General features: G+C 42.2%; 1 protein-coding gene across 2 annotated transcripts; it reads left to right on the forward strand.

The window, feature by feature from the left end:
- Positions 1-8,320: 8,320 nt before the first annotated feature.
- Positions 8,321-58,940, forward strand: BACE2 (beta-secretase 2). 2 transcript variants are annotated; one of them, XM_076354262.1, is made up of 9 exons: positions 8,321-8,679; positions 30,610-30,698; positions 37,759-37,975; positions 39,631-39,759; positions 41,044-41,178; positions 44,369-44,470; positions 48,010-48,159; positions 49,338-49,506; positions 55,579-58,940. In XM_076354262.1, the coding sequence occupies exons 1-9, from the start codon at positions 8,368-8,370 to the stop codon at positions 55,830-55,832; spliced, it is 1,557 nt and encodes a 518-aa protein (XP_076210377.1). In that variant the 5' UTR covers positions 8,321-8,367; the 3' UTR covers positions 55,833-58,940. The 2 variants fall into 2 exon arrangements, with proteins under 2 accessions (XP_076210377.1, XP_076210385.1); XM_076354270.1 differs by lacking the exon at positions 39,631-39,759.
- Positions 58,941-60,948: the final 2,008 nt, after the last annotated feature.

The raw sequence follows: 60,948 nt of genomic DNA on the forward strand, positions 1-60,948 counted from the left end.
ACATACTTAGCCTTTTTTCCCCTCCAAGCCATGCCACTGTGCAGGTCACAGCTCTTCTGTCCACACCCCTGTGCATGCCAGGCCAAGTCCTGCTCCATTTCAGCGTGGAAGCTGTCTTCTCCTCCTGCACTCTCCTGAGAGGTCTATTGTCACTTCTGTGGTCTCTGTCCCTGTATCCAGCACTGCAGTGCCCAAGAGCAGTAACTCCAAAGAAAATCTTACTGAGCCCCACACCAGGATCAAGCAGTGCTCTCCAGCCTGAAAGTGAAGACCAACAAAGAGATGGAAGGTATTTGGTGTAAAAGGGGCCCTTGGAAGAAATTAGCTGCTAGATGGGTTGCCACTGAGCACATGTAAACTGATTTTTTATAGGATAATAACTATGACTATGCTCAGATTTGGTTTTATGAAAACAATAGAAGAGAGATACCTCACAGACAGGCAACTTTCCTTTGAGTCTTTTTTTCTAGTACCTGGACATTCCAGATCTGCTTCTCACACAGAAATACCCCCAAATGGACTGATTTTTTTTAAGCTGCAGAACAATATGCTTTTCTCCAGTGCGTTTCTCAGAAAGGCCAAGAACAAACTTGCAGAAAACAGGATGAGTCTCTGGCAGACCTGCAACCCAAAAAACTTCAGCCTCTAAGTTTAGCAAAGTTATAAGCTTCTTTAATTTGAGGTTCTGGGCATTATCAACCAGAAGTCATGCAGCCAGCTCCAAGTAATATATTTCTGATGCCCAACATAAGAAATAGTATAAACTATTAAGAAGGAAAGAAAAATTGAAGTAAAATGGCTAGATCTTGCCCTTATAAGCAGCAAATCAATCTAGCTTACTTCAGCGGGCTCTACAATTACAAATGAGGGACGAATCACCTCAAGTTTTTTAAGCTCTGTTTTCAGACTTCTGCCTCTTTTGGCTGCCTGCCTGCGAGTGTCTGTAGCTCTGAAACAGCCTCCCTGATGCATTGTTTCCTGAAAAGAAAGAATATGGAAAGGCAAGCATAATTATTCTCATTGTTGGATACTTGAAACAAATGGCAGGAGACATAAATTATGAGAAGACCTATAAGCCTGTATCTGATGAGGAATAATGAACTATTGTAAAGACAGAGAAAAATTGAAGTGCAAAGGCATGTAACATTTTACACATTAATAATGTAATCAAATTTTCTAAGATCACAGATCTTCCTCATTTTTTTAGAAAGGGATCAGAGTGTTTTGCCTTAGGACATATTTTATCTGGACCATTTCATCTACTGTCATTACCCAGCAACTGCAGGATAACAGTCCTTTTACTAATTGACTTATTTAACCTTAAAGCACCTAAACCACTTTTTAGCTCTATCCCACAGAAAGTCCAACATTCACAGCTGAAAACAGTTCATTATCAGTTTTTTAAAGTATGTGTGAGTTTTAAGTAGCATTTGGGGCTTATCATTAGCGCAAACACTCAGTCTAAATATACCCTGGTACATCATGAACTAGCATTACAGTTGCCACTGGAGTTCATTCTGTAAAACACTATTCCATTTCACTTTTCTCTAGCCCAAATAAAGCATTTCAGGGGTCTCCAGAGGCCCAGAAGGATAACAACAAGACCTTATTTTACAAAGCTGATAGCTACAAACCTCTCTTAGATGCAGTGGATTTTCCCCGTGGCTTAGATGCCAAGAATATTTCAGTGCTTGCGGACTACTTTGCTAGTAACATATTCATTTTTCATGCACATGTTTATGTGCATGAACAGAAAAACTTCAATCTTTCTAAGAACTTTGGAAAAACAGAGATCAAGTTTGGGTTTTTTTTTTATTAGAAAGAAATGGGATACAGAATAGGTTCTTTAGATCAAGGTCACTGGGACCAGTGTAATAATTTTGTTTCCAGTGGAATGAAGACTTGACCCACACCCCTGTTAATACTTTGGACCAAAAAAAAGGCAAAATTTATAAACAAAGTATCATTTCAAGACTAAAAAGCCAAAAATAAAAAATAAAGAGCTCATTGTCAGACTGCAAATAATCTTTTATCAAAACAAAAAAGATTTTTAATAAATCTTTAATTAATCCTACTAATTACATGTACCTAGGTTGTCATTCCAAATTCTCCTTCATCCAAGTGTCACTCAGACACTTGGTCTGAAGTCTGTGGTTCATGCTCAGCCTTCAGCATTTTGATTTTGTTTACTACAGCAGCATATCTAAACTAGAATCCAGAAATTTACTGGTCCAGGAGGAGAGGAAAGGAAGGAAGGAAGCTCTATGTCCAGCTGGCAGTCACTGAGTTGAGGAACTCAAGGTAAGGAAGCTGGAGATCTTTATAGATTACGGCAAAACATACCTGCTGCATCCAGTCTTCAGAGGCCCTGCCATGGTCAGCATCAGGGTGATAAAGAAAGGTGGACCAAAAGAAAAAAAGGCAAGTCATAAAGACAGGCTGCAGGAACTAATTTTGCCATGCATGAGATCCTTTATTTCTTGAACTTTTCAGACCGAAGTGGTTATGCAGACTACCACAAAGAAAATGAAGACAGCCAGCAACTTCCCAACTTAAGGTTGGCTGTTCAGACCACGTGGTCCATCACAAAATTTCTCAGTTTCTCTGGGAATGGGCATAAATATAGACTCATATCTCTATATAATGACAAACTTATTTAAAAAACATTCCTGATTGCAGCTTTTAAGTGGGGTGCACCCAGGAGCATGCCTGTAATCTCCTTGTTGAACATCTGGCACACAGGTGGATTGGAACAAAACCATTCTCCATGCATTTACCTCCCCAAAGCAACTAGTGCCTAGACTTCCAGGAGGACTCTCTGTCCCGTGTCCTCCACTTCCCAGTAAACGTTGTAGAGGTCTAAGCACTTCTGAAGTCTTGACCAAGCTGACTAGTTTCCTGAACATCCACTAACAAGCAATTCCTACTACTCTATTGACAATAAATGAATAGTCTACCAGTGCTGGGCAAGTGGATTGCAGCCCCACACGTTTATGAAAGTATGTGAGTAATCTCAGCAGTATGTGCCAACTCTCAATGTGTTGTTTTTAAAGTGCTGTTATAGTTCACTGCATGTTTAATTTTTCATAGTTTATAAATTTATAACCATTGCTGTTTGTGGTGTAGGAAGGTCTGGAATCAGAAGGTCGATGTTGGATCATTTTAAGGTCTAACCCACAAAATATTTCTTCCGTGGTGCCACCTAGAGAATAGAGTTGAGGAAGCCTGCAGAGATTTCTGAGGAGAAATAACACGTTTCTGAGAGTGGTCAATGCATTCATCAAGAATTCTGCAGGCTGCCTCAGATGTGGGGCAGAAGCTCAAACGGCCACTCTCCCAGACAGCAATGAGCTTCACCAGGCCCACCGCTAGCAAGATTCATACAAAAGGTGATAAAAAACAGACAAAACAAACACAATACCAAACCTATTGACAGTGCTGTCGCATCAGGCTGTCCATGACCATAATCTTGACCTCTGCTCTGTTGCTGCCCTTTGAGCCTGAGCGAGCCTTACTTTGAGCCACTTGGCCCTGCAGTTGTGTTTCTGCCTCCCCTTCCTTTGCTCCTACTCCTTTCCACAAAGGAGGGATGGTGGCTTCTGCACAGCCCCTCTGCTCTAGCACTGGGACAAGCAGAAAACAAGCGGGTTTTTGCATCTCTTCCCTTTGATTGGTGACACACCACTTTGTCAGAGAAAAAGGGATGAGGGGAGAGAGAGGAGATGGTGTCGTGTATGTGGACTTGAAGACCCAGGGGAGAAAGAAAACATTTTGGGGCATCGAGATTTCTATAGGAGAAAGGGCCTCATGCTCCAAATGGAGAGAAGCTCACATCTTGTGAAATCTTGCTGGGGTGGAGGACCTTGCTCCAGGGAAGAAGATGCAAAATAGGAACCTCAGCACCCAACTGGGTGACAGCCTCTACCACAAAATGAAGTCTTGGGGTGACTTTTAAGATCAGCTCAACCAGGCTCCACCAGTTATTACATGCCTTCAGCAGCAACTAAGGATGATATTCTGCTTGTTTTTTAATGGAACTTTGACAGAAGACAGCTGGATCTTCAACATCTTACTTGTTCAACTGTAGCCAAAGGGATATATCATCATTCAGAAAACTAATTGCACAGACAGTGATCAAAGACACCTCTACCCACAGATTCTCTACCCACAGTAAAGAGATGAAGGGTGCTAAACATTTGCACCTACATCCCCACCCACGTATTCTCCAGCCACAAGATTCATTTTGGATGAGCTCTATACTCGGTGAATATGCTCAGTCCTTAAACAAGCCCCAGAACTCTCCATGCCCTCACTTTGACACAGGAGATGTTACTAGAGCCCTAGCAGTACCACCAGAATAGCTCTCCTGAGTGGCACATCTCTCGTCCCATGGGGCAGCTGGTTTGTTTGCTGCCTTCAAAGACATACTGCCTTGGAAGACACGCAACAGAGCCAAATCTTGTGGCCTCTGCTGCCACTTGATTGTTTACTGTTCTGTCATTTACCAGCAACATTTCACCGGATTAGGCCCAAAACATGAAAAAGCTGATTGCAAGATGACCACAGACAGAGAAGACCATTTCCCAGTCAGGTCCAGGAAGAACAAAATCTCCCCTCTCCTGAGGCTACCGCATTCTGCAAATTAACTGTTTGTACACTGCAGGTCCAGCTGGGTTTCTTTCAGTACTGGTGTGCAATTAGCAGTAACGAGCCATCAGTCTTCTTAAAACTGAAGTATTGATTATGCTACCAGTAGGAACGCAGAAAGTAGACAAAGCAATTTTAGAACAGAAGTCTTTATTTTGTGTCCGTCTGCCCTTACCATTGCGTAACGATAGCACAGGTCAGCCTGACTTCTTCAGATGTACAGCAGAGAACCGCTTTGGTCTCAGCAGTCCCCTAATATCTTCCTCTTTTGGGAGGAGAGGATCTCTTTTTAGCCATCCAGAGTTCCTCTGCTCAGATCAGCTCCAGCACTTCCTCTGCATCTTCAGCCGCCTTCTCCATTCCTGCTTGTTTTCTCAACAGTCCTGATTTAACATCTCCATGTAGCAACTGTCTTTCTGACTTAGTTAATGTACCTTGTCCATAACACAGAGCAGTTGCATTTTTATGATGCACTGTATTCTGTAAATACTGGTGGAAGGTTATGTATAGAGACATATGTTAATTCACTGTCAAGTGGCTCAAGGTTTAAAGCACCACAATACCATCAAATTAAATTAATGCAGAGTTGGATCAAAGTCAAGATATACCTGCAAATTTAAATGTGGACAAATGACTTTTTAAAAAGACCTATTCACAGAGGCTGATATTTAAATATTTTTTTAAAAATTATTTACTCAAAGAATATATATTTGGAATAACAAAAATACAGAAAACAAGATTCTCCAAATATTCTAGAAAACAAGCAGTGCAAACACTTAAACTTGTGTCATTTATTAGCATTTCATTTATTTTCTGTGTGTGATACACAAAGAAATAAATACGCACAATGACTGTAGTGGCATTCATTGCATACAGATGATTTCCCCTCCAAGGAACATTTTGGATATAGTTACGTTCAGCTCTCTGGGAGGATTTTATAATGTATTCTTTCAAAAGCAGTTGTTTACACTGCTCTTCTAAGGCCCATTCCTGCCATTGTTCATAAATGCATTGGGACTACTTACCAGCACATGGCACAGTCTAAGCCTTATCAGATACCTAGGTAAATAAAGGAGCAGACGAGGCAAAGCAGAAACCTCACAACACGCTACTGCGTGAACACGAGCCCTGCTGTGATGATACGACGGGAGGACAGAAAGGTTACACATACACCATTTCATATGCAGCAGCTGTCTGATATGCATTTACTAGGAGACTTATCTAGGTCTGTGGAAAACAGGACAAGAAGAACTTTTAACAAACAGTATGAAAAAAGACAAGTTTTCTCCTGAACACTTGAAGGCTATGCTATCTCTTCTATACTTCGAAAACTATACACTTCTTTTGACTGGGATTTCTTTACCCAGAAGTATGGTAACGTATCTTAGCAACAGTGGCAAGGGGGAAGACTTACTGTACTGTAAAAGACTTAAAACAAAATGTATATAGCTGCTGACTGTTATAAATACTTCCCTACCACTCTGAGGGGGTGTTCAATTATACTCCTGATTACTTTTCACATTTCCTTTTTCAAAGGGGCGGGGGCATTTCTCCAGTTTTCAGCTCACCCATGAAAAGCCCTAAGCATTTTAATTCCCCTTCACTTCAGTTCTGACTAGACAGGCCTTACAGTATAACCTGTCACTATCCCAGCTACATTAGAAAAAGCCATTACTGTAGCACCCTGCAGATAACCTCTTTGTTTGAGCCACGCTGCCACTCCCTCAGGTGTTCAGCTGCCATCAGCCTAGAGCAGCATTTTCCAGCTCTGTCGAGAGCAGGTGAGACTAGACATACCGGGACTGCAATATTTCACATTCCTACCTGTCAGGCAAATAGAAAGCTTCCTGCAGCGGGGGAAGTTTGCACAATTTCACCTTTTACTAAGACGTGTAGTTTCCCACAAGTAAAATAACCCCCTGAGCGCAAGCTTCATCTGTGCCCTCTACCCAAGTCCCCAGCCAGGCCGAGGCCCTCGCAGGCTTCCCACCTCCCCAGCTGCGGCAGAGCAAGGTTAAGAGCCCTACAGCACTTCTCCTACTCCTGCGGAGAGCTCTGTGGGCAGCAGGGACAGCGACCGCATCCACCGCCTGCTGTGGATGCAGGGGAAAGCGCTCAACTGCACCGGAGGCACTGAGCTGATCTAAGGGAGGTGCTACAAAGTGAGAGCAAGGGCTCCGGATTTTAAGTGACAGAGAGCCGGAGTACTGAAAACATCAGTGAAAAAAGTGAAAACACCTTTTTTCCTTCAGCAAGGGCAGGTGGGCTCCAATTTTCTTTTTAAGGATTATCTTTTGCAAGCAACTCCGGCAATGGCTACGAATAACAGCCTCACCTGCGTACCCTTCCGGCAAATAGTTTGCTCAGCCTTCCTGGGAATGAACGCTACTACTGTCTACCTCCTAGTGAAACTTCATTTAACACCTGTGAAACACTTGGAAATTTTGCAGATGATTATTCCCTCTCAAGGAGGGGAGGGAGGGAGCCCTTGCTGTTTACTACAGCAGGGAAGGGATTTCAGTCCACGCAGCTTGGAGCAGATTTACACACGAGGACAGACCAGGTGGCTGCCTAGGACAGCAAACTGGTCAGGGAATACTGAGAGTATGCATGACTTGGATAAAGTTGAAAAACATCCAGCCTACTACAGAGGATGGGGGGGAAGGGTCAGAAACAAACACAAGTGACTCTGCTTAGAACTGCCCAGTGTTATTTTTCAAGGCTTTTAGACTATCTGCTCCATCCAATGATCTATCTGGCACTGTCATTACTCCAGAGGTGTAGAGACTAATTCCATCCTAAGCGTTCCCATCTTTTGAAAGGCCGCCCTTGAGTGCTGTAATTAATTCCATGCATGATGAAGACACTTAAAGCCTCACAGGCTTTCTCACAAGCAGACGTCTTTCATGCCTGGCTCTTATTAGTACAGCAGATGAATTTACACACACACACACCTGTTCCTCACACCAGATGACACCGCTGTGAAACGCGGCTGCTATCACCCGCGCCACAGGCACACACTGCCACAGACACCCGTGCGGGAGACGCACCCGCGTCCCCGAGCGGCCCCGCACTCCCACCACCACCACCACTCCCACCACCACCACCACCACCACCACCACCACCACCACCTCCTCCTCCTCCTCCTCCTCCTCCTCCACCCCCTGCCCGGCCACTGCCTCCGTTCCCGCGGGGTCCTGAGGCGAACGGCGCCCCAGGGAGGCTGCCGGAGCCCAGCCCCCCCGGCGGTGAGGGTCGAGCCGCCGCCACCACACCTGGAGGGGACCCGGTCGCCCCCGGCGCGGATCCCCGCTCGCTCGCCCCGCCGCTCTCCCTTTAAGGTTTTCGGAAACTTTTCTCCCCACCGTGCCGTCACGCTCCGTTAGCCGGGCTACGGGCTGGTTTAAGCCGAGCCGGGAAGTTTCTCCCGCGGGCGCCGGGCCGGAGCAACTTTCCCGTATGGCCCCCGGGCAGCCGGAGCGACCGGGGCTCCGGCTGCCGGGGGACCGTGCGGGAGAAACGCGAGGAGGAGCTCGGTTCGGGGGAGGGGGAGATGAAGCCGGGGCGTGGGGAAGCCGCTCCCTTCTTCTTCCTCCTCCTCCTCCTCTTCCCCCCGCCCCCCCCCCCCGGCTGCTCCAGTCTGGCAGCCAGGCGGCCGCTGCCTCCGGCCGGAGCCGCTGCAGTTGAGAAGCGCCCCCCGGCCCCCGCGCTGCCGCCGGGATGGGGAGGCCGCTGGCGGCTCCCGGCCTCCTGCTCCTCCTGGCCGGCACCGCGGGGCTCTGCCGGGCTTTCTTCTCCCTCCCACTCCGTGTGTCCCACCCGGCCGCCCCCGGCGGGTCGCCGCCCGCCCCGGTGGTGTTGCGGCCGGGGAGCGGCAGCCGGCAGCAGGATCCCCTGGGTGGCGCGGACGGCTTGGCCTTGGCCTCGGATCCCGCGGGCACCCTCAACTTTTTAGCCATGGTGGAGAATCTGCAGGGGGATTCCGGCCGCGGCTACTACCTGGAGATGCTGATCGGGACCCCGCCGCAGGCGGTAGGAGCGGGCCGGGGGCTGCGGACTTGGGCGGGGCGGGGGTAAACTTCTCCTCGGTGGGCGGGAGTCTGCCGCCCCCCCTCCCCCCCCCCCCCCAGCCCAAACGCAACTTTCTCCCGATGCTCACTCCTGGCGCCTCCCCCCCCCCCCCCCCCCAAAGACGGTGCCGGTGCCCGGCGCGGGGGAGCGGCGGCAGCAGCGAGTTTCCGCGGGCCGGGCGGGAGGCGCGTCCCCGCCCGCCCTCCCGGGGCCCCGGCGGCGTCGCCGGGCGCAGCGGCGCGGAGGAGGCGGCGGTGCGGTGCGGAGAGCGGCGAAGGGCAGCGGCCGCCTGCGCCGGCAGCGCCTGCGAGAGGCTGCCCTGCCACGGCCCGGTGACTGCCCGGGAAATCCTGCGGAGCTGGTCCCCGGTTTCAGGCCGTCTCATGGCGTTTGGATTCGAAGCGAGTTGTTCTGTCAGTCGAAATGACTGTGTTGTAGAGTCAGAGGGTGCTTTTTTATTCTTTTATTTTTTTTAAGCTGCTTTGCATTGTGATTGGGTGCTTTGATAGATCCTCCCGGTGCCCCCGGGAGAATCACTCGAAATCTTCCTGCTAAAGTAAGTGATGGCTAGGCAAAACCAGCCCCTTCTTTCGGGAATTCATGCGTTACTCATTAATAACACAAAGAACGTGTGTGTTTCGAATATTGTTTTCAAATAGACAGTGTTTCCTTGAATCTCCCCCATCTGCCTTCACCAGCATTGCTGAAGTTTTTTTGCAATGTAGTTGCTCTCTCATCTGTGTCATGAGATCCCAGGAGGAGCGGTGCTGGGCTGCTGATGGGGATGACTAGTCAGCTGAGTGGGGATTAATTTCCTGAAAGCCCTTGGGGCTTTCCCTCAGAACTTTGTGTTTGCTTCTGGAGTTTAAGTCCTTGCGTTCCCAGTGTACACAAAAAAATCTTTATTCTTCTGCTTTAGCTCTTCTCCGTAATAAAAAGCCAATGAATGCTAAAATGCCTGGCCAACAGGGAGTGTTCAGCCGTTGTTACATTTTTGGACCTCTGTGAGCTCTTTCTTTTTTACGCCTTGAATGTAAGAGGATTGGCCACATCGTCACGCTAATTGAAATGTATGACGGTAGGATCAATACGTGTATTGAAAAAGGGTGACGTTGTTTTATGATCAATAAATGGAGTTTAAGGAAAAAAAGCTAACTAGGTCTGATGTATCAAGGTGTGGCCCGACAGCCACAGAGGCCATGAAATAATTTTTCCTCCATGTTGCACGCTGCATATTTGACTAGTTCTATTAATGTGGCATTGTGTGTGTTTCATTCCTCCGGGGAACGTTCAATATTGGTTTCTGACAGAATCAAGATACCGGATTTGATTGGACTAATTATCCAATTCAGTATGTCTTAAATGAAAAAAATAATTTTAGGTAGAAGAAGTGACTATCAAGCATATCGTCTCCTTACATGTCTAGGGGAATTCTGAAATTGGAAGAAATCAAGAAGGAAAAATATGTCAGGCTTTTGATAATGTGACTGCAGGTCTAAGAGGGAGAAATGTGCTGCCCTCAGTGCACCTGGAGGCTTCGCTTATGCCTAACAGCTAGTATTACTTGTATTACATGTGATGTAAGGTTTCAGATAAACTTGCCTCAGTGATTTTTGTCCACCTGAAAAAAAGCTCTGAATCTGGTTGCAAAGCTTTTACTATTTTGAACTAGTTCTGAGTTCTTGCAAAGTTAATTATTTAAAAGACCGCCACTGGTGTTTAGCACACGTGAAGTTTTATTCACGAGTAGGCCCACTGAGGTTGTAAGTAAGGTTATAAATGTGCTTGTGTTTCCAAAATCAGATCTTGGCCTGTAGTGACTCAGTAGAGTGCAGTTAAAATTTATTCTCTACTTTTGATGGAGACGAATTTGTTATCTCATTCCCTGCCTGAAACTGGAAAACTTAAAGATCACAAATGTACTTGTTGTTTTTCTGCTTTGCAATGAATAGTATAAAGCTGCAAAGCCGCTACAGGCTAGTGCTACTTGAATCCTTCACAGCGCTGATGCTAAAAGCGAGTATCTTGATACTGCCAAGCGTTGGGATCGTGTTAAACTCCTTGGGCAAGTAGTCGCTGGAGTCGGAGTGGGCCGTGATCAGGCAGAAAAGGAGACGTGTCTCTTATCGATTTAAATGCTCTTCCCAACCTGACTTTGCCTCATGTTAGAAGCATGTGTAAAGTGATGCTTGGACACCTTCCTCTACCCTTGCGCCCCTCTGGCATGGGACTTTCCCCCAAGCTAACTGCCTTACTCACCCAGGCCTCTCCCAGGACTGCCGAGCCCGTGCAGGTGGTAACGCTGCCCTGACTTTTTGCCAAGGAGGAAGAAGGATACTGGCATGCAGAGCGGCATGGCTTCGCTTCCGTGCCGTCGGAGCAGAAGGGTGGATGGCAGAGCTGCTGCTCCAGACGGTGTCGCAGAGAGGGGATGGGTAAATGCAAACAAAGCAGTAGTGAACCAAGACCAAATAGCAGGTTGTGAGAAGAGGCACAAGACTTAACGTCACAGTTACGATAGCATTGGTGCCTGGTAACTTTGAAAGTGGGTGCGTTAAGCATTGAAAGCTACTGTGCCAGTACAGGGAATGAGCATTTGTGAAACACTTCAGCACTACTGAGCTTGCTTTACGGCTCAATTGCATTTTTAGAAATTTTCCTTTTTTAATTTCCATTCTTGGAAGGAAGCTACTATGAAAGAATTTCGTTTTTCAGGTCATTTAAGGCACACTGTTTGGCTTTCATTCCAATTCTGATTTGTCATATAGCAGATAAACACAGCACAGAACTGAGTTTCACAATGACAGTTCTGAAGTACTTGTTCTGATGATATAAAAATAGAGCAGCTGTGTGAAGTCAAATTTATTTTATTTTCAAGAGAGGAAACTTCAGTGCAGTCAATCCAGTTTTGCAAAGTGTTTGCAGCCAAAGTGTTTCTGATCATTTCCAGTTTTATAATACAGTATCCTTCCTAATCGTATCAGATCTCCAGACTAGCTACCAGGTCAGTGTCAACTGTCACCACCTCCATTAATTCTCATTCATTCACATGCAGATCTACTTAAGAATTATGTGAAAGGTGAAAAAGAAGGTCTATTGCATTGAAGAATGTGATATATTTGTCTCTTATTTCATTGATATATTATTACGTGTCCTACTTCTGGCAGATTATGTGCTTTACACCTGTCTGTATAGGTGCACTTCTTCCATTTCCAGATTTAAATAAGAGGTGGCAAGAGCCCAATATGAATTGTGTGCACTGTTCTTAGTTCTTATTTCTTTAAATAATCTGATGGAATTCCTTTGCTCTATCTCTTATTATTTTGCCTGCCCTGAGATTATAAGCACTGTGAGGAATTGAATCAAAGATCATTTAGGGTTTCTTCACTGTCTTCACTGCAGTTTTCTTCATATTAATTTTGTTTCTCCTACAAGCTTTTGACCAATAGAACAGTCAAACTCTTAAAGCATCCCATGTTCTTCACAGCTTTCTTGAAGTCCATCTGGACTGCATTAAAATTTTGCAAAGAAAGTACTGTTGCCTCATCTTGCCTCTTGTGCTAGTCTTCATTGTATAAGGTAGTGGTAGTCCTGCAGGTCCCACTGCGTTTGCAAATTCTGTTTTTATTGAGACCAGGCAAATGTTATTCCTGCAATTTCATTGCGAAGAGAGGCCGGGCATGTGCCTCCTGAGAGCTGAGAGTCATGTAGCTGTGGTCTGATTAGCGGGTATTGAAACCACGATAGGATCTGATTTGTGCTCTGAATGCCACGGCTCCTTCTATAATTTCAGTGTCAATTTTTCATTCTATGCCCGAAGAGGTTTTGTCTATTGTTTTTCCTAATGGCAGTTTGTTCTGCGCAGGGGGTGAGCAAAAACCTGTCCTGTAAACTTGCTCTGAAATTTTAAGGTCAACGTGAATGTTGGGTCTAACGGCCTTCACTGTGAAACACAAGCTCCAATTTCCATGTAATTGGTGGGACGTTATCTTTCCTTCAATTTCTTCCAGCTATTAAAGAAAAGAAGGATAAAGAAGGATACGTATTAAACACCTCAAGTGTGTCATGGACTCTTATAATTTATAGCCTGGTATTTTGAAGGTGATGAACACACACGTTAGCAAGTTCTGAACATGCAGCCGTTCTTCCTTAATTGTTGATAGCTCTTATTTCCTGAGTGTTGGAAGGAATGAAGATTGTGAGAAAAGATTCAACTGCTCTTGTAATTTCATCGCTTCAGTAGTCTTGCTATATTAGGTGATAAGGGTCTGACTTCTGGAGCTGTGCTATTCCCTAAGAAGCTAAGCTCTGCTTTCTTAATTTTGCTGAAAGGGGGTTTACCATCTTTCTAGATACAAGAAGTTTTGAAAATTTGATCCTTCCAGGTTCAAATACCAGAAGGCAAGCTCCAACTTGTCTCTCTCTCTCTCTTCCCCCCCCCCCCCCCCCCCCCCCCAATAATTAAGGGTCTTTTGTGTTTATTTTTGAGCTCTTTATGAAAGCTGAAAAAAGGAAGGGTTGAGGAGCAAAGACGAGTGCTGTGTTATATTGGAGTATTTTGAGGTGGCAGCGTCAAAATCCCTCCAGATCCCTCTAATGGAAGCACTGTTGAAATGCAAAATATTCCTGTTGTTAATGATGAGTTGGGTAGATTTTGGTTGTTGTTGTTGGATGCCTGCAAAATAAAAAGGACAAGGACCTGAAAGTCATAAGACAGGACTAATATAGTGATGTACTGTGGTGCAGTGGGGTGTAATGTGTTTTTGACCAAAGACAAAGCAAACACACATACCAGGTTTGGGTTGACAGAAAGGTCCCTGCCCTTACAAATTAGCATTCTGGCACCTCCTTCCATACAAAATTAGCCCTTGCAAAAGGGACTGCATGGAGGTAGTGGAGCCTGTACTGTAAAAATAACCCAAAACACAAGTATTAATTACAATGCAGTTGCCCTGAGTAGTAGAGCATAGCACAGTTAGTGTTTTGTAGCAAGGCTTTGCCTTGCTGTGTTTGTAAGTGGGCCGCAGTGGCCTGTGATGTCTATGCGCAGAGTGACACTGAATGGAAGAGGCTCATCATGGTCGTTCCTCAGGATGTGCTCCTCTCCCAGGGTCAGTTGGATTAGAGCCCCACTAACCGCTCCTTTAGAGGTGCTTTCTCTCCTTCAGAGAAATGGTGGAAGCTTTATTATCTAGGGTCACCAATCGTAGCAATCGTGCATTCAGATCCTGGTGGGTCGGGACAGAAGATCTGTTGTGAGGAACAGGGGTGGTGGCAATAGGTGTCAGGGTCACACTTTTTACTGGTCCTTGCATTTCATTCCCTATCTGGGCAAAAGCATCGGTTAAATTTGGAGGAGGAGAGTAGAGGGTGAGCAGGTAACTATTTTGCCCGTTATTAAGGAGTAAATTAGTTGGGATTTGGAGTAGAGATGAGATGAAAACAAACCGGTGGACAAAAGAAAGCCCATGTGGAATTCCCGTATGTTTGGATGTTTGGGATTATTAAGGAAGGAATCTTTTTTTTCTTGGGTTTTTTTTCTCTTTTTTTCCCCTCCTCTAACCAAAGGGCTGTGAGCTCTAGGGATGGTGTCTGGCAAGACAGATTTAAAAACTACTACACTCTGCGGGGTTCTTTACTTTCATGAAGGGCACTTAGACTTTGAGTCTGTGAGGACATGTTAGCTATTACATTGCCTCCACATTTTATTATCTTTGAAAATTTCTCACTTATTGTAGGTGAAGCGAGTCTGACCTGAAATGTTATCTGGTCATTGTCAAGTATAGCTACATTTGGAAAAGGAAGGTGATACAATGGCATACCCTTGCACATGTGCATCTCCAGTATGAATCAGACATACCTCTCTCCCTTTTCTTACTGGCTGTAAAATACAGATTTAATCGTAATTTGTGTAAGTAAGTGAAGGAAACTGTTGCTCCTATTTCTGCCCAGATTAGGACTTGAGATCAGATCTTCAAAGTAACGGAGGCAGCACTCAGCTGCCTCAGAAAAAGGAATTGTTTTTTCCTGCCATTGATGGGACTGTCATACATCTTGCTGCTTTTCAGCCTGGTTTTGCTATGTAGATCAGAGCTCATGAAGCAAATGCAGTGCATGATCTACAGATACCAGACTGCTGTTAAAAAAATCAGAAGTTTTACATTTGAATGTGTATCTGTTAGTTCAGTGTCCTTCAAAGCACTTGAAATAGCCCAGGACTAAAATAGATTTTATTTGCAATTTTTTGCACATGAACTCCCTTAGTTTTAAAATAACAAGTTAGCTGACTATCTGTCTCCCCTTCTCTGCATATGCCTACATTGCAGCCAGCCGTGCGATTGGATTGTGGTGTTAAAGAACCGAGCTAGTAGAAACCAGCTAACTTGGGTTGGTAACAGTCTAGTTGTGACAACAGGGAGCTCTGCACGAGCGATCTACTGTGCTTTTCCAGGTGGCTCTGCAACACGCAATGAGCTCCGTTAACTGCTGGCAGAACCTGAGGTAGCTCGAGCACGGCTGCATCAAACGCGTGTTTTCATTTTGCTATGGCAGCGGCTGCGTGCTCTGCGCAGCAAAGGCTGCAGCAGCCCAGAACTGCCCGAGAGCCTCGTCGAGGAGCTTGGTAAACTTCTTCCTCTTGGGATGAAAGTTTGGCCGCTGAACCTGCTACTGCCCACATGCCCAGCCCTGTCGGTGAGCTTCCTCCCAAGGCATGGCTGTCGATGGGCTTTTGGCCGTGCTCGTCTGAGGGTGATCATGTGGCAAAGTCAGCTCTCGTGCCTTCAGAAAGCCTCGGGCCAGAGTCAATCTTTGCTCCCTCTTTTGCCAAAGGTTGATAAAATAATACTCTTCTCGCCCCTTCTCTCTCCTCCAGCAGAGTTATTCCCTCGTTCTTCCTTTTGCCTCTCTCTCCTCCTCCTGCTCTCGCTGCCTCTGTATTTCTAAGAGTGGTTTACGGGGAGGGCAGCAGGGGATAGATGTTCTAGAGCTTGGTTTTGGTTTTGTAAGAGTCCTTCTCAAACAGATGAAACCTGTGGGGTACAGCAGAGAGGGAATTTGAGGAAAATAAGCTAGATAGGAAAAATCTTATTCGAGTGAAAATGACAATACATTGAATACAATTAATGTGTCATAATTAAAAGGCTCTTTTGAAGGGAATCTGTTAAGACTGTAATTGTACTCTACAATCCTTTTTTCCCCTCACCACTGCTTACTAATAATTTGAAATTGTGAAAAATAAATTACTTGTAGATTTTGTCTTCTTTGCTCGGCTTGTGAGTACTAAAATGAGTTGATTTTATTTAGCTTTATGGTTGGTTTATTTTTATACCTACTTACTAGCAAGAACTGCTGTTAAGCTAGACTGCATGTGTTTAGGGAAAATGTTTGTCTCAAAGTCGTTGCTAGTCCAGTTTTCTTTTAAAAGAGGAAAGGTATTAACACTGCAGTAACACTTGGTAAGCTTCTCCTCCTTAAAGACAGAAATAAATCCATTCGTAGGGATCTAAAACTGCTTGATAGCGCTACTTTTTCCCATTAGATTTTTTAAAGAAGAAAGATGACGACTCAAGAACTGAGAGTCACCTCTCCACTTGAGGGAGGGAGTGTAAGCCTTCTCGCATTAAAGGCCAGCTCCTGCCATTTGACAGGGAAAAAGTAATCTGCTCCTTTTGGCGGCCGTCTCTGAGATAATTCCTTGATATTTGTTTGTGGATCTGCCTGTGAGAGTGGTCCGTAGATGAGCGCCTCGGAGCCTGCTGCGGTGCTGCGGCTTGTGCTCAGGCCCATGTCAAGGCCAGATGTGAGAATTTCCTCACCCACCCAGACTCGCTCTGTTTCTTACTTTGCTACCATAGGAAGTTTCATACCAGCAAAGATCATCCATTTGGGGCTTCTACAGAAACAAAAGGCTTACCTGCTAAGCCATCGTATGGAAGGTTGGGTCCTGTGTGTCCCCCTTGAAAATTTTATTGTGGTGTTAGGGAAGAAAAAAAATATATCAGTTCAGCAGAAGGTAAATTTTTAAGATTGCCTTTGGCAGCAATAGTTTTGGCATAGAAAATAATATACTGGGGTGCCTATTTCAACTGCAGGCTTCAGATCTGTTTTCGAAATTGCGACTTTGCAAAATCTTGAGGGAGGGTTTTTTCTCTCATTTTTTTCTACCTAATTGGAAACTTTACTTCTGAAATTCCGTTATGATACCTGTTGACACAGAAACCTTGACTGTCAGTGTTTGCGGCATAAGAAATTAACAGTTGTAGCATCTTTTCAAGACAGAGCACGCGAGGCCGATTTGGAAGGTCTTCAGGGCAATATTACCATGCTGCTTACGCATGGTATGGAAAGACCTATGCTTTCGTTCACTGTGCTGTCTAGTAGATGTCTGCTACGGGTAAGAGTGAAATGTGAGGCATGTCAGAAAATGATTCATCAGTCCTACTGATGCTTTTCTGTGACTAAAGAGATTTTTATTTAATTTGTTTGTTTTTCTTCTTGGTGACTCTCAGGTTGCAAATAAGACAGAGGAGTCCAAAGGTGGTCACACTTTCAAAAAGTCTGAGAAGTGCTGTAGCAAGATAACATCTGATGCAGTCACAGTGCTTCAGTTTATCTGTCACAGAATAATCTTCTCGTTACTTCACGGATGCAGTCCTTCAGGGAATAGCACAAACATTTTGCATGATCCAAAGTGCCAGATTTTTGCATTTGGACTGCTGAGATAAGTAACGTATGGGAAGAAAAAAAAAGTTCAGAAAATTTCTCAGCAGCTGTAGTCATGAATGTTGGTGCGTGTTACATGTTCCAGCTAAAGTTAACTTTCATTTGCACTCACTGAGCCTTTGAGTTGAACCTTTTCTTGGCAAGTGACCAAATACTAGTGACACTATCTGCGCATTTTTGTGCAGGTCTGGAAACTTTCTCCACGGCAGGTGTGCGTGACAACGTTTGCTGTTCCTGATGGGTGAACTTCCACAGTTCCGGTGGCCTGAGCACCATCAGCTCCAGCGTGTACGCAGCAAGGTGGCTGCACTTGCTGCCTTCCTCGTAGTTCGTAAAATGCTGGAGCCCTGGGCTGCTGTAGGACCTGAGGTACCATCATCACGTGATGGGTTGTAACTCCTGGCCAAAGTAGAAAGAGCTTACTCCTACATACAGGTTGATATGTGGAGGAATGGGTAGTGGGAAGCTGACTTCTGTGTGATGTGTAAGTGCATAGCAGCAGACTTCGTCAGCTTGAGAGCATAAACAAGTCTTTTAACTTCCTGCCCTACAAACTCAACCTGGTATCTGGAAATAAAGCTGTGTTCCTGCACGCCTCTGTGTTCTCCTGTGTAATAAAGTTTTTTTATAGTGGAACTTGGTTAACAATTGTAATGATGTATGAGCCACAGGCGAAGCTAGTTCATTTCCCAGAGCTGCTGCCTCTACAGTATTAGCCAGGGTAAAGAGTAAAGTGTGCATGTTTGAGAAGGAGAGAGAGAAATAAATGAGTCCAATAGCAGGGGGAGGAACACTGCTGCTTTTAAAAAAAAAGAATTTTTAAAAAATCGTATCTTATTTCACTTCAGAACCAAATCTGCCTTTTAAATTGCCCTGCCAAATTTTTAAGCAAAAATGTTAGAATAAATATGAATAAAAAAGATTGTTCTAATTTTTAATAAGTCAAACACATTATTGTGACATTGCTTAACAGCTTTTTTTTTTCTTTTGTCTTTTTTTTCTTCCCCAATCAAATAGTCCTTCCTGGTATTATGGAGTGGAAAGCTGCTTTCAGTGTGTGCCTTTGAACTCCCCTGTATAATTCCAAGAAATACCCATGATGACAATCAAATTCTGCTCTTTGGTAATATCCTAAATAGGTCAGGTGGAATGGGGAGCAAAAGCCTTCTGTCTGTTGTATTCCCTTTATTAATTACCAGGGAAATAAAAACACTGGAGTTGCGTCACCTTGTTTGTACTCTGAGACCTGGGGCCACCTGCGTACGTTCCTGTGGCCACTTAAGATGGCACGGACCAGCGGGCAGCTGCCTGACCCTACGCCTGTCCCCAGTGATGTGGCACAGCTTTTCTAGCACGGAATGCAATCAGAATAACCAAATTCTAGTCCTTGTGCTTGACATAGCTGGACTTGCTTTTTTTTTTTCCCTGATCTCTTCCCTCCCTCCCCTTGCCTGCAGCCATGGATCCAGTCGTGTCCCTTTGCCATCCATATAGCAGCAACCCAGTAGGTGTGCAAAAGCATCTGATCGTGGCTGTTGCTGGGCAGAAGGGGAGGAATGGAGGTGGGAGCTGCTATGGCAGGTGGGGAAGAGGTAGTTCAAGGGAGTTAAAGGACGGGTAAATGCAGGGACCAGTCTTTTCAGCTCCCCAGGCTGAAACATCCTGGTTTGGCAATATGAAATACTTCAGCAGCTCTCCTATGTTAAACAAAATCTGGCAGTGCTGCAAGTTCAGTCCTGAAGAAGAAGTTGTGGCATTTTTGTAGCAGAGGTCACGCCTTGAAGTACAGTGAGTTCATAGTTGGTTTTCCAAGGTGTGTGCTAATTTATTTACCTCTCCATGTCCAACAACCTTGGCTAATCCAGGGATCCCAGTGTGTGAACATGGGATTGCCAGTAGTTTCGTGGCCTCCAGGAGGGAGAGGCTGCTTTCACAGCCATGAACTTGACTTAAGCGGCAAGGTGAGGGTTCCCATGTAACCATGTCCGCTGGCTTTCATGTTTTGGGAAGGTTGGTCGTTTCACCGTTGCAGTGTATGGATAGAGAAAACCCAAGAAAAATTATGCTTATCCACTTGTTTTTGTTATGCTGTTTTAGGGGAACAACTGGAAAATATCATATAAGTATTCAGTGTCCTTCTTGAAGAAAAGCACGAAAAAAACATAAGCAAGCTCTTCCTGAAAGCAGGCAGTAAGTGCGGCTAGAAGGACGTTATAATGAGCGGCCCTATGGCAGCGCCGCTGGGAACAGCCTGTTTGGGGAGAACAGATAGACCTGATGTGTCAGGAGTGTCCTGCCCTCACCTCTCCTTCTCGCAGCTCTCCAGGCTTTGAAAAACCTTTGCTAACAAACACCCATCTTCAAAACTAACATCTTGACAGAGGAGGGGAAAAAAAACCTGAAAAGAATCGTGTCGCTATGAGAGCCAGTTGATGGGGGGAGGAGAGGGAAGAGATTAGACCTGGCGTGCAGCCTTCTCAAAACACTGATTTTTCTCACTGCTGTCCTGCAAACTTCTTTTGTCTCCAAAATGTAGCCTTTTTCAAAGTTAATCGCTGCCTTCAAAAGCTTCTTAAATATTGCAGGAGCAGCTTTGGCACTTGGTTTCACATCTCCAGTGCAATTTGAAATTCAGGTGTTTATTTAAATTTTAGGTTGAAGTTCAGATCTTTGGTGTGAGGGAGAAATCTTTTAATGGAGGTAGAAATACAAGAGCGAGACTGAATCTCTCCTGAGAGGCTTCTGCCTGCTACTGAAGGGCAAGGGTACTGTGGTGTCTTTGACAAAACGGAGATTTTTTTTTTTTTTTTTTTTTTTTAAAAAGCACTGGTGAGGTTAGAGATACCTCCTAGCCTACGCTCAAGAGCATTAGGAATGGGCTTCATAGGCTATGCTGAAGTTTGAAACGGGGCCCTTGATTAATTCTGTTATTCCCAAATGGCACAGTAAACATGGACAATGACTTATGGTGTAGTAGCTTGTACAGCATGAGGAAGGTTTAAAGATTAGTCAGTTCAAGCCTTCTTGAGTTTACTTAGTATAGCTTGGCTCTGTGCAAATGTGTAAAACTGTTTCAGTCTTACAGATACTGCAGTTGGAGGGTTGTTGCTTTAGTTTCAAAACAAATTTTTTTTTATAGTGTAGGACTTCTGAAGCTAGGTAGGGAAGAAGAACTGAAAATGCCTTTTTTTTTTTCTTTCAGACAGCAGTTTCTCTGAGTCTAATGAACAACAGAGGTAAAGAAAAGGGTGACCTGACAAAATAAATTGGAAGCTAATTATGGAGAGCAAAAGCCTCAGAAAATTGAAATTCTGAACTGTATGCAGCTTCTAACTGTAATCGTTCACTGGGTATAATACATTAATGTAGGCTTACTGATTTCATTTCCTTTAAAAAAAAAATACAAAGCAAAAAGCCCTCCTTGGATATCATATTCTGAAAGGTAGTGTATTAGCATGATGAGTCCTTTTCTCCTCTTCCCCCCCCCCCCCCCAAAAAAAAAAAACCCACACCTCTAAAATTGTTTGACCTAAGGCTATGTTTTTAGAAGTATCATGCCCTAAGTAGTACTGGTAAACAGAACAGACATAGCAGACGTTTAACCTAAGACACTTGAGGTGGATCATTTGTTGTTTTTCAGTGAGGTGGTTGTGTTTTTTTACAGAGAAAGTTTAGTTTCAGGTCAACTGAAAAAATTTGACAGTGGTTTTCTTAAGGAATGAAGCGAGACAGACTGTGGTTAAGCGCAAGGGTCCAAGTGCATAGAGGCTTGCTGAGGGAGCTTTCTAGGCACAGCAAAACCCTTTTTTGCTGGCCGGTGGTGTGTGTGCCCCTGCATTGTGCAATACAGCTGTGTAGCCCGTCGTCCACCTCCGCTGCCCTCCTATTTACTGCGCAGCTAGAAGCTGTCCCGCTCCTCGGGTCCTCCTACAGCGCCCATAGTTCCGTGGACTAGCAGCCATCTGATGTGGCTGGGCGTTGCTCCAAAGAGTTCAAAATCCTGCCAAGCAGTGCCGAGCAGTGCTCACTCGGTGGTTTCAAAGCGAGAAAGAGGTTTAGGTTGAGAAGGTGACTATGAGATCTGCAATGGCATTCACGAGTGTATCTCCGAGAGTCAGGCTGGTGGTCAAGCCAGACTTCAGGCATTTCTTCAGTTTCTTTTTAGCTGTTGAATTATTGAATTAATAGCTGTCTCTCCAACACCTTTGGCCACCATGTTCTCTAGGGATGGAGGAGTGAGCTCTGGATGAGACGCTTACTAATTTAGATGCGGCACAGAGCGTAGACGTAGCCCATCTCTAAACCAAGGCTGCGTGGGCACAGGGATTCCTTGTGAGTCTTGCAGTTAGATGTGAGAGTTGGTCCCAGTGGCATTCGGCTTACAGTCTCCCTTGTCTCGTCAGTGCTGTACCGTAATTAGCAGAAAATTGATGGATTTAATTCCTATACACCTACTAACAGGTGGAAACATGCTCTCGAATTTAACAAGAGCGCTGTCCGTACTTAAGTGCAAATAGCTGATGTCTCCTGCATTCATTCTTGAATTTCAGGGTGTGTTTGTGGGCTTTTTTTTTAATCATCCATTCATCTAGACACTCATTAATCTTTCAATTCAAGAACGTGTCTGGTATAAATATAGAAAATATGTAGATTTTCCTCACTCAAATTTTGAGCACTTAGGTGCCATACTGCTTTAGTAAGAACGGTCTACCTGATGTTAATGTGCATTACTGGCTACACTGGGAAAGGCAGTTTTCTTCAGTCTTCTCAAACCCGTCCAAGCCTTCCAATGGTTATTTACAGGTGAGGTTTTTCTAGACCTCTAGATTATTGTTGTTTCTGAACTTTCTCTAACTAGTCCAGATTTTCCTTAAAACCCAATGCCTGGAACAGGGCGTGACTTCAGCTGTAGCCAGTTTAGGTGAATGAGAGGGTTGCTTCATACACCTACATTCTTTGTCAGCTGTAAGATGTGATATGGGAGACGGATTTGTATCTGGGAAAAAAAAGAGGAAAAAAAGGTCAATCTTTTCTGAAAAGGCAATGAGACAAAATTGCTACAATTCACACAGCTCTAAGATAAGCAAGTAATAGCTCATGTTCAACAGCAAAGCATGTTCATATAGCATGAATAGGATGGATGTGTTGTATGATAAATCTAGACACAGCAAATAAATTTCAGCCTGAAAAATAAGATACCACATGAGACGGCATGTGCAGAAAGAATGCTAATGTTTAGGGAACCGAAGGCACTGGCAGAAAGGAGAGAGTAGAAATGAAGAATAGATATTTTGTTTTGTTACCAGGATTGATTGGCTGACTGTTTTTTTTGTCTTTAAACCATAATAGCCTTCCCTTATTGTCAAATTGATAATATATATAAAGCACTTCCTGTAATATTTCTTTTCAAAATGACTATTCATCAGTCCCTGAGTCAGATGCTCATATTTCAACTCAAAATTTAGTTTAGCAAGTTTATACTTCAGAGCAATCAGTCATTTTAGCATTTGTGTTTTTAATACAAATCTCAACTACAGAAGCACACAGTGCTATTAAGCACGGATAGATTGGCTAATCCAGATAGTACCTTGTAATCTTCTGGCAAAGAAAGAGATTATTGCTTTTCAGAGAGGAAAAAAAAAATAATAGAGTATTCCTCCCAGTCTAGCAGTGCAGATCATGAAAAGATTGAGGGCAAAAGACTCTTGGTCTTCTACTGGGTCCAGGGATGGCTGAGTGTTTTAGGTGGCTGGGGGAGAGAGTGAATGTAAAGGCAATATAGATACGGGGTCAAATCCCAGGTCCTGACACCAGCTGGGAATGTGGTGAGAGGAATGACAGCAAATGCCAAACAGGCTCTGGTGGGCCTGAGCTGCTGCAGCCCTGAAAAGCCTCCATTTGCCATTTTTTCTCCTGCTTACTCCACAACCTACAAACACACCACATTTTCTGTGACAAACTTCTGCCATTGCGAAAGCAGGACTTATCTTTAGCGATATATTTGACTTCCTGGTTTGGCCAAGTTTTCGTGCTGCAATAAATCACCTTCCTCTGCGTCCCCAGTGTGACGTTGCAGTGAAACGTGGGCACCACTTGCTGAACAAACGGCATTAGAAAATCATTAACCTCCGTTCCATTTTTCTTTCTCACACCGCCTCTGTTATCTTCACTGCATGGTTAAACCCTTCTTATGACTACGGGAGGATTTTTTTTGGAGGTAGTAGCAGATAGGTCTGTTTTCTCTGGTGAGGTGACCTCCCTCGAGGCACCACAGGAAATACTTCTCATCCTGGACTCGGCATAACGTGTGGGCCTGCCCCCATCCTCCTCAAAGGTGAAGTTTGATACAGTCCAATCTGCAGAGAGTCATTTGGCTCTGGGTGGGGTGTTTCTCCATCGTCACCAGTGGCCATGCAATCTGTCAGCCAAAAAGCTGAGTTGTTTTCTGGATTCCTCTATTCGGCACTGGTGAAGCCACACCTGGAGTGCTGTGTCCAGCTCTGGGCTCCCCAGTACAAGAGACACATGGACATACTGGAGAAAGTCCAGCAAAGGGCCATGAAGACATTTAAGGGATTGGAGCATTTCTCGCATGAGGAAAGGCTGAGAGAGCAGGGACTGCTCAGCCTGGAGAAGAGAAGGCTCAGGGGGGATCTCATCAATGTATACACATATCTGAAGGGAGAGTGCAAAGAGGACAGAGCCAGGCTCTTTTCAGAGGTGCCCAGTGACAAGACCAGAGGCAGTGGGCACAAACTGAAACACAGGAGGTTCCCTCTAAACATAAGAAAAAACACTTTTTTTACTGTGAGTGTGACCAAGCACTGGCACAGGTTGTCCAGGAAGGTTGTGGAGTCTCCATCCTTGGAGATATTCAAAAGCTGTCTGGGTATGGTCCTGGGCAGCTGGCTCTAGGTGGCCCTGCTTGAGCAGGGGGTTGGACCAGATGACCTCCAGAGGTCCCTTCCAACCTCAACCGTTCTGTGAAGTGCTGCAGAGCAATGAGGACTGGGCTGCTCCAGCCAGGGACCGCTTACGAGCAATGAAAAATGGGAGAGTCCTGTCCCTGCCCCAGTGTTCAGGGGCAGGGTGCCGGTCTGTTGTACAGATCAACAGACTTACCCCTTTTTGGTTTGTCTTACCTGATCAGCAAAATATGTATTATTCTGCAAGCAGAAATGTGTCGTTGTGGAGGCTTCTTCAGTTTATGTCTAACTTTGCAGGCCTCTACATCTAGACATGCTTCCAAAGATTCCTTTGACTCATCTTTTAATTAGGTTTTATTTCTGTATCTTAAGAGGAACAGATGAAGAATCTATATTAAAGCCTAGTCTTCTGAATTTGTTTATTAGAAAGTAGGCCGTAAATGCTAATTCCAAGTAACACAGAAAAAAAGCGTACAGTAACTCTGTGCTTAAAAAGCCACTGTATATTATAACATTATTAATTTGTAGAAACAAATTGCTGAAATAACCTGACTGACAGTCTGTGCCAATAATAACACGTAGTAACTGTGGGCAAACACAGCATATAGTTGCTAGTGTGGTTTTTTTTTTCGCGTGATGGTTGTAAGCAATTCTTGCCAGATGGGCTGATAATGTAATTAGGAATCGTTGTGTTAAATGAGGCAGTATTTAAATTGGCAACTAATTTTCCTATCTATTAACCAGCTTGAAAAAGAAGAGCTGTTACCCAGATGATTTCTAGCTGCTAATCCCTAACAAGAAATGTAGCACTTCTTTACACCTTTTTTTAAGCACTGTCTAGCAAATTATTTTCTGTAGGGTTTATTGTGTGTGGGACAAAATAAGAAAGGGAGTTAAGAGATGTTACAAGTTCAGGGGTTGTTAGATAGGGTGGACTTCTACTAAGCCAGCACATCATGATGTGTGGTAACAGCTCATGAGCCAGTAATGGGATGCTTCCTATTTATAGTCTCTACATGTGGACAAAAAAACATTTTTACTTTGTGATAGTTCACTGGGTGGCATACTCCATCAGGCGGAGTAGGACTATAAGCCCTATTTTAAGTGTGTGCGTGGGAGAAATCATGAAAGCACAGCAGGACAAGATTTTGAATGGCATATGAATGTTAGTAGTGTGGAATGGTCGCTCTCTTTACTGGGGACGGGAGAGAAGGGAAAAGAAAGGGGCGCCCTTGGGTCAAGTTAAAATCCCAGAGAAGGCGTGATCGCTTGTAGTTTTCATCATGAACTCTTACGGAGCCAGCTTTTTTGGTCTGCTGGTTTGTGCGGTGGAAACTATCAATTGCCTATCATTAAGACTTTGAGTGAACCCCAGAGTAAATGTAAGGCTGAATGAGATTGATTATTATATTTATGGCTCTATCTGTGCAAATCTTACTCCTTTTTTTCTCCCCTCCCCCCCCCCCGCTTCAGCTGAAGCAGGAATGAAGAACCCAATACATTTTTGCAGTCTGGTTTCTTCTGTCCAGTGGTGAAACTCTATTGCTTGACCTAAAAGGATCAGACCCGTTAACTTGAAAAAAAACTACAGTGGATTTTTCCATAGGCCAGATTATCACTAGCTCAGTGTGGGTTACCCAGCAAATCACATCAAAAGCAACAGCGCGACAGGGTTGCATGCAAGCCCACCTGGAAAAGGCTGTGTATGCTGAATCATGCAGAGAGCTGCTTCAAAGAAATGCATTGTGCGCTTGTAGCCCATGGGATTTGTTTTGTATATTTTTCTGAAAGTTACCAAAAACTCCCGACCTCAAACTAAAACAGGAAAGAGAAACTTAAACAAAGTCTGCGTAGGGCGTAGATCAGAACAGAGGCAAGGTCTGTCTCTGTTAGAGGATGCTGGCAACCTCTATGCAACAAAAATTGAATGATTGCTACATTTTATCACTCTTCCTTGAAAAGGTGAAGGAAGTCACTTTCTGAATGCATGATGGGATAACTGCAAATTGCTGTTCACCAGGCAGTTAAATGAGGCATAGATAATGCCTAGCGTTGATGACGTCGTATTGACGCCACTTGCTGTAACAGATAGGGCAGGTGCCTGAACCACAGACAGATGAAGCTTTGCTGAATGAAAAAGATGACAGATCAATAGGCAATTTTTTTTCTGATATCAAAATACAACAATATTCAGCAATTGAAAGCTTAAAAATATTAAAGACATAATGGTAAGTTAAATTATTGAAGCAGGATAGCATACAGTAAGTGCTATTTGATGTTGGCGCTAAATCAAGCACTGGAAAGTTTGAGGGATCCTTGAAGTATTGACAATGTGTTTGACTTCCAGTTGAAATAAATCATTACAACTGGGTTTTTTTCAGTGTCTACCCCTTCAGAGTAGAAAATATATAAAATGCATGGCCTAAGGAGGCTTCTGCTTTCAATGTTCTTGACTTTCAGTAAAGAGTTTTGGATTTGTTTCTTTTTATAAGCACAACTTAATGGCATATAGATAGGGTGTCAGATTTCCCCTTTAAGTGTGTCATGGCAGAAGTGGATGTTACTATCTTGCTTACTCTATAGCTAGGGATCTTTATGAACCTCTTATTAATATCCATGCTATTTCCGTATAGGAAATGCATCCAGCAAAATCATCTTCAGGTATGGTCCTAGGTGCAGATTTTACGTCCCACGGCTGTGGTAAAGGTGACCTTCAGGGAGAAAAAAATGGCCTTTTGCATTTACTGTCTGCTTTCTGCTATATAGATCTGAAATTGAACTTGGAAGACACAATAAAAAAAAACCCAAGGCTTTCCTTCTGTGCCTCCAAAAGTGAACGGAAAGTAGTCTTTCATTGTTTTTAATGCTGGGCACGTGATCTGTCAGCAGTCTTTGGGCAGTTTTTCCTTCATAGCCTCATTCAGCCACGTCTCTCCGACCTTGGCTTTCGCAAAATCTGACTTCATCTGACACTTTCTGACAACACAACGTGATCACTAAATAATCAGCTCTCCGTGACAGGAAGTGATTCACTCAAGGTGGCCGTAATAAACCCGAGGAACCTGCCGTGCCTGCCCGCGAGAGCTCTGATTCACCATCTCAGGGGCTTCACGAGGAGGCAGCTAGAGAGGATGCTACCACTGCTGGTGGCTCTGCCTTGGCATCAGGGTCTTCTGTCCCTGTGGCAGAAAGGTAATAGCACAGAGAGGTATGACCGCTCTCCAGCTGTCACAGCGCATAGCCCAGTGGATCAAGTTGAGGTGCTGTTGATTTCGGTTTTTGTTAGTAAGCCGCATGGCACAATGCAGTGGGAGGGGAGTGAGCAAAGTGAGGAAGTTTGGCTTCATCTTTTGGGAGAGGGCAGGGCTGACCTCTGGAGATGAGGCAGGCTGGGCAGCCCTAGACCATAGCTCCTTCTGTTGCCACCCTGTGACTCACCAGATCTTGCCTGAAGCTCCCCCAGCAGCACCATTAAACCGGCAGCAGGCAGTACGGAATAAAGTAGGCTCCAGTGGTGACAACATGAAAGCGTTCTTAATGAGATGTGAAGGCACTAAAGAAAATTCAGACCCAAAGGGTAGCCAGGAGAGAAAGAGAACTCAGTAAGTTATACCCACCCCAAAATGAGCTGCTAATCACTGGCGCTATTGTGAGGACTACAATAAATCAGTGTCCGCCTTGGCCGCCTGCATCTCATTATGCACAAACATGCAGATAGAGAATGTCAGCCTCAATAGTGATCTGTCATGTGAATGCTGCTGTGTCCGAGTGGGCTGGCACTTGCATGGTTAGCCAGCTTTGTATTTTCTTTTTTTTTTTTCTTTTTTTTTTTTTTTGTGGGGGATATCTATTTTCTTTTGGAAATGTTGATTTGCTCCGTACCGTGGGTAGTAAATTTGCCCTTTTCTTCAGTGATTTGTGAAATCTGTAATGATAACATTGTATTTAAGGTGTGGGGGTAAAATATCTTTCATATATGTCATATTTAGTGATTGGGGTTTTGTTTGGTGTTTTTTTTTTTTCCAAGTTCTCCTCCATGTATGGTGTCATGCATACTACTGAAGCTAGGGCAACACCTACATGTATTTATGCAGCTGATGTATAGTGCCCATTACTCAAGCATCACAGACTATCTCGGAAAGGCTAATTAATTTAAGCCCTGCAGCACCCCTTTGAGGCAACTTTTGTTGGTCCTGATAGATGCACACACTGTAGCTGCTCTTTGTTATTTATTTTTAATATGATTTCTATCCCAGAGAGGGGGGAAAAATGAACAGTTCTTACTTTGTTAGGTAGTTGACAAAATGTTAGGCTTTTGATATCATTGAAATAAAATATGTAGCAAACTTCAGATTTTATTGCAAGCTATGCCTCAGAGGTTCTTATTTTCTTTTAAAGCCTCAGCTCTTGGAGTCAGGTGAACTTGTAGATGTCCTTTTGTTTTGAAACATCTGTGTCTAGCTCGTGTGGTTGCAAAATAAATTTTAATGTATTGTCTCCGCTTAATCTAAAATCTAGGATGCAGTGAGGCACTTGACTAAGGTTGTGGGTTTGTTTCTTTTTAGTCTTAAAATTTTTGCATGATTAGGCCTGGGAATACCAATGACAGAGTGTGCATGCAGTTCAGAAGAGAGTCCCATGGATTACTGGTTGTTTTTGTGTTCATGTTTTAATTTCAGAGCTCCTCAGACCCATACTATATTAACTAGGTAAGACGAGGGTAACCATCTCCTCCCTCGCCCTCCATGTGCAAATGAAAGATGTTTTTAAACATCAACTCACACGTTTTTTTTGTCTATGCTCGGTCTTAAACTTATTAAAGAAGGATTCAGCATATCTTCTCCAAATGCTTTTTCCTCCTTTGTCTTTACTCTCCTTTCCGAGCTCGGCCCTGTTTCTCCACTTCCTTTGTCAATATTAAACTAGTTTCCCCTATCGTTCTCTCTTACCCTTTCCACATCCACTTTCAGTGCTAGATCCCTAGCTACCTCATGTCTTAAGGGGTGATGAGGACTACCAAAGTGGCTGGTTCAAGCTGGCTTTAAACCACGGTCAACCCAGTCCTCATGTCTCACTCCCTCCTACAGGAAAATTCTTAATTCCTTAATATTTTTCTGGGGAGCAGGTGTCCCCTACTGCCTAGGGCATAATGTCACAATCATTTTAAGCCAATCTGAGACCACGCTGTCACCAAAGGAGGCAATCGCCCTTTTCTAGTATCTGCTCCTACCATCTCTTTTCAAGTAGCTGTCTGATATGGCAGATGGCTAATTGTTTTTTGGTAACTGTAGGTGAGGAACCTGATCTGCTTTGCATCACAGCGCCATGGGTACGAGCGCTTATGCCAAGAAGCCCTGGGAAGCATCCAGCCAAGAGCAAGGGGAAAAGTGTGACCACTGCTTTTGGTAGTAGTACAGTCTCTGACTGACTTAAATTATCATTTAATGCCACCTGTAGTTTCAAGGTCTTGCTGAAAGAGGTGGTCCTGCATCCGGCTGCTCGCTCCCATGCTGTTACCTTCTGATTTGTGCTAGCACAAGCCATCATGCAGCTGTAGTGAACCAGCCTGCTAACCTGAGCCAAATGGGAAAAGGAGGCGTCTTGTTTTGTCCATGTGGTTTTGTTAGGCAATTTTTGGCCTAAATCATCCTCCCAATTAACCAAACAAGTGGCCCACTCTTAGGCCACCTTTCACTCCATGCTTTTCACAGTGTTTATAAATCTGCCATCCTCCCACTTAAGGGCGGTGAAAGCTGTGGTATGTTGCTGCTGCTCGGGATGAACTGTGCAATGTTCCTGTGCTCTCCAAGCCACGAGGCAGCTTCATGCTTCTGCTTATTCCTGCTCAGACTTGCACTCAGCCCCTACCTAGAAACCTCATAAGCTCTAAGGCAAACAGTGCTTTAAACAGTACGCAATTCAGCGTGTGACCCGGACGAGCCAGGTTGCCGAGACACACGGGTTGGGCCAAAAAGAAATTTCAGATGGTCATGAATTCCTCTGCTGTGTGAATATGAGCTTGTCAGGTTTTCCCCCTTCCAGGAATGTGACTATTCTAAAGCATTTCAGGGGCTGCAGTAGCATATCTTTCCCAAAAGTGACACTTTGTATTTATTTTTCAGGGCAACTTTCATTATAATTTTAAAACTGAAGATAGTTCAGACAAAAACTTTAATGATTTTTTTTGTTTGTTTATTTAGTTGGATATGAAAAACACCTCTTCTTTCTTCTGTTTCGGCAGTTAAATATTCTGGTTGACACTGGGAGCAGTAATTTTGCTGTAGCAGGTGTGCCTGATCCTGATGTCACCTCCTACTTCAATACCAAGCTGTAAGTACCTGTTCTGCACGCCGTGATGGGTTAGGGTGTCTTTTAGATTCTGACTCCTCCACGCGAAAGAGGGTGGTAAGGCAGTTCAGGGGCTCCTGTGACATCCCATGAGAGTGGGAAGATTGGCTGATGCAAAGCCCTGCCTGACACCATGAACAGACCCACTGAGCTCTGAGTGCAGTGCTGGTTAGAGCTGGAGAAAAAAGAAGATTACAGGGTAAAAATCGTTTGCAAAAATCACACCAATTTCAGCCAATTTCTCATCCGAATAGTCTTGGAAGGAATTAAAAGTTTAAATATACTTTCCCTGTGTCTAAAACCAAAAATTAAAACCCAGTAATTGTATCTGTTACTTGACATTTCATCCAAAACCAAAATTAGTTAGTCAAAAACTAATTTGTTGTTTAGTTTGGCCAAGGGCCTCAATCAGTTAGTGATCTGGACAGACCCTGCTGAATCTAGTTGTTTATAAGATAAGACTTGGTCCTTTTGGTGCTTGTTATGCACTAAATTTGCTGTGTTTAGCATGAGCTGACATTAGTCACAGCCAAGCACAGCTTTGTCTGAATCACTTTCCCTCCTTCCTTCCTTTCTGCCCTTCTCTAGTTTCAATTATTTCAGGTAAACTTCTCCAAAACACAGTGTCTATCTTTAGCTGAAGCATATGGATAAAAATACTTCGAGGACTGGGAAGCTGGAGAGTATCACCATTCTCATTACCTCTTTATGTATTTTAACTTGGGGTTTTGCACTTTTTTTCCAATAAGATGCACTGGTAATGGAGGGAAAGCCGATATTTCCATGCTGCTTACTAAAATAGCCTTACCTCCTGTCACATATTCAGATGTTAATGGAGATATTTCACATCTCACTCTGATATGACACAGGTCTGGGAAGTCCAGAATTTGCACTTGAAAGCTGTTTCTGCACTACTGCAGAGTTTTACATGCCAGCTGTCCCCTTCCATAGGTAGTGGCTAGAGGAAATTTAATTGCAACGAATTAAAAGCACAGGCATACCTTCTCTCTTTTCTCTTAAGTGATGTTATTTTGTCTGGAAGGGCAAGGCCTCTCTCATAAGAACCATGAACCATTAGAAACAGCAACAATGGCAGAGGTTGTGTGTTGAGAAAGGCTGTGAAATCGCTTGAAGGTTGCAGTCTCTTATCAGTGTTCTCAGTGTACACTGTGTGTTGAGAACTTTGATATGAAGTTAATAATGAAACCTTGAAATTTAGGCCCTGAAGACTTAAGGGTGCTTTGTAAAATGATTCAAACTCAAGTCATTATAGTCCAGAGCAATTGCAATAGCAATTTCTGGTTTGCGTTGGATTGATGGAGTACTGCAGTATGCTCAGAATAAAGTGCAACCATTAGCATGCTCGAACCTGGCTACACCATGCTTCTTCCATTTTAAATACTTTAAATACTTTTAAATAAATGTCATCCAGGAGGGATCCCAGCCCCACTGAAATCAGTTAGATGTTTCAAAAACGTTTGCAAGAAAACTCTGTAGGTCACCTAGTACATATCCCAAATGAGGCAGGGCTGTCACCAGATCAGGTCAGCCATGGCTGAGTCCAGCCAAGTCCTATAAACCTTTAAGGGTGGAGAATCCATTCTCTCTCTGGGCAGTGTGTTTCAGTGCTGTGCCACACTATCCTGTGGAGGAAATATTTCCTGTTGTCCAACCTTAACCTCACAAAATGTAACTCCTGGGTGTTGCCCCTTGTGTTATTGTCTGGCACTGCAGAGAAAGGTTTGGCTGTATCATCTTTGTAACTGTCTTTCAAGTTGTTGTAAACTGCTATGAGATCTCCCCTTAGCCTCTTGTTTGCAAAGCCGAAGCCCTGTTCTCCTCAGCCTCTCATCACAGGTCCTGTGTTTGTGGACCCCGACCTATCTGGTAGCCCTCTGCCAGTCCCTCTCTCTTTCTCCAGCTCCCTGTTGAACTGGGTTCCCACAGCTGGCCACAGTCTATTCCAGGTGTGGTCTCACCAGTGCTGACCAGAGGGGGAGAGCAACTTCCTTGGATATGTTGTCCATGGCCCGCCAAGTGTGGCCTGGTGTAAAGTTTGTTGTACGCACAGGGCGCGTACGGTGTTGGTTCTTATTCAGCCTGGTGTCCACCATCACCCCAAGTCCTTTTGAGTCCTTTTCAGTTTCTTCCCAGTCTGTCCTGATGCATGGAGTTGTTTCATCTCAGCTACAAAACTTTGTGCTTGTCCTTGTTGAACACCATGAGGTTTCTGTTGGCTCAATCTTCCCGTTTTTCAAGGTTCCTTTGGATTCAAGCTCCGCCATTCAGCATATCAACTACTCCCTTTAATGTAGTGTCCTGTGCAGATCTGCTGAGTGTGCAGTCTGTCCATCGTGTAGGTTCTTGATGAAGATGTTGAACAATTTTTCTTCTACTCACAACCCCTGGGGCACTATGCCTGTCATGAGCCTGATGTTGAGCCAATAGTCACTGCCCTTTGGGCCCAGTGGCCTAGCCCATCTTCAACCCCCACAGTGGTCTGTTTGTTCAGCCCCACATCCTCAGCTTCCGAATGGGAATGCCATGGGAGGTGGTGTCAAAAGCCTCACTGAAGTCAAGATGTGCTACAGCCACTGCGGTCTCCTCATCCACGTCGCCAGTCATCTTCTTGTAGAAGGCAATGAGGTTGGTGAGGTATGATATGCCTGTGAAATTCCTCATTGAGTGTCCGTGATTACCTTCTTGTCCTTCATGTGCTTGGGAACAGATTCCAGGAGGTTGTTCTCCAAGACTTTTCCTGACCTGAGGTGAAGCCCAGTGGCCTATAGTTCCTTGGGCCCTGCTGTTCATCTCTTTTTGAGACTGGCCTTATGATAGCCTTTTCCCAGTAGTCAGGTTGCCTTCCCTGGTTGTCATGAGTTTGCATAGATGGTAGACGGGGGCCTTGATATCACATCAGCCGGATCTGTAAAATTACCTGAGTGACCTTTACCCATGTGTAAATAAGACAAATGACCTATGTGCACTTTTCTTCCACACTATGTGGAACACTTCAACATTAGATAAAGAGGTTCCCTCTCATCTGGTAATCATTCCTGGAGTTTTTCCCTATATTGTCATGAAGTGCTTCCATATCAAAGTCATAAACTGCAAATTGAAGACGAGGGGAAAGAAGGATTAGTAATTTGTCAAGTTAATGGGACTGAGTTATAGATGTGTGCATATTAGAATATTAATATTGTGTTGGAGAAAGAGAGTGATAGGTCTGGATTTCCTGATTGCCATGCTCTTAGTTTAATTTTACTCAAATGATCAAAATGTGGAATTAAATGCATGACTGTTTTTTGACTGAAATTGAGGAGGATGCATAGGAAAGGCATTATCTTTGTTTCAAAGGACCCGGAGGGTGTGTTGTTCAGGAAGAGCCCTCCTTGAGCAATTTTAGAACTAGCTTGTTATATGATGTTGTATGTCATATAATTTGTGTCGTATAATTCTATTGTTTAATTATCTGGGTCTTTCTGTACAAAACGAATAAAGCTGTTATCATGAACTCTTTCACAACTTGGGTTTTTGAGTGGCTCTGACAAAACTTTGCTGTGAAAAGTTCGGAGTCTGCTGTGATGATCATGCTGTATAAGTCACCATGATGTATAAGGTTTTGGGAAATGGCCTAATTTGTCCCAAACTGAAAAGAAATCACAGCATTTGTTTCTCAAGCTGTTCAAAATAACAAGTAGTTTTTGTTGAGTATTCTACTTATGATAAAAGAGCTACTTAAACAGATGTATGAAGGGTTTTTTACACTTGAAACTAAATTATCAGTGATGGCTCCATAGCGGTATGTGAAAGAGTGACATGCTCAGGGCTGTCAGTATTCAGCAACAGTATTCAGTTTTATTTCAGTGTAAGTACTACTGCCTTACCATCTAAAGTTTCAAGAGCAAACTGCTCAAGAATTGATCATTCCAAAAGATAGGGAGGTAAGAAAATTATGGGCAAAAAATTGAGGTAATACAGTAAGGTATATACTAGCAAGCAAACATAAGCTGCTGCTGAGTTTGGTTGTGTACACTGTACAGTTTATGGTTTGAGGTAACTTATAAACTTGTTACAGAACCCCTGCAAATTAGATGGGACGACTTGGTTAAAAATCAGTCATTTATGTTGTGGAATAGTTTGCTTTTTCTTAAATTTGTTGGCCCTGAATCACTTATCTTGTGCCATCCATCTATCACTAGAGAGGAGATAAAAACTTCTGTTCAGATTTTTTTTGCCCGTTGCTGTTTTCTGTCCCTTCTTTGCCATTGCTGTGTGTGAAGACATTGATTTGGTGCTTAGGAAAAAGTGAATGGGTAAGCAGGAGAATCTGAAGTCCCGGTTTGTTGCAGATCAGCAAGAGAGCATGGAATTAAGAAGGAATTGCACATGTTTGGTGAGGTCGGTGTTAAGCAGGGCTTTCTGCGTAGTGGATTTGCTGTTGCCGTGTTAAGCTTCCTTTAAATGAAGCATGACATGAGAAATAGCATTTTGGCCATGTTTTGTTCAGTGCTATACACTGGTAATGCTGGTAATGAGGAGTAACTGCATGAGAAAATGAACCCGTTGCTAGTTTTCTCAGCTGAGGCTTGAGATCCATTCGAGATTTGAGGACCACGTTTCTGTTGGCTGCCTTGGAGAGAAGGTAGTAACCAGGAAGGAGAGGGAGAAAGGAGTAGTGGCACTACAGCACCATAATCTAGGAGCCTTTTTCCTTGCCTCTGGCTAAGATACACTCTGTCCTGCCAGAAGAGCTGAATTTCTTTTCTCATGATAGCCACAACGGCTTGTTTGGAATTTTTTGTGCTGTTTCGCTAAAACACTCAGCCCATGAATTAGAACAAGTCTCTAGTTTTGACCTCTAAAGAAGTTTTCTTCCTTTGGATCAGTGAGGTGGAAAAACACGGGCTGATTACAGTCAAGAAGATGGAGCAGGAAGTGGTTTTTCAGAACAGAATATAATTACTGCCACAAGGATCATGTGAGATCCCTTCCCACACTAGGTATTTTGCTCCTTGAAGGAAATAATAAGGCTTTCTCTTCAATGCGACATTTGTGCGCTTTACAAATGGGGTGGCTATCCTTATACCCATTTCTACAGGTGGGGAAGCTGAGGCACAGAGGGCGAGGAAGTGACTTGTCCTGCCTTTCTGCAGGAAAAGCTGTGCTGGAAAACGAACCCAGTCTTTCTGTGTCCTGATCCACAGCTCAATCCATCAGGCTGTTACTGCTTACGGAAGAAGAGCTATGTGCTGCTGCTGTTGCTAGTCGTGCAGTGTCTGTATTTGCAGATTTGCTTCACTTTATTCTCCCAGCACTCACTTTTCTCTCTGATTTCAGATGTTTCCTCTTCTGTTGCACAGCCAGACACTTTTCTACATGAAGAACCCTGTATTTTCCATTCCTTTTCCTGCCCCCCCTTAGTTTCTCTTATGTCACTAATTATTTAGATTTATAAAATGTACTGCCAGTTTCAGAGCACTGCTGTGATGACCCTGCCTGAGTGGAGGTGTCCCTTTGTCTAAGTCTCATACAAATGCAGAATTACACAGAAGGGTAAAACAGCAGTAGCAATAGAAGTGACCAGATACAAGTAGTAACAGTATCTCTGGAATTCGTGCATTTTGAAATATAGTATGTGGGGCCTATTATCTCATGTATTTCTGCTGTCTTGGCTGTTACAAGCTATTGAGCCCTGAAGACCCTTGAAGAGCTAGGTGTTGGGAGTATCAGGAGCTGCTTAGGGTTAGAGCCTGGCCTCTTACTACTCCTTCCCTCCCTTAGCTAGGAAGAGGATCAGTTGCATGGTCCATATGGCCAAATTGTCCCTCAAGATAAAGTGTCTGCTCAAATGGATGGGAGTTGTCTGTGTTGTCATCTAAAGGTTGTTCCCCATGACAGGCAAGATCACACCGACTTCATTCTGGCAAGCTCAGGTACAGGGGGCTGTGAAGCCACTTCATGCGGCTGTTTCTGTCAGAGCAGCTGTTAGATTAAAGCTGGGTTGATAAAACTGTACTTGATAAATCACCTGCACTTTCTATTGTTTTACACACATGTAAAGGTGGTGTTATGAAATTATTTTAAACTTTTTTTTTTTAATTTACTTTTAAAAAAGCTGTCAAGCGAAAAGTCTGTTCAGATGAACCAAGCATGGTCATCTGTCTCTTCAGAAGGGGAAGCTGTATGCTGAGGAACGGGACCAAAATAAGTTGTAAGAGGTCTAGAACTTTTGTAGCTCTTCAGTAGTGATGTGGGTAGAAGATGATTACTATATTTATACTACAGGATTTTAAAATGAAATATTTATTAATGTTTTTTCTAATGTTTTTGTTAAGCCTTCTAAACAGGATTCTTTTCCTTTCTTTGCTTGCCATACTTAACTGCTCCTTTGCCTTTGCTGCCCTGGTCTAGAAGGAACTCCTTCCTTTCCTCCTCCAACTCAGTGAATCATTTGTTAATAATATCCAAGTCTACTTACTTCCTGATAGATAGACCAAACTGCAGATTTAGAAAGCTTGTGTCTTCCAGATGATGCTCACAATAATATTCCAATTTACCCAAAACGGATTTTCTAATAATGTTAATGAGGTATTAGTCTACAGCGATTCAGTTAGCTTGGCATTTCAATTTGAGACTTGAATTCAGAAGCTTTTCATTTCCTAGCACTGCTTAATACGTTCTGTCTCCAGTTAAGAGTATTGCTCCTATTGTGATGGACCTGTCTGAGTCAGGGACACATTGCACTAGATGGCATAATATCGTAGATTAAAAAAAAAAAAAAAAAAAAAAAAAAAGACAAGACACGATGTGAAGATTTCAGTCATTGATGGCTTCAGGATAAAAACAGGGCCTCAGGATTTTTTTTATTACTGCTTTTTACTGCTTTTACAATTCATCCCCCTTCTTCTATAAGTTTGTGTGATTGACTTTGCAGACTTCACTTTTTTTCCTCTCTGGGAAAAATTGAGATTGAATATATTCTGTTGTCTTGCATTGTAAATGAACAGCTCATGCATAAGTGTATCTTTTCCTTTTAAAGGTCAAGTACATACAAATCTCAAGGGATTGATGTCACAGTTAAGTACAGTCAAGGAAGCTGGACTGGAGTGCTGGGTACAGATGTCATTACTATCCCAAAAGGAATCTATGGCAGCTACACCATCAACATTGCTACCATTCTTGAATCGGAGAATTTCTTCTTACCAGGGGTTAAATGGCATGGGATTCTTGGTCTTGCCTACGATGCCTTAGCCAAGGTAAATCATCCCTTCCCCAGCTATTGTCTTTCACAATGACAATAAATAGAAATCTAACTATTAAAATAAAGTGAGCAGATGATCTGTCAGCATTAGACTCCTCCCTTCCAACCACTCTTTCCTACGGATCCTTTGTGTTTGCTCCAGAAAGAATAAATTGGGTTGTGATGGTACCACAGTCCCATGTGTGGATTTTGGCTTTTCTGGTGATGAAGGCTCCAATTTTAGCTCCTCTGAAATGAATAAGCTTTTACAGAGCTTGTAGTACCAGAGTATGGGAGTAAAGGCTTCTAGTATGTGTGTGGAGGGCGTGTATTAGAGCTCTGATGATCTCCCTCAAGACTTGCCAATGGACTGATGAACTTACTTGGCAAAGCCCTTGGCAGTTCATCCTAAAACATTCTCCATTCATCAAGTAAAAGTTGAGATGGAGGGCATATATGGATAATTTCAGAACAAATATTAGCTACAGTGTTTTCCTGAACATAGAACCAAGCATATCCTGTTCTTGTGGAGGTAGGAAATTCAGGTAGAAGTTTAAATTAAAACCTAAAATTTATAGTCTGCAATTTATAACCTTATAATCTAAAACTGAAAACGTGATTGGAATACTACATAGTCATAGGTTTCAAGCTACACATAACTGCCTGAGAAATTCACAAACAGATATATCCCATTAGAACAAATGGTTCAATACTGCCTGCCGACTCTGGAATTAGAATGCTTTATTCAAGAGTCGTGTGATTGATCATTCTATTGACTTCTGCCGTATTTGCTGTCATACACTGTCGACAGACATACAGAGAAGAGCTGCTTCTCAAACTCTGGTTTGGGCAAATAGTGTATTCAGGGCATTTATTTTTCCCTTCTTCCAAAGACTTAAGTGGTCTTGGCTTCTGGGGCTGCTCTGTGCTTTGTGTAGTAAGAGCACTTGGCACCTCAGAAGCTCGCCAGGGTCTCTGCCTGTCATGAGATGTACCTGCACGGAAATCTGAATTACAATGAAATTGCAGTACTCTAATAACTGCAACGACAAGCATGACATGCAGTGTAGGAAAGAACCCGTTGGCCAGTAATCAGCTGAAGTGAGCATGCTTGGATATGAAGTTCTTTAAAGGAAAGAAGAGGAAATTAGGGCCATGGAATTCAAAGTTCATTAGAATTAAACTATGTTTAAAAACTGGAAATCCTCACTTCAAAATTCTGCCTTTTAACTGTGGGAAGGTGGGATGGGCAAGTTCAAAATTCTGCCTTTTAACTGTGGGAAGGTGGGACGGGCAAGTTACATTTGACTGTTAATAACCCAAAGCCTTTTCCAAACAGAAAGCATCAGTGAGAGTTTCTGCCTGAAAATGAAACTAGTATTTGAGTTTGAAAACTGCAGTTGAAAAATACTCTCGTGCTTTAGGGATTTCTATGACAGTGGTCAAGAGTAAAAATGCTTTTAAAACCAACAGAAACAGAGAAATGACAGATGTTGTTTTTTTAATGACTTATTATATCTAGAATTTTCATCACCTGGTTGTCAGAAATTCAATTTACTTGTGAAAAGTGGTCTTGTTTGAATGATTTGCTCATTTCTGCAAAGAAACTTTTTAATGAATACTTCTGCAATTCTTTTTTTTTTTTTTGTTTTGGTTTTCAACACCTTCAAGCCTTCAAGTTCCGTGGAGACGTTCTTTGATTCTCTTGTGAGGCAGGCAAAGATCCCCAACATTTTCTCCTTGCAGATGTGTGGTGCTGGACTGCCTGTTTCTGGAAGTGGTACCAACGGAGGTAGTCTTGTGGGTATCTGTCAATCTGAGAGGGAAGATGTATCTTTGTTAATCTCTTCCCTCTTTTCTATGACTATCCTAATTCTTCCAAATTTACTGTTTAAATATATGCAGTGTTTTAAAAAAATTAAAGGAAAAGTTAAGCATTTAGGCAAAACTCAAGTGTCTATTTTTATTCTCCATTCTTTTTTTTTGTCTTTCAATTTTGAGTAAACTTCTGCATTTCAAGTTTAATTTTAATAAAGAAAAACATACATATTGTGGTGTTTCCTCAGGGCAAATTCTGCTGCCTTTCTTAAACTGAGTAGTCCCTTACTCAGCTGCTAAGCTTGTTCAAACTCATCAAAATGCTACAGTAATTTTTTTTTACATGATGTGAAAAGGGAGAGAGGAATCAAGGCTCTTTTCCTTTTTTTTTTGGTTTTTTTTTTTTGGTTTTTTTTTTGTTTTTTGTTTTTTGTTTTTTGTTTTTGTAGACAGCATACCAAAGGAAATAATCTGAAGACCAGATCTTCCCCTTGTTGTTACTCTGGGAAGTCTTTCCATCAGTTTTAGTGGGACCAAGAATTGGCCTTTATTTGGATCATGAGTTGGAATGACTGTTCCTGAATTATGCTGAAATAAGCATATCAGCACAGGAGTTGATCACAAATAGTTATTTTGCTGTAAATTCACAGACTGTAAATGTTAACACACTTGAGATAGATGAAGCCCAAGAGAGAACTCACTTATGTTAGTTCAGTTCAAAATCTGATGGTCTAGGATGCTCCCAGTCAGCTTCAACGTAAGTCTTGATGGAAGCTAATAGTGATAGCAACAATGGGATGGTCATATTCCATTTTGGATGTGTGTAAGAAAAAATAAAAGTTCTTAAGCAGTATTAAGGGTTTTCTGATCTGGTAAAGTGCATTTATGATGTGCAAGTTTAATATTCTGTCCCATTTTTATACATTGCCTAGATTAAACCACTGAAGATATTGTTTCAATTTTAAATAGTGGAGCTTTCATAAGAGAATCAGTGTGAGCTTGTAGATGAAGATGCTGGTAATTTGGCCCAATATGGGAATTCTGTTTGACTGAACCATGATCTATTTAATGTCTAGATGTTTTGTACTGCTTTATTATTGACAAAGAACTTGTCAATAACACAAAATCGGTGAATCCTTACAAATAGTGCTAAATTAAAATTTTGATGCCCTGTGTATCACAATTAAATACTCCCCTTTTTTTCTTGCCCCAAAACTAAACATCTGGGATTTTAAAGCATGTGAATTCCTTTCTCCTTTCCCTTAGGTTCTGGGTGGAATTGAGCCAAGTCTGTACAAGGGTGATATTTGGTACACACCGATCAAAGAGGAGTGGTATTACCAGGTTGAAATTCTCAAACTGGAGGTCGGGGGACAGAACCTCGAATTGGACTGCAGAGAGGTATTTGCAATAATGTGTTTCTGTCTATATAAAACACAGGTTTGGTTAAGAAAAACACTTAATTGATCAGTTTTGTCTTTGCAAGCAGATGCATATTGCAGTCTCCTCAGAGAATTAAGGCTGCACGGTAAGTTTGAAAAGAAACGAACGAGCTGTGTGAAATGCAGCGTGTACATCAAGCATGCTAAAATTGTTTCAAAGAGGACTTTGAAGTCATTGACAGTATTTTCAGTAAATTGGGGACTAAGCTACAATTGTCAAGTGAACAGTCCACTGAAAATAAGGCTGCTGTGGTTTGGAAGGGCTCAGCCTCTTGACTAGTTTCAGTTGTAACGAAGGTCTCTAAACACTGAAGATGACACATTGATTCAAGGAGTAACCGTCTTTAAACAACTACGGTTTATGGTTTTCTGTTACACAGTAAAATCAAACCAAAGGGTTTTAAAGCAATTCTGGTCAAAGAAAGAAAAGGGAAGATTTTAAGCATGTAATTCACTATGGCAGTGGGCAGGTGTCATCCTGGGATGCTTCCCAAAGTATCTCATCCTATGCCGCCTCTTTTTTTTTTATTTTTGTAATCCACTTTTGCTCGCTTCAGCCTTGCCAGTTATTATTCCTGATGGATGTTTTCTGTTTTTATTAGGAATAATGTTGTTCTATCTCTGGATCAGTCTAATGAGACTGTGTTGTTGCAGGTTTTTATTCCAAAGCCGTTTCATTTTTTTCTGGAGGATATGTGTGTATGTGTGTATTTCATTTGTTTCTTACTGTTGCTTGTTGCTATTCATGTTTTGATTTTAGTTCTATAATTTTCATGCCCTGTTTTCCTTAGACATCTTAATTTTATCTTATGCTTGTTCTCTTAGTTGGAAATCATTGGGACCTGATAATTCTAAAGTTTTTATAGTTCATACAAATTAAGTGAAATTCAGTATAAAAATTTTACATGTGTATAAATATTATATTTCTGTACAAAATGTGGAAATCATATTGCCATATAAAATATTTAAAATGAGTCATATCGTCTTTCAACTTAATAAGCAAAGCAAGATCTATTTAAATGCCTCTTTCTATTATACTGGTAGGAAAGCAAAACTCCTGGTCCTCTAAAATAATGTGTTTGCTTTTCTTTCTTGCCTTAAAAAACAGTCAACATGTTTTTGAAGAGGAGCCCTTGTAGTAACGGTTTAATACGTGCTGTTTCCAGAAAACAACTCACTTAAAAACCTAGCAATGTTATGAAAGTTTCCTGTTATTGTCGCTCTTTTCTGAGCCAGGGTTTGCTTTCACATTGTATGTATTAGCATAGTATGCTAGTCACTGTTACAGAAGGCATCATTCCTTTCTTGATGAAAGGATATCTTCCCGCAAAAATGTAGAGGAAGAACAGTAAAATAGAGCTAGTATGATTAAAGTTTGGCTAGTTAGGGGCTTGCAGAGGACGCATAATTCACTGTATAGGATGATGAACTGTGTGCCCTCTCTCCTCTTAGTCGTTTTCTAGGAAATGGAACATTTTTTGTAACCGTAACCAGAGACTACTCCTTTCCTTGGAAGGGAAAAGTAGTCTCCTCGCTTCAATGCTGGGAATCTGTCCAGGGTTACACTGCAGCTGTGGCCTTGAGCCTGGCAGACCCGGGCTGAGAGAAGTACTGAGCTGCCAGCAGTGCACGCTGCATAGGGTGCACTGTTAAATATTAAGCGGGAAAACTAAGAAGGCAAGAAGTTACTGCCCGCTGCAAGTACACCGTACACAGCACGAAAATCCAGGTGCTTAGTCCCCGGCTGAGTGATCCTGCTACTCCAGGCGTTTTGCATGGGTTTATGTTAGTGATTGACCCTCTTGGCTGTGCCTCCTACCTACTTTTTTTCCAAGGGTGGCTCTCCAGGATGCCGGCGATTGTGTATTTGTGGTACAAATCTGTTAAAATGGACTCTACAATGCCTTGATACTTCTCTCCACTCTTCAGAAGTATTTCTGAGTGCATAATAAATGGTTTCCTGTTTGCTTTTCTTTCAGCTCTGCTTGGCAGCCTATAGCATCTCTTCTTTCAAAAAGAAAATAACTTAAGTCAGAGTTACTTTTTTACTTTTTGGTGGGTTTTATTTTTGTCACTGCATTAAAGATATTCCATGTGACTTGATAACATCTAAACCAATGTATTTTAAATTCACTTGCTGTTTGACCTCCTCCTAAAAAGCTTATGCTATATATTACCTTGTGTCTTATGATTATGCCATAAACATGTCACTGTTCAGTTATATTGATCCTGCTGCCTAAGCTGGTAACAAAAGTAGTCAATGCAAACAGCTGCCAGTGCTACTTGCCTTCCCCACACGCACACACAATTAATCATAGTTTTTAAGGAGTTCATGAAAAAAGATGTACCTTTTAAAATGTTTATTCTTTGTTTACTGTATCTGGTTTGTTGAAATTTCTTAATCTGAGGATTGGGGTTTTAATAATGAAGAGAAATGTTCGCTTAGTTTTTTTAGTGCAGATTTTGAGGCAGCAAGATTGAAATTTCAAGTTTCTTTGTACTTGTTTTTGTCTGTGTGTTAGTGATTTTCAGCAGTCGAGAGAGAAAGGTGTGGCATTTGGCATTTGTGCTCTTGAGCCAGTACCGAACATGACATGTAATGAGGCCTAATGTTCCCTGACTATTCTTAAATTAGATATGCCAGTCATTAAAAGTAGGCTGCTGTATTGTGTTTAAACGAGAGTGAGTTGTTTTCATGATAGCAGAGACCTTGATCCAGAGCTTGGACATACATGTAAGCTACATCAGCGTGCTTAGCATCTGTCTGCACTGACCATGAGAGTGCTTTTGCCCAAAGCATATGGGATTTACCTCCCATGTGGATTAGCTCATGCCTCTGAGAGGGGCCGGGCTTTACTTCTTTTTACAGTGGCTTGGCCATTTGCAACAGCTGTGGCAACAGGCAGTAATTTCTTGTGGTGCAGATAAACTCACTCTTGTGTCTAGGCTGACCGTATCTAGCTTTGGCTCTCAGACTTCATTTGAACTCAAGCTATCAACTAGAGCGAGCTGCTGATAGGTACGACATGCAGGTTTGGGAAGACAGCTACCAAAAAGGAACAGCTTTGTTATTGTTATGAAACAGTGGAATCTGCATTACATGAACTACAGTGTGTAACGTCTCTCCTTTTTTTCCCCCCCCTCCCTAGTATAATGCTGATAAAGCGATAGTAGACAGTGGGACCACGCTCCTCCGTCTGCCCCAGAAAGTCTTCAGTGCTGTTGTGCAAGCAATAGCTCACACGTCCCTGGTAAGCTAATGTCATTAAATCTGCTCAAAATGTTAAATTCCTATTAAATGATCATATGATCCTTGAAAGGAGTGTCATCTTTGCTAGCTACCTTGTAAGTCATAGGGTTTTAACCTGAAGAGAGCAGAATCTTTCCTGGTCTACTCCTGTTAATAAGTGAGAAATGACTGATAGTCTTTGATGGAAATGGAAAAGGGAAAGGAAGAGGGGAAAAGGGAAAGGAAGGAGGGAAAAGGGGGGGTCCAAGTACAGACAAGAAGTGTGTGTGTGGAAATGCATCAGAAATAGTGCAGAGATGGAATACTTTGTTCTAAGCATTTCAGCAACATGGACATAATTCCTGTTGCTCTGATTCAAAGTATTAAGAGTGCAAAAATCAGTCCTTTCATTCAAAACGGAGTGTTTATAATGTAGAAGAACCTGCTACTGCAAGCAGTTCCTTTCCAAGTATAATGCTTATTGTTGTATAGAATGGATGCCATTCATTAGGATTATTCGTATCAATAAAGCTGCTTTTGACTTTCATTATTGAATTATTTATGTTCAAAAGCATCTTTCTTTGGAAATAGAGTGGGCTTTAGAAGTAGGGCATGGGGATGGTGGATTTCTCTGTGTGTAGAGTAACTGAAGCAGCATTTTCTGGTTAATAAAAATGATTCATAGATTTTGGTTGAATACAATGAACAGCACCAAGAAGGTTAAAGATGAAGAATAAATCCCAGATATTTCAATGTGAACAATTTTGATATTTTTGTCATGGATTCACAATCAGCCCGCTGTAGTCATTGCAAATCACTGGAAACACAGTAACCGGACTATTCGCCGGCTGCCCAAAAGACAGAGTATTTGCCTGTATGCTGATAATTCAAGATTGAGATCCTTTTCCTACCTGATTGAGAGCAGAGATTTGGCATGAAGTGTTCTTCACTTCACTGCCTGCAGGTGTCCAGTGTCTGAAATAAATGTACCAGTTATCTTATGTAGCTCAGCTTCCCTGGTTGAAAAGTTCTTCTCTTTGCAAAGCACTTAAGTATCAACTGGAACAATTTCAGCTGATGGGGGTGGAATTGAAAGAAGCCTACCCAGAGCTCTTATAATGGCACCTTGAGGATAGGGCATCCTCCTGTGAAGTGGGTCACAGCGGTCCACACTCCTCTCTGATGTTGGTCAGGACATTTGAACTAGGGCCTTCCACGTGACAAGTAAATAGTCAACTGATCAATAAGGTATTGGAGGGGAACCACTCACTCACTCTGCTTAATGGTTTTTGTTCTTCCTATTAAAAATGCATAAACTAACTCTTTTCTTTTAGGATTTCTTTTTAATCTCGAGGACCTTGCTGCTGTACCCCTTTCCCTCCACACACACCAAAAATTACTTTCACAGCTCTAAACAAAGGAGATAGTCTATTAAATAAGAAATTAGTTACAAGAGGTAAGGATCAGATTCCAGCTGTGTAGGAGCAATGTCAGGAAAATGGGTATTTTCAGCAATTGCACCATGGCATCACAACCATACTCTTAGCGCTCTGTGCTTCTGGCAGGCTATGTACCACTGAAACATAAAATCATCTGCTGTAGTCAGACATACTTCTCTGACCACAGGTGAACTAGGTTAACAAGTTCCTGCTCCTAGCAGCTCGTTATGAGTGTCCCAGCAAGATGTTACTGCCCACTCAGGTATGCTGGGATAACTGCATGTGAAGTGTTCCTTTATTCAGCTCCATTAAAAACCAAGGCTGTGAGCTTTATGCTCTTTAGTGGTGCAGGTTGTTTTTTAAACCTTACTTATTTGGACTGAAGTCTTTTAGGGAGCAGCTATAGATGCAGTTTGATGTTGGCAGGTCTGAAGGGTGGTGGTTTTGGCAGATGGGCAGAGATGAGCCACAGAGGGGTGGCAGCTACTACACCTCACTGAGCTGAAGTCATAACAGCATGTCTACTTACGGCATTAATATAATGCTAAGTTAATAACTTGAAGAAAGGAAGGCTCAAATAAATCTAAAATCTTTATTTTAATAACCTTTTAGGTATCATACAGCCAAATCCCCCCCAGTGCATTTCTTCAGCGTACAGAAATAAGGCAAAGAAATGCAATGTAATAAGCAGTCTTTCTGGGAAATGAAAGTAGGCACTTAAAATAGAGCACTTTATAGACTTGCTCTGTTCAGTCTGGGTGCTATATTGCAGTTTTTCTCAGATCACAAGCTCTGCTTTCCAAGAGAAAATGGAAAGAGAGGAGAACTATATTTTTCAGCAGGTCTGGTCTGGGACTTAGCTGTGAGGGGCAGAGCGTCCTGTCCCATGCCAAAGAGATGTACTTAAGCGTGCATCGGCAGTTAAGGGTAAAAGCAGTCTGTTTGTGACGGTAAGTCTCATTGTGTGTTTACGTGAGTGTACACTTGTTGGCCCAAGAACAGAGATGAGCACCTGGAAGTATTAAGTCTCTAATACTGTGCAGCCCTAACAAACATTTCATTGGCAGGTATGTGGGGTGGGGTGAATATTTGCACCTGTAAAATGCTATATAACTCATGTATGAGCTGATGTTTACAAAATCATCGATATCGCAGATAAATACAAATGAGGGGAATGGAGAGGCCGGATTCCATCTTTCTTCTTCACCCAAACAGGAGGCTTTGGCTGTGCAGTGTCAGAACAAGATATACTGCCTTGTATGCTGCTTCACGTGGGAATAAGAACCAGCACAAAGTAATGCACTCAATTAAGGAAGTTTTTTCCTCTGATCTGGCAGCAGATCAGCTTCAGGGAGCATGACCATTAGACAAGATGTTTGTCTTAGGCAAACAAGCTCTGTAGGGGATTGCTTTTTGCTTTGTTAGTGCCATGGATATATTAAGAAGTACTGTTAATCAACCTTATTTCAAAAGCATGTCAAATTGTATTGGTAGTGAGTGGCAGGGCAGCAAAAGAGACAGAGGGACGTGTTTCTTTCCATTGACTGTAGCAGACCTTGATTCCCTTAGATGCCAGGAGATTTTGGCTTAGCCCTTGGCTTCAAAACCCTAAAGTTGAGTAAGAAGCTGTAGGTATGTGAGGAAGGGAGATGACTCCATTACATATTCATGTGGTTTGTATTTTGGTTTGTGTTTTTAAAAAGTCTGCTGCTTCAAAATGTTGGCGTTTGGTCAGAGCTGTTCAGAGAAGAGGTAGATAGAGGTAGTAAAAGCCCGTTGATGCTTTGCCTCTTTGCAATACCGATTGCTCAGGGAGGTCATACATGTTCATTGCAGAAGTGGAAGTAATGAGACACAAATGGGGAGGGAAGGGAGAGCTAAACGTGCTTTTGCCTCTTCCTCCTTCTTCCAAGTCATAATGCGTTATGACACACCTCGATTTGTGTGTTGGGTTTTTGCTTTGATCCTTAAAGAAAAAGATCTTTGTCAGACTTGTATTCATGCTTGAATTTCTCCATGGGAAAAGTATCGAATAGTGGTATGATCATTTACAAAAATCTATCAAAATGTATGTAATCTGTATGTATCACTTCTTTTTTCTTTTTTTTTTTTTTTTTAATAGATACAAGAATTCTCTTCTGGTTTCTGGACTGGTTCACAGCTTGCATGCTGGGATAAAACTGAAAGACCCTGGTCCTTATTTCCTAAACTCTCCATTTACCTGAGGGATGAAAACTCCAGTAGGTCATTTCGGATCTCTATCCTACCACAGGTCTCAACCTTATTTGTTTATTCAGTTATGCATTTATTTTTACTGTTCTAAAGCACATGCTCTGAAAAAATAGGAGCTATTTTTAGCAGTAATAGAGAACTGGCTTATTGCATGCAAGGGAGATCTTTTTAAATGAAATTTTAAAAATCAAATTTTAAATAAGGAAAATAACAAACTTGTCAAACCTAAAACCAAAAAAGAAAAACACAGTTTCCTTCTAAGTGCAGTCCATGTAGTTGGGAATGATTTTTTCAAATTGTCAGGAAAAATAGGCAAGGGTTTTTTTTTTTGTTTTCACGAGCTTTAGCCACATTAGATGTCAATACAGAATGTCGCTGCTCATTTTGATCTTCTTATTTTGGGAAGCAAATCGATTTGTTTTTTGTGGCATTCTGAGTTGGAGCACTTCTTCTGAGTATGACAGTCTTGGCAATGAGCCTATGTGATCTCTTCACCAGTTTCTGTAACTTGGTTGGTTTATCTTTTATTAATATTCCATCCCAGCTTTTAGAATATAACGTGCCACTTTTATTTTTCCTCTCTGGCTTCCTCTCCCAGTATAGGTTGCAATGCAGGCTAGTATCCTCTAACATTACTAATACAGTCTTTTACCTCAGGGGATGGTCAGGAGCAAAGGGAAGAATGAACCTATTAAGTACATTTTAACTTGAAATGTAGTAAAGCCTTATGATAAGCTTTTTCCGTATTGATCATGTAGCTTGGCAATCTTTCATCTTCCCTGAGGAGACAAGGCATAAAATGTGACTTGAATCTAGAGCCTTGAAGCTGACACTGAATGCTCTCTGAATCAATTCCATTCTGATAATTTTTTAAATAATAAAATTATTCTCTAATTTGAGTTCATAGCTCAAGTTCTTTCTCAGCTATCCTTCTCTTATGGAAAATACAATGAAAAGTGGCTCTTATGAATTTGCTGTTGACCTTCACATAATGACTGACTGTGTTCAAATTTAAGCTTAGAATCCAAGAGCTTTACCTCTTACCTGCATGTAAGCTTTGACCAGTTTTAAATCATGTACAGAAATCTGTTTGCCCCTATTTATTCTCTATTCCCAGTGGAGTTTGAGTGCTTGAATACAAAAATTAAAAGGTCTGAACTTCTAAGTACTGTGTGGTGTTGCTTCTTACACTCTGGCTTTTTTTAATTTTTTTAATAGCTTTATATTCAACCCATCCTTGGAATAGGAGAGAATTTACAGTGCTACCGATTTGGCATCTCTTCCTCCACGAATGCTCTAGTTATTGGTGCTACAGTCATGGAAGGCTTCTATGTAATATTTGACAGAGCCCAAAGGAGAGTGGGCTTTGCAGTGAGTCCGTGTGCAGGTAAGAGAAATATTGTTCAGGACTTGGTGAGTGAAGAAACACCTGCTCTCTCAGAGAAACACCTTTGCCACTTACCTGATGGGGAAAACCATGGTTACTCATGAAGTGCGAAGGGTATATTTTTGAGCAATCCCAAGCTATTCAGATTTCAAGGGGAGAAGAAAAAAAAAAGCTGTATCGCACGCAACAGTCTTTTAGCATGAAGTAAATCAGCCTCAGCTCTGGGTATCGTAGCTGCATTCTTCCCTCTGAGAGAAGATCTTCCCAAGACATCTCTCTGTATGTGCAGTTTCCCCAACAGTTACATGAGACGAGTCCCTGTTTTTAATGCAGCTTCACTTCTGTCTAGTTCCCATTCTAATTTGTGGATAAATGGATTCTTCAACTGACTTCTGCGATGTGCAGTGAAGTACCTTTTTCGCGCTTTTCTCTTAATGTAAATTGTGCCTTTTCAGCTTCTCAGAAATATTCAAAGAAAGAGCCAAGATGAAAATGGGACTCAAGTTAAGACTTGTGGTGTTTGTGTTGATTCTAAACAAATAGTTTTCTCAGTGTAAGTAGAAAGCCATTAATTTTTTAATTAGCTGCTGAGGAAATGTGAAAAAGCTCATAATTTTTGGCTGATTTTACAGTGCCGGTTAACTTTCTTGCTTTTTCATGATTTCTCTTGTCTCACCAAGGGTAGCTAAAAACAAAAGTTTTGGGGTTTTCTCCCCTTGTTGTTGAGATACGGCTTTGGTACCGCAAGAACATACAAGTGGGAGAGGAGGGAAAGGACGTGCACCCGTATCGTATGCAAGTCTCTGTCCCAAAGAGAAGTGGTCTGCGCCCTGAAAAACACTGTATCATCTCAGATGTGCATGAGAAAAGGACTACGACTGACAGTGCTTCTTTAATCCCCAGTATTTATGTTAGAGAGGGTAAGGGCAGTAAGTACTTGAGTGCTTAATGCAACCATGTAATTGAGGGGGAAAAAAGAGAGATACTAGGTAGCTGAGTTGTAGCTCCAGGGCATTTTAAAAGCTTTTTTTTTTTTTTAATCTCTCCATTGTTAATGGGTTCAAAATTGTCATCTTTGAGCTTGCTACAAAAGAAAGCCTGGATATTGATGTGGGTTGCTTAACGAAGACCTCTATGAGGTACCATGCAGTGATGAAAGTCGCATTTTAAATGCATCTGGAAGGAGAGTGTAACTAGAAAATACTGAAGACCAGGTTTTCCTGTCTTTCATTCTTCCTTGTGCTTCCTGACTGCAATTTTAGCAAGCGTAGAGCTGCCTCCTGTCCCTGACACGCTGCAGACATTAATGGAGAGAGGAGGGAGCATTTTGACAGAACATATTGACTGACATGTGGTCAGCAGGGGATGCGAGCCAGGTGGTGTTCATAAGAACTGCTTTGACAGCACATCTTTGTTGAGAAAAAGAATCAGGGAACCATAATAACACCTTAATGTTAATATTGCTACATAGAAGCATAGAGTTTGGCCACTTCATGTAGTTCTGCCAACCTCATCTAGAGAGGAAGAACTAAGCTTGCTGCATAGAAGTGAAATCTGAATTTACATGAGCTTGGACACATGATGATACCCAGCTGGTGCTAGAAGGCATTTTGTCCTTGTTTCTTTGTCCACGTTTCATGCACGTGTCTAACCCAGCATCACGGGAACTTAGCTTCTTGAAAAATCAGATGACACAAGCCACTGACTGGGACAAGATATACTGATTTGTCAGACTCCACTCACGCGGGGCAGATGACGTTTTGCTGGATGTGCCAGTTATTCTGGATTCACTTCTTCACAGCTTGTGGTTTCCATATTTAACACTACTTTCATCAGAAAACCACAACTGTGAGTGGTTAGCAGTCAGTGCAGTGTGAGGGATTAAGCTGCCTAATTGGCTTCCTGTGGAGGCCAGCCATGTCCTCCATAGCAACTATATTAATGTGATTTATTTGGAGCTTTTTAGTCTGTTCGTGGGCATAAATTAAATTGAATTACTGGTGGCATAAATCTTCAGAAATAGAGAAATATAAAAGACCATTTGGTGTGGCTTTGCAATGACCTATGCTTTCTTGTTTACAATAGAGTGTTAACACTAAATTTAAGCCCATGTTTTTATAAGATGTTGAACGGGTATGTGCTGAATACAAAAATGAGGGGAACAGGACTAAAAGCCTTACCTTCATTGAACTCCCAAGTCTCTATCCGAGACTTGGCCAGAGATGAGAACTGGCTTATCCCACAATACTCCTTGCACCATTTTCATTCTCCAGGATGTACCAAGAGTGAGGAGAGTTAGATAGATGGCTGCAGGAAGCTATTCCATTGTAGCAGGAAAAGAAATTTACTTTTTCCTCAATATGTGAAACCCTTTAAGACTTATTCTGCTTGTTACTAATTTCAAATTGTTTCAAGTTGCCTGTTGATCATTTCAGGGATAACCTACTGTTTACAGGATGACAAGGAAAGGTTTTGGATCAGGTCCCTTCTTGAGACAAGATGTTCAGATCAACTAGTTAATATTAGTGAAGCAACCTAATGGTACCTCATCATCGAGCAGAATTAGACCCCCGCTATTTTTGTAGTAAGTGAGAAGATCATAGGAGTAAGACTTGGGTATTTTTTAGGGAAGAAATGCACCAAGCACTGTAATGATAAATGACTTCTACACTAAACTGTGATGAGACAGAATGCCTCATTTGTGGACACATAAAATCCAAATTTGTGGGCACTAAACTCGGGAGAATGGATGGCATGATGAATAGCAGAGCTTCAGTCCAGAAGGACCTTGGTAACCTGGAGGACTGGGTATCAGAAACCTCAAGAGTTTCAGTGAACAGAAGTGCAAATTTCTGCACCTCGAGCAGAAAACCACCATGCACGGGTATAGTCTGGGAAGGGACCGGCTGAATAGCAGCCCTGCGGAAAAAGAACTGGGGATTATGGTGGGCCCTAAGTTGAATATAAGCCAAGGCTGAGTGCAAGTGAAACTACATAACAAAGGGCAACATCCACCAGTTACATTCAGGAAGGTTCAGGTTGGACATGAGGAATTTCTTCTTCACCTGGAGTGTGGTACAGCATGGAAACAGGCTGGCCAGAGGGATCATGGGGTCTCCATCCTCAGGGTTTTACAAGACCTGGCTGGATAAAGCTGCAGCTGACCTGATCTATTGATGGTGACGGTCCTGCTCTGAGTAGGAGGCTGGACTAGGTGACTTCCAGGGGCCCCTTCCAAGCAGCACTTTACAATTTTATGATGATTTGATCTAACTTCAGGTTTGCTTCCTTTCCAAACCGCCCAAGACGGTGAGTGAGTGAGAGTGAGCATGTTGGAGTTCTACACAAATGTTATAAAGTAGCATTTTTCCAGAGGTGCTATTTTTGTCCTGTAATCATCAATAATGAAGAAAATCTCATTTATTCAAGGTCGAGAATTTATTGTAGGTAGCTACCACCAGATGTTCTAAAAAAAAAAAAAAGCCAAGATATCCTAATTCAGCTAATGTTTTATATGCTAGGTGTGTGTGACTGTTAGTTTATGTTAAGGGCTTGTTTGAACAATTTAGGCAAATTTCTTCTCTTTTGATTTCCTCTCCATTTCTCTGGGGATCGAAGAGGGTGAGGGAAAACTTTTCTTTTTGGAGAGAAGAAAGCAGAGGCTGTGCTGCTATCAAGCATTCTCAAAATGTAATTTAAAATGTCAGCCACTATGGCAACAGTTTTGTATTGCCTTTTTTTAATAAGAGCAATTACTGTACTCAAGCCAAATAATGAGTAATTAGGGACTGTTTATTTTCAAAGCTCTCTCCAAGGTGGAAAATTGTGCTGCTTCCCCCCCCCCCCCCAAAATACTAAATTCCTAAGTAGTAATACTTATGCCTTGCATTTCACATTAGTATCAAATGTGGTTTAGTTTGGTTTTGCTGCAGGACTTCATTGAGACAGATGAAATGGTGTGAGGGGGTGAGACGTCCGGCAGAAACAATTGCATGGTAGACAAAGTGCAATACCAGGACTCTAAACCAAACGGATTTCTGCCACAGACTTTCTAGGTAGTCTTTTACAAGTCTGTCCACTACTGTGCAGCTCCCTTACCATATCTATGTAACAGCAGAGTCTTGGCAAAGGTATGCTGACGATATAGGGTGCATGGGCCAGCTTATTACCATCTGATGAGCTGAGAGAGTACGTGTTAGGTATTCACCAGTGTTAGGGTGCCTGTGGGCGCAGGCTCAGGTTTCACCCAGCGTATTGCTCCTAAAGGAGTCTTCCCACACTTGCAGCTGGAGAAGGGGTTGGTTCAGTTGGGTGATCCTACAGAAAATTTCTCGTTTGGGCATTTTGTTTGTTACAACAGGTTGGTTTTCCATCAGATCAGTGAGTTGCCCTGACTCTCCTTGCAGCCTACCGGTCACTAGCACCAGTACAAAAGAGGCAGCGAGGGACAGGAGTGAGGGCGAGCAGGACTGTCTCTTTCAGCAGGAGCCCGCAATTAAGTTGAATTAAGTCTATTGAGACCTAAACCTTAAAATAATAGGAAGTGTTGGGAGGCCAGGGACTGAATACCAACTAAAATCTCTCCCAGTAAATTGCAGATAAAGCAGCCCACCTATTCTGCATTTGTTTCTCCACAAAGAACCTTAAAGGCCACCTTCCTGCCTTTCCAAAATCCAGGCTCCTCTCTTCCTTCCAAAGGGTATTTTATGCTAATTTCTTTAAACATGCTTTCAGGAGTCGCGTCTAAGATATGTGTAAATAAGAGATACTGTTTCCAGTAGGCAGGATCACTTACAATTTGGCAAGAGTGTGTCTGGGTATAAAATAAACAAGAAATTAAGCAGGAAGGTTAAAACTGAGGCCTTTATAAGAAATACACAAATGTGTCTTGAAGTATCTGACTAAAGAATTGAATTACAACTGTTTGGAAGACTTATTAAAATGCACAGACAGCACTAACTGCAGGCTCCTAGTTGCTCCAAGCAAGCTAAAAGGTATCCGTCCTTCCCCAGCCACACACCTGCAGGTACAAAATGCTCTGAATATTTTGTTGCCCTAGGCAACTCACCTGCTCTGCCTTTACAATACGTGTAGCCCTGTCCACAACTCAGGGGAACTTTGCTGCACTTGCCACGGTTACTGTGACAACCATGGGCAGCATAACCCTTTTTAGCAAATACTGCTTTAACAAGTAGGGGTTTGTGATGGTAATGAAACAAATCACACAGTCTGTGATGTTACCGAGATGGATGGCCGTTCGAAAACGGAGCTGCCAAGGCACCCCTTCGTGCTTCTTGCCTTAGCTTTGTCATCTCCATTTTTCGAGCTGCTTGGTTAGCTTCTCCCTCCCTGGCCAACAGCACTGTTCCTTCATGTCCCAGCTCCTCACTCCTGACATTGACCTTCCTCTCCACCATTCCCCTTTTCTGCACAGCTGTCACCCAGCTCTCCTGCCTCACCTCCTCTTCCTTCTGAATTTTCACCTCCACTCACAAGAGTATCTGTGCTGCTTCCCACCCTGCACCTTGTGTTCAGGATACAGTCCTTTAAGGTATCTACGAAGCTCATGATCCTGCATGCTGCTCCCTAAGACCCTGGAAGATAGCAAACACAGAAGATGTAAGAATCATCTGAGGTACTCTTCCAGCTCTTGTGAATGCCAGAAACAAACAAAAACTGCCCAGGCCCTGACCTACTCCAGTGTAGGTGTTGTAGGATTTTTAAGCTTTGTTGAACTGACATTTCTGAAAGGTTAGTCCAGAGAGAAAAGGTGATCCAGTGGCTTGGGCCTTGATTTGGGCTGTGGGAAACCTGATTTAAATGTCTGCTCTCTTGTTGACAGCCTGTGTAGATGTGGGAGTATCATGGCCTCCTTATGCTTCCGATTCCCATTTTATAAACATGGAATACTACTATTTTTATTGCAATGAGAAATACAATAAAACATGAGTATGCTGAGAGGTATGATGATGGAGAAAAAGGGATATATACAGGTATTTAAGCTAGATCTTTTGTTATTTGCTTTTAAATGGTGTCTATAGACTTAATGTTTTTCTTTCTGTAATTTCTCAGAAGTTGATGGCTCTCCAGTATCTGAGATTGAAGGCCCTTTCACAACAGCAGATGTTGCAAGCAACTGTGTTTCTAGCGTTTCTTTCCATGAACCAGTGTTGTGGATTGCCTCCTATGCTCTCATGAGCCTGTGTGGAATTATCCTCCTTGTACTGATCATCCTGCTGCTTATTCCACCACGGTGTCAGCATCGCTACACTGACAGTGACGTGGTCAATGACGAATCCTCCTTAGTGCGTCATCGATGGAAATGAGAAACTTGGTCGTGAAACCTGGGACTTAAACAGAATGAAGAACAAAGTACTTTGCTAAGGGGAAGAAGCCAATGCCTCAGTCCTTTCTACGTTCATTACAAATTGCTGTTGAAATCCTGCCAAATACCCTGCATCATAACTTTTTAAGCTTTATTTTCTAACACTGATTCTGAACCAAAGCACTGTTAACCACCTCTTAAGTGCTACGGTACTGGATTTGCTACTGCAGTACGATGAGCCTTTATGCTCTCAATAGTACCTTCTTTTAAAAAAAAAAAAAAAAGAAAAAAAGAAAAAAAAAAAAAGGAAAAAAACCACACCATGATGTTCTTCCACTGTCTGAACAAAATTGACCATCCCTCTTTCACAAAAAAAGGAGCTGTCAGTATTTTCTAACTAATCGAGCCCTGACTGTAGAAAAAGAGGAAAAAAACTTTAATAATCTTTCTTATTAATTGCATTAAATGAATACTGCTTTCTGTTTACATCAATTCATTTTGAAACTGTGCTTATGGTGCGGGGGAGGGAGAAAGGTCAAACTTAAGCAGCAGAGAAAAGCAAGTGAGGTCAAGAAGAAATGTTGGTTAGTGGGTTTTTTTTCCCTCAAGATGACTGCTGCCACTTGAGAGGGTCGCCCTTCCTGAGTGTCATTACAAAATCGTTTGAGGAGGTGAAAACTGGGAAACAAACTTGTTCAGCCTTAGTGTAAAACAAGACTACCTCTCTTAATTTACAAGGATGCTACCACTGGTAAACATGTGGCTTAGAACTGGTCTTGAAGCACAAGATGCTCCATACAACCAAATGCAAGTCCTTAGCTTCGAAGTAGTGGATTTTATAAAAATTAGTACTTCATGACTTTCCACTTTGGTGCGCAAAAAAAGCCTTTCAGTTTTCCCCCTAATGTGGGGGGGTTGTGGGGTTTGTTGGGGTTTTTTGAGTTGAGGATGACTGATATATAGAAAAGGCTGGTCTGCATATGTATGGACAGATGATAAAGCTAAGGTCTGTGTTCTGCCATCTCTTTTGGTATTCCTAGTGAGCGTGTAACAAGAAGAAAACAACAAAATGAGAAAGACAACCCTCTTTTTTGGCTCAGCAACCTAGAAATTCAAGGGAAAAGTATCTGTCTTGATGGACAGACTGTGAAGTGAAAGTCTTAATGCTGGCTTGTTTTTCAACTTGAACAGCAGTTGGAGGTGTTTAGTTTAGCTTCGCTGGTGTGTTAGTCGAATGAAAAGTGTGTGTACTGACCGCCTGAAAACCAACATGTGGTAAGACTGAAAACAATAGCGGGAGAGAGCAGGGAAGAATATATTTGGCCAGACCTCCATTGTGCAAGCGTAGATCTTAATGCTGAGGTCAGAACACAGTATTGTCTTTGCAGATAGGTCAATTTTTCTTGTATCTAGTCAGTGAGCGTTGCAGGACCTCCGTTGCCTTTCTATAACACTGGTATACTGGATTTGAAAGATAAAGAATGCAAGCTTGAGGAGTCCGGTGATAACTACTAGTTATTTGGGTTTGGTTTTGTTTTTTTTTTAAAAAGGAAAAAAAATTCCTTTGCATTTTGATTGCAGAGCAGTTTGCATATCTGTGTGGGAAACAAGGAGAAAAAAAAAAAAGAAAGCTTAGCTCTGAATCTCCCAATCCCTTGCCTAGAAAATTTTCTGCCTATAATCCCTTCATATAGCTTTCTGATTCACACTGCCTCTGTGTCTGACTCTGCATGGAATAAGCAAAGATTTCTTTTTTTCAGGAATGGTGCTTTTACAGAGGTGCACATAATGCGTGTGAAAATAAAACACTGATGTTTTTTTAAACTAACTTGTGTATTTCACTTCATAACTGGAAGTGCCTGTGATATTCTTTCCTTTTTAATTCTTGCACTTTCAGATTGCTTGGCTGAATAGAGTGAAATAATTGGTGTTGTGATCCAACGTCTGAAAATTATTTCTCTTGGAATTAGGAGTTGGAAGTAGGAGAAAATTCGAGTTTGCTTCCTTCTTCCTCTGCCTCTTAGTTTTTAAGGGGAGAAAAATGACGAATTATAAGGAATGTAAGAAACTATAAAGCTTAAGTGTTTTCTCCCTATTCTATTTTCCATACTTCTCTCTCAATGTCTTATAATTAGAATTTTCAGTACATGTTATAACAAGAAGTTGTTCCCTTGAGTTTTTCTTAAAGCAGTAGACTTTGCTCTGAAAAGAAAGAGAGTGATGTTTCCGATTCTGTGATTCGGTTCCATATCATCCTCCTGGGTTTGGTTTGACACGTAACAAATAATTTCAAAGTTGTATTCCTTCTTCTACAGTATAGTAATATAAGTAATGCTTCTGTCACCTGTTTCAAACAGAAACACAGTGTGAATGTTTGGATTGATACAGTGGTAAACAATGAGCCCTTTTTCAATTCAGAAAGTGATAACACTTGTATGCTCTTAAAATGTTTCTTAGCTGCTTCCCTCTCCCCACCCCCTCCTATCTACTTACCGCAAAGAGTTTTAGGAAGGAATTTATTGGGAAAGGTTCCTAGTATGCTTTCTAATGACAAGCGAGATTTCTTCTGAGTTGCTTAACAAAGTCTTTTAAGTGCGCTAGATTGCATATAAAAGCCATTCAGTTTTACCCTTTCACTTTGAATGTCATTGGTCAAGACATTTTATTAGAAACACTTGAATTATATGAGCAATAATCAAGTAGCACAAATGAAATACTAATATATTCTTGAGTTTTCATGGCATCCCTTGCCACTAAAATTTGGCTTATAGTAAGAAGGTTGTTAGCGACATCTGCTAGCAGCACAAACTTCATCTTGGCTTGTAAATTGATACTTACGCTGACAGATATTCAGGTGAGTATTGCTTTGTTGCTCTGGCAACAAGAAGAGCAATAGAAACCCTTGAGGGTTCATTTTTAGCCTACAGCATGTTAAGAAAAATAATGCTCTTGAGCATTTTTCTATGAAAGATGAAATACAATGATAGACTACAGTGTTACCAAGCGTGTCTTACTCGTGATCTCTTTCCCTGATATATTTTCTTTTAAAGGAGAGTGCTGTGAGGTATTTTATACTCCTGTTAACTAACTTCAGAGATAAGAGTAAACCATACCTTAAAAAAAAAAAGGGGGGGGGGGGGAGGGGAGCCAAAAAAACAGAGCTTTGAGTAAAGATGGCACTGGAAAATATTCCCTATTTATTATGGAAGACAGGATGCTCCACATCACAGCGCTCCAAATCATTCCTTGTACATGTTTCAATATTTCTTACAGAACCAGTGTTTTCCTAATGTGAATGCAATATCACGTACCATGAAAATGTCAGAAAGCTGTGTTTCATTGGACGCAGCCTTTTAGATAATTGATGCTATCAGTTCAATCATTAGGGATTTGAAGATGTGTGATTTGAGTTCAAGTAGTTAAACCTGCGTTCAGGCATGGGAATACGTTAGTTCTATCCCACTGCCTTCACAAGTTTTAGAAACATTATCATGAGCTTTTTGGCTCAGTTTAAATGCTGAACAAAATAGATGAAGAATTTTAATAAGCCTTTTTTTCAGGTTCTGTAAAAGAAGTTAGGTAGAGGGAATTGTTCTGTTTTTAAGGTGAAAGAGCTTGTATTTAGGATTTGTATGTTGGATCAACCTAAACGCAATATATCAGGGCAGTGTACCATTCCAGTTCTCAGCTTTGATGCTGTGCAGGTTAACTAGTGCTAATCAGAGCTAGTGTTTTGGTATCTCTTGTTAACATATCAGTTGCTTAACAACAGTTAACTCTTTATCAACTAAAGTCAACCTATGGGTATTCTACTCAGTTACTTGCTGTGTATCGGCTGGCTATGTTTCACTGAAGGATGAACCATTTGTATACTAACCTTTTCCTTTTAAATACGAAAAGGCTTATGAGAGTTGCTTAACACAGCACATTTTCAGAGAGAGAGTGGTCCTTAAATTTTCTGATAATCCAGAATGATTGTGCTGCTGAAAGCTGCTTTGATTTCTGTAGAGGTTTCCAACAACTAGGTCGGTTGGTTGTCGTATCCTGATCTCAGACATGAGCCTCGTATATATAAGTAGTAATATGAGCTGCATAATGAAGGGGGCTGGTACAATGACGTATGGAGGTGAAAGTAAAGGAAATTAGGGAAAGAGAAATAGGTAAGCCACCCTTAACTTCACTTTGTTAAAAATTGTAAGAGCATAACAGATTGATCCTTTTAAGAAAGGTCTGTACAGTTTACCAAGACATTAGTTCCTGTCAAACTTGACTCCCTGATTGATAAATCGTTCATTTTTGGCTGCTGAAGTTCTTGCTGCTGTTCAGAGAAGTGAAGACAGATTGGTAATGGGCTATGAGCAATCTTCTGAGCCAGTCAGATTTTCTGGCTTCTGGGGCCTAATTAGACGTTAGGCCAGGCTTGTGAGTAATCCAGTCCTGGTAATGGCTCCTCAGGAACGTTACCTGAAATATAATTGTTGGCTTCAGCCGAACCCCTGGATGAGATGGATCCGTACCGCAAAAGCCACTGCTACGACTTGCACTAACTGACAGAGGGGCTGCGGTGAGCTGAAGCTGGCTGGTGTTGTGAAATGTGGAGATGCTAAATAATTGAGTCTTCTACGAGAGTTCCAGATCAAGGCTGAGGCACCTTGGTAGAGCAGAATGGGAGAGCGACTGCAGTTGCTGACAAGCTGCTGTAAGTCCAATGTCAGTCAGTCACCTGGCTTCTTTGGTAAGGGTTCACTTGTCTGAATATTTTGAAAGCCAGTGTACCCTAAGGTGCCTATTGCTTCTACTGGGAATTATCCACTCACAGGTGAATAAGGGGCACGATCGTCTTTTAAGTAGAATCATTGGCCAGTTACTGAATATTCCCCTCTCTGTATAACAAAGCACATGGTGATATGTCTCACCCCTAGGAATAGCCTGTCTGTAAGCAACAAAACATGCTATTTTAAAACATGTTGACATTGGTGACTGTACAGTAGTAATATAAGAATGTTTTGTGTTTGCTTTTTTTTTTTCTTTTCACTGTATCTAGGCTTTGGCTGGTTCTTTGTGGTCGGGTAGTTTTTGAAATACTGGGAATTTTAGATTAGACTACGAAGGCACAT

Source organism: Aptenodytes patagonicus, chromosome 1 (assembly GCF_965638725.1).
Source record: "Aptenodytes patagonicus chromosome 1, bAptPat1.pri.cur, whole genome shotgun sequence".
In the NCBI taxonomy this organism is placed as follows: Eukaryota; Metazoa; Chordata; class Aves; order Sphenisciformes; family Spheniscidae; genus Aptenodytes; species Aptenodytes patagonicus.

Bases quoted from the DNA above. Each gene is read 5' to 3' on its own strand.
- BACE2 (XM_076354262.1), top strand. From the start codon at position 8,368: ATGGGGAGGCCGCTGGCGGCTCCCGGCCTCCTGCTCCTCCTGGCCGGC. The intron at 41,179-44,368 runs GTATTTGCAATA...CCCCCTCCCTAG, and splicing joins TCGAATTGGACTGCAGAGAG to TATAATGCTGATAAAGCGAT. The intron at 44,471-48,009 runs GTAAGCTAATGT...TTTTTTTAATAG, and splicing joins CAATAGCTCACACGTCCCTG to ATACAAGAATTCTCTTCTGG.